At 41.9% G+C, this 71,722-nt stretch overlaps 2 protein-coding genes across 3 annotated transcripts; one reads left to right on the top strand and one right to left on the bottom strand.

The window, feature by feature from the left end:
* Window positions 1-5,853: 5,853 nt before the first annotated feature.
* TMEM254 (transmembrane protein 254) lies at window positions 5,854-14,194 on the bottom strand. Its single transcript, XM_025434644.3, has 4 exons — window positions 14,045-14,194; window positions 11,907-12,010; window positions 11,656-11,715; window positions 5,854-7,744 (listed from the first exon to the last, which is right to left on the bottom strand). The coding sequence occupies exons 1-4, from the start codon at window positions 14,132-14,134 to the stop codon at window positions 7,624-7,626; spliced, it is 375 nt and encodes a 124-aa protein (XP_025290429.1). The 5' UTR covers window positions 14,135-14,194; the 3' UTR covers window positions 5,854-7,623.
* A 7,393-nt stretch (window positions 14,195-21,587) lies between these two features.
* Window positions 21,588-36,889, top strand: LOC112651832 (cytoplasmic polyadenylated homeobox-like protein 2). 2 transcript variants are annotated; one of them, XM_025435142.2, is made up of 5 exons: window positions 21,588-21,684; window positions 25,028-25,289; window positions 25,784-25,852; window positions 31,494-31,696; window positions 35,389-36,889. In XM_025435142.2, exons 2-5 carry the CDS (start codon window positions 25,172-25,174, stop codon window positions 35,926-35,928), a joined length of 930 nt encoding a protein of 309 aa, XP_025290927.1. In that variant the 5' UTR covers window positions 21,588-21,684; window positions 25,028-25,171; the 3' UTR covers window positions 35,929-36,889. The 2 variants fall into 2 exon arrangements, with proteins under 2 accessions (XP_025290927.1, XP_025290928.1); XM_025435143.2 differs by having other exon boundaries at window positions 21,592-21,684; window positions 25,188-25,289.
* Window positions 36,890-71,722: the final 34,833 nt, after the last annotated feature.

A 71,722-nucleotide genomic window follows, 5' to 3' on the forward strand; every position in this document is an offset into this window, starting at 1 on the left:
TTTGTCATATGAGTTTGGGAAGAACTATGGATAAAAGACGGGACAGGTGCTGTTGGACCCTCTTGCAAGGACTAGTTATGGTTTGTCTTGAGAACACATGTGGCATGGGGTGTATCTGCTTGGCGGCCTGGGAGGGTGAGATTTCCTTGTCTTGGCAATCTCACTCGTACATGCACATCGCAGTCTGCTTATTCAGTAAGAAAACTGTTTTCTTTCTTTTCTACATGTGTGGAGAGGATTTTCTGGGTTGGCAAGAGATTTCATGTTTAACTTTCCCTCCTAATGTTACCTGTAGGGAGAGGGTAGGGGTGGAGAATGCAAATATACCTTTTTATAGTTTTGCCTTTTGAACCTTATTGTTGGCTTATGTATTAAGGGAGATAAGATAAAATTAGCAAGATTAGGGAAAAAGAAAACCCTGAAATTGAATACCAATTAGCAAATGAACCTGAAACCTAACTGAATGCCAAACCAATTCATAACGTATTCACAAGGAGACAATAAATATAAGTCCATAATAGATGTCCTTATATAGTGAAGGGATCGAATGAGTGCAAAAACAAAAAAAAAAAAAATTTGTTGTCTGTAGTAATACTGGTTGATGAGCTGAACTCTTACAAAACTATTTTGTGTGTCTTGTAGGATTGAGTGATTAAGAAAACAAACTGATGTTCAAACTAGGGCTCTGACTCTTGCTGTTGGGAAGAGGAGACACAAGGAGGGCCAGAATTGCTGTGACAAGGTATCTGTATCAATTCCTGACTTAAAAAAAGAAAAAATCTATGTTCTTAAGTCTGTCCTCTGAATGATATAGCGAAGAAACCCTTGGCAGCAAGGGACAGACCAGACCTTAGTTTCTAAATACCTTTCTTCCATTAAATTAGAAAGCCAAACAGCTTGGCTGACTCTAGGGCCAGGGTAGGAAAATCACTGTTGAAAATACTCAAAAACGGATGAGGGCATTTCAAAAGGACACAGGAACCATCTGGAAGGGCCAACTTGGAACATCGAAATAAATAATGATAGAAATGGCTTATAATACGAAAACTTAAAAAGAATCCTCAAGTTCATGGTGAAACTTCCAATATTAAACAAATAAATGAAAGTAGGTGGAGCAGGGAGAAAGGGAATCTTTTCTTTGTGGAATGCCGACCAATAAATACAGAAGAAATGACAGCAGTAGGGGCATCCCCAGTTTATAAACACCATGGTAAAAACTGGTTGAGGCAAGACTCATCAATGCATCCTTCCACCTTGGGCAACATGTGGTCACCTGGTATTGATGTACCACCCACACAGCTCATGTTAATTCAAAGGGAGGGAAGATAACTTTAACACACACACACACACACACACACACACAAAAAAAAAAAAACAAAAAAAAAACAACAAAAGCCAACTTAACCAAGTAATGAAATTTAGGATCATGGATAATGGGACAAACATCACCGCATGTCTCTCAATGAGATGTACTGAAAAGGACCCGGCTGTGCTCCTCCCAGTGGGTTTGCCTTCAGTTTGATCACTAAAAGGCAGAAAAAATTGGGGGCCATTCTGCAACGTAGCTGGTGTGGGCGCAGCCAAAATGTCAGTTGGTAGGGACGCCTGGGTGGCTCAGAGGTTGAGCAAGGCAGGTGCCTTGGGCTCAGGGCATGATCCTGGAGACCTGGGATCGAGTCCCACATCGGGCTCCCTGCAGGGAGCCTGCTTCTCCCTCTGCCTGTGTCTCTGCTTCTCTCTGTGTCTTTCATGAATAAATAAGTAAAATCTTTTTTTAAAAGTAAATCACTTGTTAAAGGCAAAAGAAAAATAAACGGCAGAGGAACCCCTCTAGATTAAAGAGCTTAAGGAAACCTGACGACTCAATACCATGTGTGGTTCTGGATGGGATCCAGGACTCTCCCACCCGGTGCTGTCCCAAAGGCTCTGAGTGACATCATCAGCACAGTGGGGGAGATTTTCATCTGAACTGTGAAGATAATGGTAAATTTCCTGGGTGTAATAATTATGTAGCACAATGCTTGTGTTCTTAGGAGAGTACACTGGAAGTGAAGTGCAGTGCTGTCTGCAGCTGCTGTCCCGGGGAGAAACACTTCTATATGGAGGGAGAGAAAGAGGGATGAAGGAAATACGGCAACATGTTAATAACTGGTGAACCTGAAGATGAAGATGTACTCTTCATGTAAGTTTTCTGAAGGTTTATAATTTTTCAGATAAAAGCAATTATATATATATATACTTATATATTGTATATTATATAAATTGTATATATAAATTATATAAAACCTATTACATATTTTTGTTCTTCAGGTACTTGCTCCTAATTCCTCAATTTCATGTTTATCCCATTTCCCTAAACTTATCAGTATATTTCCCCTTAAAAAGGCAATTATTGGGCAGCTCCGGTGGCGCAGCGGTTTGGCACCACCTGCAGCCCGGGGTGTGATCCTGGAGACCTGGGATTGAGTCCCGCGTCGGGCTTCCTGCATGGAGACTGACTGCTTCTCCCTCTGCCTGTGTCTCTGCATCTCTCTCTCTCTCTCTGTGACTATCATAAATAAATTTTTTAAAAAAAAGGCAATTATTTCAATTTAATGTCATGACCCGTTAACTTACCCTACTGCCCCCACCCCCACACACCGAACCTGCGTTTCTGCAGGAGATTGCACGTGATCCATCTGCATGGTTAAGCTTGAGAAGCATCACTGACAATTAGCAACCTTCCAGTAAAACTATTATTATGTTGTAGTTTAAAAGTTACTTTATCTAGGTTATTTAAATTTACCATCCTATTTTCATCCCAGCCACAGTGTAAAATCATTTTTATTCTTTTCTCAACATGAAACTAAAGTCCAAGAAGGTGACAAACTCGCCTAAAATCCTGTGGCTAGAGCCAGGTCAAAGGGTAGTGTAATACTTGTAAACTGTTACTACTTTGCTGAATGTATCATTAATCTGCATGGTGGTTTAGGTGATAATTGCACATTATTCTCATGTGTATAGAGAAAAAAGTATAATGAGCAAACCAAGTGAGGCATTTCCTAGTTATTCTTGCCTAGGAAGATTTTTTTAAAGTGAATTATGTGTAGTGTAGACATGACTAGTGCTGTGGGCATGGTCCCTACATGGCTGAGGTTTAGGGGTTGCTTCTCTATATTATAGATGCATTACTCTCATTTATAGCAATGTCAAGATTTCAATTTTAGTGGGAATTTTTATCAACTAATTTCTTTTTACTAGAAACATCTCATGCAACACCTTGGTACAAAGAAAACGTGAAAGTTCTTTTTTGTTAGGTAGAAGCTAGATCTGAGCAGTGGAAGGAAGGCCCAAAGCAGAGCCCCAAGTCCTTGAAGGGAAATGATAGAGACTAGAGCTGGAGGCAGGGATGGTGACAGATTAAAAAAATGCTACATTATAAGCTGGAGAGCTCAGCATCCTGACCATGTGGCTTCTAAGACCTTGGGCCCAGATCAAGAGCCACGGGTGCAGAACCTGGGCTCTCCTCCTGTCTCTGGTCCTGCCCCAGGGTAACCCCTAGACTCATTATAATGTATTTACATTGCGGGTACAGCCCCACCCGTGGAGAAAGGCTGTCCTGATCACTCCAGAACAAATCCAACCTGTGGGAGGACTTTCCCGGAAAGATTGGAAGCAGCCCCCTTCAGAGACTAACCCACTGGGACTTCACAGCTCTTCCCAGCCCAGAGACCCATTAATATCCAATCCCAAAACAACCCAGGGGCTGGTCCCACTTCGAGGGACCTCCCTGCTCTCCCACCTTGAGAGTGTACTTCTGCTATAATAACCTGCTTCAGGGGCACCTGGGTGGCTCAGTTGGTTAAGTGTCTGCCTTCCTCTCAATGATCCGAGGACCCCGGGATCAAGTCCTGCATTGAGCTCCCTGCTCAGTGGGGAGTCTGCTTCTGTCTCTTCCCTTCCCCCTTACTCATGAGCTCTAATAAATAAAATCTTAAAAAAATAATAAACTGCTTCAAGCTTGCTACTTTCCTTCTGTCTTAATTGGAACTTGGATCCTCATGAATCCCGGGACCGAAACCTCCATTCACAGCGCAATCTCCCACCCCGACAGTGTCATGAACATTTTTCTGAAGGATATTAGAGTGTTCAAGATATTTCCCCTAATCCACCTTCATGACTCACTACAAACAAAAATGAGGCAATTGGTATACTCAATCCTATTAAACAAGCTCAGGAGCCATCTTAAAACGTTTATAGAAATTACAAGCACAGTATTTTGGGTAGGATTTGCAAGTATGCACTATGGAATCAGGATAGATCTCTTCCTCATAAAGAGACACATGAAATGATTACAGTCCCTTACTGTCCAACCTTGATGAAGAGAGAACCGTAATTCCCAATTTGATGTGGATAAGGAGCCTTGCAGAGGTGTCTCGGATGCTTACAATTACTCAGCTGCCCTACTAACATCTTTTTGTCTGTGCCAATAAGGGAAGGATACATGATATTTATGCTAAACTAAGAGCTTTAACAAGGTTCCAGGAAGGGCCCAGGCAAAGATAAAAATGTGACTGCCCTGTATTCTCTAATCTCAGTGGCAGGTTCTCCAACTTCTCTTTTGTGCTTTCAGACCCTCTGGGTAAACAGGTAGGGCTCTGACGGCAGGTTGCTTTGCTCAAGAGCCATCTCTACACATCTGGAATATGACCTCTTAAGCCCAGGACTTGTTTTAAAACCATGGCTTGAAAACCATGTTTAGATGTAGACTGCGTGCAGTCCTGAACACGCAGGATGTTTACAAGGAAGAACTGTACACTGGTGCTGAGGTCATTAGTTGTGGGTTTTTCCATTAGTCCTCTTTTTTGCTTTCCCAACTACCCATGCTCTTGACATCTTCTGGGTATGTGCAGGAGGTAGGAAAATAGTTGTTTGTCGGCCTTCCACAGTTGCTTCGTGAAGATGCCTCTGGCCTTTTCTTTTTTTTTTTTTTAATAAATTTTTATTTATTTATGATAGTCACACAGAGAGAGAGAGAAGCAGAGACATAGGCAGAGGGAGAAGCAGGCTCCATGCACCGGGAGCCCGACGTGGGATTCGATCCTTGGTCTCCAGGATCACGCCCCGGGCCAAAGGCAGGCGCTAAACCGCTGCGCCACCCAGGGATCCCTCTCTGGCCTTTTCTTATCCAAACTCAACAAGGATGTTTCTCCCATGTCACCATTACAGCTTCAACATGAAGACAATGTCTCCATTTTTTTGCTTACTTTTTGCTTCAATGACTTAACTTCTATGCACCTGGACCTTGGAGGACAGGAGAAACACAACATCCAGTTGGAATCTGGCCTCTACTGATGTGATGTGGATTACTTCTCCTCAGTGGGAGGCACTTTATGAGTCTATAAAGTGAGCCACACCATTTGCTCATTAAGATCCTTCTTTGCTGGAAGCCATTATAATACCCCATATGAGGACAAGATTTTATACTTTTGGCATCTAAAAAGTAAAAATAAATTTAAAAAAATAATAAATAAAAAAATAAAAAGTAAAAATACTCCTCTTACTTGCTGCATAGACTCTATCAGATGCTGAATAAAATGTAGATGAAAACAGAAGGAGGACAAATCCTATAATGAAAGAAGATACTCATGCCCAGCCATGACTCAGTGTGCGTGGAGTTAAGTGGGCTCTGGGCAGCTCTATAAACCTAAAGAGGAGCACAGCATATGCCCTCCAACTAGGGCACTCTACTTTATCAATGAAAAAAAGTCTTGATTATTGAACTGTACACACAGTTCCATAATAGAGACTACTTGGGAAAATGTAGAATCAAATACGTGACAATATAACAAAACTGACATACAAAAAAAAGCATTTGGAGACAATTCACAGCATTTATTCGAGTTAATTCATTTCATTCAATAATCTGCCATATTGTTGCTGTCACCGTTAACATTACCGTCATTACTATTTCTCTTTCCAGAGGACCATGCTTTTAAAAAAATCTGTCTGGGATTTCCATGATATTTAACTCTACGATTAAAAATCTTTTTCTTTACCAAAAGGCAACCCCTTCAACACAAGAGGAAACAGGAAAAATGGAGATTTAGTTGTAGAAAGTGATCTCCACCAGAAACAACCCATAATCCATAACCTTTCAGGCTTGTAGTTTTACTTGAGGTCTCTTTTTGGGGGGAGGGGACTGTCTCTCATAAATGTTTGCTTAAGGCAGAGAACATGCCCTACCACATCACAGATGGGAAATAAGGTCTAGTGCCTAGAGAAGGTGGCAGGCAGGTGGTCCTCCAGAAAAGGAACCCTTATGGCCCTTAGGTGACAGAGTCATTTTGCCAGTCACTAGTAGTAAAAAGGTCTAGTCAGGTGAGTAGGAGAGGTAGTAAGTAGCTCCCAGTTAGAATCTCTAGCTCAGGAATGTCTGTGAGTAAGCTGGAGCTGGAGGGAGACATTACAATCTGTAGAAAGTGACTAAGAGGGGCAGCCCGGGTGGCTCAGCGGTTTGGTGCAGGCTTCAGCCCAGGGCATGAGCCTGGAGACCCAGGATCGAGTCCCATATCAGGCTCCCTGCATGGAGCCTGCTTCTCCCTCTGCCTCTCTCTCTCAAATAAAATCTTAAAAAAAAAAAAAGAAAAAGAAAGTGACTAAGAATAGGCAAGTATGAAAAAGACACCAGTTCCCTACCGGGGGACCCACAGAGTGGTGGTACCACCAGTCAAGGGCAGGCCTGTGCTCCTTTGAGAAGAGAATACACTGAGTGGGTTCTGCAGTTTTCCTGTAACAACTGGAATGATACTGAACTAGTGGAAAGTTTTCATTCAGAGGACCAGAAAATACTGATAGAACACCTGTGTACAAGGCAATGGGACAGGTCCTGAGAAAAGAAATCAAGCTAAAATGTGCTCCCGACCAGAAGGAGCCATCTAGCAGCGGCCATCAGACCCCTGCACACCACTGAGTGCTGTGTCCAAGGGGCTACGTGGAGGGAAGGATCGCTCCTGGCTGGATTAAGGGAAGGCATTGCCCCATCCTTTCCTCCTGGTCCTCAGCCTGTCCTCTGTGCCTCTATGTTACTGCTCGGCCTGGCCCATTCCTGGCACTTGCTTATCTTAACCTTATCTTTCTTGGTGTGTGAAAAATGGGAGTTTGGGAAGGTAAGATCCTGCTTCACAGGTGCCCAGTGTATGTGGAATGGATGTGTTGTAGAAATGTTACTCTGTCCTGGTTCAGAAAGGTACACGAAATCTGGGGAAAGGAGAGCTAAGGTGGGGTGGTCAAGGTATGGTGTCTTAAGTCAGAAGGTGGGAGCAAAGTCATACCAACAAGCAATTTTAGCACACAGCTTAAACCAGATGACACAAAGAGCATCAACACTGCCAAAGACCCCAAGAAGGGAGCTGGGGGCCCTCTGCCACAAAAGTGAGTCTGCAGAATTGGAAAGCTGAAATCCTTTTCGCTTCTCTAGCCAAGCTCAACCAGAGCGTATGAAAGAATGATGAATAACCAGAGGGTCTTAAATTTCTGGAAAGTAGAAAGATCAAGTAAACTCCAGCACCCCCAGCATCCCTCCCACCCCCAAAACGGTGAAGCTGAATGTCAAAGTATAGAGAAAGCTTTTAGATATCTTCTTTAAGTTTGTTTTTGGCGTTTTGGTCTGTAAGCAATCAAGATGGAGAGAGATGCTATTCCAAAGAGGAAAGTTTGTAGGAACCAGAGTAGTTGAGCCCGACCATTCGTGATGCCTTTAGACCTAAAAAAAAGAAAAAAGGAAAAAAGAAAAAAACTTAACCAGCAGAATTTTAACGTTATGGTTTCATAAGAGTTACTGTCTTCCATTTTTTAAAAAATGTATTCCTTCTATTTATTTGCATTAGGTTTATTTTGCCATTTTCCTCCAACTTCTTAACTCACATGGTTAGCTCATTTATTTTTATTTTTCTTGTGCATTTAGGATGGCACACTCTTCCCTCGGATGTGGTGTGGCTACTGCCAAGGGCATGGTATTATAAACCGATTTCTCATGAGACTTTGAAGAGCAGACAGGGATAAAAAAAGCACTGGAATGGCTTTAGAGGAAGTGTTTTGTTGAAGGCAGAGCAAATGAAAATCCTAGCTAGGCCAACTACTAGCTGTGATGCTGGGCAAGTCACACTCATTCTCTCTCAGTATCTGTTTCCTCCTCTGAAAAACAGGAATATCAGCCACCAACTGGTGGCTCACTTGGTTAAATGTCTGCCTTTGGCTCAAGTCATAATCCCAGAGTCCTTCTCCCTCTCCCCCCTTCCCTGCCCCCTCGTGCTCTCTCTCAAATAAATAAAAATCTTAAAAAAGGGGCAGCCTGGGTGGCTCAACGGTTTAGCGTCGCCTTCAGCCCAGGGCCTGATCCTGGGGACCTGGTATCGAGTCTCACGTTGGGCTCCCTGCATGGAGCCTGCTTCTCCCTCTGCCCCACCCCCCCTCTGTGTATCTCTCATGAATGAATAGAAAAGAAAGAAAGAAAGAAAGAAAGAAAGAAAGAAAGAAAGAAAGAAAGAAAGAAAGAAAGAAAGAAGAAAGAAAGAAAAGAAAGAAAGAAAGAAATATCAGTATTTATCTTAGCAAGTTTTGATGATTTATAAAATAACACACACAAAGTGCTTAGTAAACAGTCTGGCACCTAATGATAATAAACATCTCACTGCAGTCATCCAAACTAAACTGCCTAAAACAAAGCTCAAAAGAAAATATCTCAACTGAAGTGAATGGCTTGCTAGTCTCATCTGTATATAAATAAGTCTCATGTGGATAACTTCTAATTTAAAACAAAATTTTAAAATAATATATGTAGAAATAATTTCCCACACTAGCAGATTAAAGGAGAAAAATTAAAACATCCATTCTGAATGTAAGTTCTGGAACTAAGAAATAGGATGGAACTTCCTTACTCTGATAGAGGAGGTCTACACAACTCTAGAAGAAACCTCATGCAAAATGTTACAAGCTTTCCCTTTAATCAGCAACAACACAAGGGCCAGGAGAATTCATGTTCATGCAGTATTACTTAATAAAAAATGAAAGACTTAGAAGTCTACCAAAGCGGGGGGGGGATTTGTGAGCTACACTAAGACACATCCATTTAATAGAATACTGTGCACTAAGAAAATGAATGAGGTAAATTCATAGGTACAGACATGGAAAAACAGGCATATGTGACAATAGAGAAAGTTATAGTATATATGTACATATACTATGGTGGCTATAAAGTCAAACATATAGTCCGATCTTCTCTCTGGTTAAAAGGAATTCACCAATTCCTTTTTATTGCTGGATTCACTTAAATTTATTTGTTCATTCATAATTCAAAGGGAGCATTTATTCTGGTGTACAGTGACAAGCGATTTACTGCAACACGCGATCCTTATAGAAATGATCTCAAGAGCACAGTAACAGTCACCTAAGCTCTCTAGGCCTGTTCTCCCTCTACCCTTCAAAGACCTGGACAGCAAAATGTTAAATTTGAGTCTTTTGGTTTTCTTTAGAGGCTCCAAATGCCACTAACAGAATGGGTGTCAAGTACTGGTGTCCGAGAGGTTAGACCACACTCCTCCAAGCTAAAATTCTGCTGCGAGGCTGAAGGGACCACTGCAAAGAGCGCTGGAGCACTTCCTATTCTAAGTCAAGCTCCAAGAACAGCTTCAACTACTTGGAGAGCTTGCCCTGAGTCCCCTGGAATTCAGGGGAAGAGATTAGTATCGGATTCTGCAGTGGGAACTGCATGCACTCATGGGTTTATCCTGTTGGAGGGGGAAGGCAGGTGTTACTCTGAGCTGTTCAGATCTGCTGGGAGGCCAGAGACACAGGTGGGCTTCAAAGGGACCCTGCCCCAGAGGCCCTAACTGAAGGGCAGAAGAGATGTCAGTAAAGGAACAACTCTCCCCAACCACAGATCCTGAGGGGAATCTGCATGTGGCAGGCTGGAGGCGGCATCTGAAGGAACCACAGAGGCAACTACAGGAGGGCCATCCCTAAAGATGGCTGGTTTTTCAAAATCCACTCGGGCCCCCCTGGAGCAAAAGAACCAACACCAGGTATGCAACATCCATAGCTCGCAGCTGCCTGACACAAGGCAGAAGCGTGCCGTTTCCCCTCACTGTTCCCACCCAATGGACCACAAGCAACTGTTGCTAGTGAACAGGAAAAAGAGGCGCCTCAGAGAGAAGGCACCAACTACACTCTCTTCTATTGGCTCCTGGGCCCCAGCTGGATGACAAGAGACATTCTGACTTAGGTTCCAGTTTATGCTTTTAATAAATAGCCTGGACTTAGGCTGGCGAGTATCAGATAGTGACTGGGAAGTGCTTCAGATTTCATCCAGGGCTAGGGTGGGAGAGAAGCAACAATCCACGGGGTGAGAAAGAACAAAGCTGCTTTCTGCTCCTCTCCTGGAAAATCCAGTCTGTTTCATAAACCAGTAGAATAACATTATCTCTTTAAAGCACTTAGCAAGTGTCTGGCATAGTGTGCACTCAGTAAATATTATTATTATTACAACATGGTTGTTATAAAGTATCTTATTTCTCACTTTTATAAGTAATACAATAGTAATAGGGGTGATAGTTCATCTTGACCAGAGAAAATTAACTGTAAAGTAATCTGGCATTACTGTAACCACCTCTTCATCACACTTTACTGTCTGTACATGGTTACATGAAGCACTAATGTTGAGAGAATCTTTCCTAGGACCCTCACATAGTATTAACGTACAGCTGCTCTGCTGGGTGGAGCTGAGAGGCTTTTCCAGCTTGCAATGCATCCCAGAGTCATCTATGGAGCTTAAAAAAAAAATAATAGATTCCAATTGCTGAGGCAAGGCCCACTAAACCGAGATTTCTGGATCTGGAAACCACACGTGTATATTTCAAAAAAGCTCCTCAGGCGATTCAGTTGTGAAACTAGGGTTGAGAATCATTAGGCTCCGTCAATAAACTGGCTCTTTGTCAAACTAGAAGGCAACCTCCAAATCTTTGCTATAGGTGGAGCTAACAGGGAATTTTCTTTAATGAGAAAAATCATCTAAATTAAGTACTAAATAACTGAGTAGCTAACACAAGTGAAATGAATCCATTCATTAAATAGTCACTGAGTACTCCCCTGGCGCTGGGCTCAGTATTAGGTGTGGAGATTCGACTCTACTCCGCCTACAAATGCATGAATTATTTAAATGTGGCTACTCTCAACTCGTATTAGATACCAAGAGAAAAGCGATAAAGACCTATTAAAAAGACTTAAAATATTAAAAAAAAAAAGGGGGGGGGAGCCCGGGTGGCTCAGTTGGCCCAGGGCATGATCCTGAAGACCCAGGATCCAATCCGACGTCAGGCTCCCTGCATGGAGCCTGCTTCTCCCTCAGCCTGTGTCTCTGCCTCTCTCTCTCTCTGTTGCTCATGAATAAATAAATAAAATATTAAAAAATAAAATAAAAATAAAAACACTTACTTGTGGGACGCTTGGGTGGCTCAGCTGGTTAAACATCTGCCTTGGGCTCAGGTCATGATCTCAGGGTCCTGGGGTGGGGCCCCACATGGGGCTCCCTGCTTCTCCCACTCCCTCTGCCCCTCCCCCTGCTTGTGGTCTCTCTCACTCAAATAAAATCTTAAAAAAAAAAAAAAAAAAAACACTTACTTGCACAAAAACATGGCGTACAAGGACTCTCCCACGTGAATCAGCCAGGCAAGCCAATACCTGAAACAAAAGTCAGCCTAGCTTAGGGTGATGGTTATCTGCTGATGGAATCTAACACAGAAACCTCAAAAAGGTGCCTTAATGTGAACCAGCAACACTCTTAAGATATCTAAAGGCAAGTGCAGGCCTTCCAGATAGACAGTAGGACTGGTGCTGTAGGGTCCACATCCCATTTCTGGAGCCCTCCTTACCCGCTGTGCAAGAGGGTGTGATGATGGTCCACCAAGTACTGAGTGAAGAGGCCCAAGGGTCCGAGGCTCTGATAAGGGACACTCTGAGGCCAGAAGACAACCCACTGCAAGAGAACCAGAGGCACGTGATACCTAGTAGGTCACTTAAATTAGCAAATGCTTATTTTTGAGACTGTGAAACAATCCTGATTCTACGAGAAAGACCAGAGACCAAAGGATCTCTGGGCTTCCATTCTCCACTTTTGTTTTCTAAAAGCTACGCCACCGCGAGATTAATGCAGAGGAAGCTCCGTGGTTATCAGACTCAGGGCCCAGGCTGACTGACTTTTACTCTTATTGAATTCCACCAAAAACATTATTTCAGGGAATCCCTGGGTGGCACAGTGGTTGAGCATCTGCCTTCATTCCAGCGCGTGATCCTGGGGTCCTGGGATCGAGTTCTGCATCGGGCTCCCTACATGGAGCCTGCTTCTCCCTCTGCTATGTCTAGGCCTCTCTCTCTGTGTGTGTGTCTGTCATGAATAAATAAAATACTTTAAACATTATTTCATACAGGTTGTTCATAAATTTTAAGTTTCTATGCCCTGGCTAGCTTCTTTACAGCAGAAGCCATGGCTTGAGCCAAACCCCCATTTAATTTAGAATCCCTTTTTCTCCTTTCACTCTTCCCACATCTAAAAACCAGGAACGATCCACTTCCCAGAGCTGGAAAACCAGTACAAGAGGCCCTAACAGCAACTACCCAACTGTATTAGGCTTTTGTTATCTGACCAACCTTCCCTTCCTCCCTATGTCATAATCTCTGCCAGCTTAGGTTTTTTCTGAGCATTCAGGGTCCACAGATCCAAACTCATTGCCCCGTGCAGATCTCAGCCATTGGCATCTGAAACATAAATAAAGCCCAAAACATCCCTGCCTCTTCCCACCCCCCCCAAACCCCGAGGGAATGGAAGGGGCAGCACCTGCCAGATTCTAAGGCCCCACAGCTCTCCTCCCTCTTACTTTCTGACTAGTCAGGAAGCCAGAATCATAGGACAGAAACGCACCTCCCACAATTTTCCAGTTCGACACCGAATTTTACGGAGGAGGGAACCCGAGCCCGGGAGACGGGACCCGACGACCCATCCCAGGCTCCCGGGGTCCTGGGGTCCGGGACCTCCTGCCTCTCTTCTCCATTACATCAACTTAGTCCCCGGCCTACGCCTCCGGGCGTCTTTCCTATCATCCCTTTTTAAATTATTAGTATTATTTTTAAAGATTTTATTTATTTATCCACGAGAGAGGCAGAGACCCAGGCTCCCTGCAGGGACCCCGAGGTGGGGCTCGATCCCGCGACCCCGGGGTCACGCCCTGGGCCACCCGGGCTGATCCTTTAAAGGACAGACAGACGGTGTCAGTCGCGGCGGCCCCTCCCCCTTCCTCAGCCCACAGCCCCGCCGTCACATTCGTGACCCCTGTGTCCCTCCTTCAGGCCTCACCCCGTTTTCCGAGCAACCCCCAACTGCCGGCCCCTAGCATCCCGTCTCGGAGGCCCGGAGGCCCGGCGGCCTGCCTTCCTCCCCGGCGAACTCTGCTCGCTCTCGGCCGGGGCGCGGGGGCCGCGGGGGCCGCGGCGGGGCGGGGCCGCAGAGGCGAGGCGGCCCGAGCGGACCCCGGCCCGGGGGGCCCACCGACCTCCCGCGCGTGCTAGTAACCTAGGCAACCGCCGGCCGCGCAGGCGCACCACCAGCCTCTCGGCCTACGGGGGCCCGGCGGGCCAAAAGACACGCGCCGCCCCGCCGCGCGCCTCACCGCCATGTAGCCCAGTGCCAGGACGGTGACCAAGGCGGGCAAACGTCTGGCCGGACGGAAGTAGGCGGAAGCGGCCCTGCCGGCCTCGGACTTCGTCACCACCATCTTGAAAGAGCTACACGCGGAGTCTCGGGGTGGGGAGCCGCCCCCGCCCCATCCCCATCCCGGGAAAGCCTGGCTAACTGGTTCCTCGGGGCCGTGGGCAGAGGCGGGCCAGTGCGCCTGCGCGTCCTCCCAGCGCGCGGAGCCCGACTGCGCCTGCGCAGCCGCTCGGGGCCGATCGGCGCGGGGCCCGCGCTCCGGGGAGCGCTCGCTGTGCTCGCGGGGCGGCTCCCCGCTGCCCTCACCGTGTAATACCCGAAGGACAGGGCGATGGCGGTGAACCAGGGCAGACTGCCCCTCTGGAAGTGCGCCTCGCCGCCGGCCGCCGGCGCCATCCCTGCGGCGCCCCCGCCGGACCGCGAGGCTGCGGCTCTGCGCGGGGCTCGGGGGCGGGGCCCGGGACGGGGGCGGGGCCCGGGGCGCTCCTCCCTCCCGCGAGCCGGAGGCACCTGCGGGCTCGGGAGCTCCGCGGGCAGCGGGAGGGCCCTGGGGAGACCCCCTCTGAGAGTCTCGCTTTTCCCGGGCCTTTGGGAAAGATGTTGGAAGACACGCTGCTTTCCGCCCCCGGTGACCGCGACCCCGAGAGAAGTGATGCTCCTCCTCTTGGTCGGAGAAGGTGTGCGGAGCCCGACTGCGCGGGCCTTGGGCGCACGGCTGTGCAGTAGGCGACCTGGCCTCCCGTCCTCCCCCTGCGACTCGTTGTCGCCCTTAAACAACACAACTTCGACTGAGTAGCTTGAAAGGTCACATTGGCCTTTACTGAAAGGTTCATGAGTGGGGCGGCACCCATCTGGCAAATAGAAAAGACCTCTGCTGAGCTGCCGAAAAGGATTTTTTTATAAAGGCAGAGAGGGGGCATTAAAAAAAAAAAAGGAATTTATTGCTTTAGGCAATGTCACCCCAATAAAGGGTAAGGGGTCTATCAGAGGATTACCTCCCAGTGTGGACCAAGAAATTCCAGTTTTATGGGTTAAAGGTCATAAAGGGGGAGGGGAGGAGAGAATGAAACTGCAGTGAGATTAGGTTTTAAGGGGACGCCTGGGTGGCTTAGTGGCTGAGCGTCTGCTTTCAGCTCCGGGGCGTGACCTTGGGGTCCTGGGATATAGTCCCAACGTCAGGCCTGCTTCTCCCTCTGCTTGTGTCTCTGCCTCTGTGTGTGTGTCTCTCATGCATAAATAAATAAAATCCTTTTTTAAAAAAAGATTAGGTATTTATTCTTGATATGGGGCCTTCTCCATCTGTAAAATGGGGATATAGCCATTCCTACCTCAGGGCTCTTGGTTGGATTAAAAGAGTTAATACCTATAATAACAGCACTCACAAAAGTGCTTGGGCCATAGTGCTTTCTGAGTTTTGGTTATAATTACTGAGCTGTGTGTCAGGCCCTATACTAAGTGCTGCAGATCAAACCCAAGTGTGCTCTGGTTAGACTTCATGAGAAAAATACTATTTTACTTGGGCCTTAAATGTGGGTAAAAAACAATAGGTGGTATTTATTGGGTGCTTACTATGTTTGAGGCATTGTTCTAAGTACTGTGTTTTAGAAGGATTAGCTCGTTAAGTTCTGAAAACCACCCTGCGCGGTAGATTTTTTTTCTTTTTGTCTTCAGACAGAGAAATGTCTGAAGTCCTATAAGTTGAATACTGGAAATCAAGTGATAGCCATGTTCCGGCACTCTTCAGGCCCATGCTGTATGAGGTGTGGAATATTTCCATAACTTCTTCAGTTGATACGGGAAGGTTCTGTTTCCTCATTTTTTTTTTTTTTTTACATGACTGTTGGGCTATGTTTTAAAGAATGAATTCCAGGATACAGTCCATTTCCCAGATAAACCACAGCACCTGTTAATATTTGAGTTACCAATCCTAAACAGTTTTTCTTAGTCCTAATTTCTTTCCATCAAGAACCACCTTCTTGGTTCTCTTCTCTGAACGCCTCTGCTTTTTCAGCTCTCCTTTTACTTCCTGTCCCCTAGATACAGGTTTTCCCTAGGGTCTTCTCTCTGTATTAATAGTACCTTTGAGGGGAACCCTGGGTGGCTCAGTGGTTTAGCGCCTGCCTTTGGCCCAGGGTGTGATCCTGGAGTCCCGGGATTGAGTCCCACGTTGGGCTTCCTGCATGGAGCCTGCTTCTCCCTCCTCCTGTGTCTCTGCCTCTCTCTCTCTCTCTCTGTGTCTATCATAAATAAATAAATCTTTAAAAAAAATTAGTACCTTTGAGATTCAAGTTTGCTTCCATCTGGATGACTGAACTGTCTCCAGCCTTAGCCTTCCTCCCCTGCCCTGCTGCTCACCTTCACAAGGTGTCACACCGCATTTCAAAGACAGGTCCACTTTAGGGACGCCAGGGGCCGGGGTGGGGGGTGGGGGGGCAGGCAGCGGTTGAGCGCCTGCCTTGGGCTCAGGATGTGATCCCAGGTCCGCATCTGGGGGATCTGGGGATCAGGGATCCTGTCTCCGCACTGGGCTCCCTGTGGGGAGCCTGCTTCTCCCTCTACCTCTCGTGAATAAATGAATAAAATTTTTAAAAAAGGCAGGTCCACTTTATCTTCTAAGGCAGTCCTCACAAAGGCTTCCCTGTTTATGTTAGCTATTTCCTTCTTCCAGGAACCCAGACTCCCCTTCTTTGGCTGCCTTCTTATCTACTCAGCCACCAAGAGTTCTGTTGATTGAGTAACATTTCTTCCAATCTTCCCAGATTAAACCATGGTTTAACTTCGCCCTCCCTGGGTCATTCCCTCCTATGTTCTACTGATGTGGGAAACAAAGACAAAAGAAAAATTGTTAAGTTTCCGTATTACTTTACAGCCGTTGACAAGTCCTTAAAACTGGCAGAGTGACATTCCTCTAGGAACTCAGCTGCCTCCTGCCTCGATGTTAATACTTTGCTAAGAGCAAAAGGCTATCTTAGCCTTGACTTCTAGGGTCCTATGAGTCTACTTTAACATAGAAAAATTCCTCTGGAAACTTCTTTTATCTCTTCCCCCCAAGATATAGGTTAACGACCATCCTCCAAGCATCTGACCCACTGATATACATCTGAAGGGTCTCATGAGGGATTTTACTAAATAGTAATAGATGACCTTTTTCCTAACAGTAGCTAGCCCCCTCAGGGTCCTGAAAACTTTCTTTCCAAAATACCTTGGAGGCTGATGCTGTCCCCCACCCCCTCCCAGTGGCCTATAAAGTACATAATAGGCCACTCAGGACTCCAGTGCCGCTTGTTCTGCCCATGGGTCCTGTCCCTGTTCTTTAATAAAACTGCATTTTGCGCAAAACATGTCTCAAGAATTCTTTCTTTGCTATGGTTCCCGACCCCAACCATTTCCTACATCACTACCACTTGCACCCGTATGCAATACCTTTTTCAAATTCGACCTACAGTTCTCCACAAAGTACAGTACTGACCAAACCTTTACCTTACCATATGTTTTTAAGAACTTCCCTAATTTTAGACTATTGTTTTTTTTAGTATTTTTCTTCTGGTGTTAAATATGCATCAAGGGAGATTTAGGAGAAATAACTAAGGATAAAATTGTAGAAGAGGCAACATGGTTAGGGGCAAAGGACTATGGGAAGCTAGGTTTTTGGGTTTTTTGTTTTGTTTTTTAAAGACTTATTTATTCATGAGAGACACAGAAAGAGAGGCAGACACTTAGAGGGAGAAGCAGGCTCCCTGCGGGGAGCCTGATGCAGGACCCCACCCCAGGACCCCAGGATCATGACCTGAGCCAAAGGCAGACACTCAACTCCTGAGCCACTCAGGTGCCCTGCTAGGTTTTGATTTCGTATCTCCCACCACCATGCTCTGAGCCCAGCAAGTTACTTAGTGCCCTGTGCCTCCCCTCCTCACACCCCTGATTATGGTTGGGAAGAGAGGTACAGCCATAACCAAAGGATTTTACATTAGACCACCATGCACATGTAAGGAGTCCAGATGAAGGTACCAGATGATCTTTACTCAGATATGAGTAGTTCATGTCAATCCATAAAGAGCCCACAGTCAAGTGGAGATGTCAGCGGGAAATTCTCCAAGGTTTCCTCTTCCCTAAAGATATAAATGTAGTGATCTGAAGGGGCAACTGCACCCCAGTGTTGATAGCAGCAATGTCCACAATAGCCCAAGTATGGAAAGATCCTAGATGTCCATCCACAAATGAATGGATAAAGAAAATGTGGTGTGTATATATACACAAAGGACCATTACTCAGCCATCAAAAAGAGAGAAAGAAAGAAAAAGAAATCTTTCCACATGCAACAACGGGGATGGAACTAGTGGATATTATGCTAAGTGAAATAAGCCAATCAGAGAAAGACACTCACTCGTGTGGAATTTAAGAAACAAAACAGGATCATAGGGGAAGAGAGGAAAAAATAAAACAAGATGAAATCAGAGAGGGAAACAAACCATAAGAGAAAGAGACTCTTAGTCATAGGGAACAAACTGAGGGTCGCTGGAGGGGAGGGGAATGGCAGCATGGGGTAACTGGGTGACGGGCACTGGGTAATGGGCACTGGGTGTTACAGAAGACTGATGAATCACTGACCTCTACCTCTGAAACCAATAATACATTACATATTAATTAATTGAATTTAAATAAAATAAAGAAACCCTTAGCAAATGTACACTTAAAAACAAACGAAACCAAAAGGGTTTCCTCTTTTCTATCTAACTCACCCTCTTTACAGGTGACAGAGGTTGCTAAAACTTTGATCCTCCACTTGCTCTATGTTGCCATCCTGTCTGGGTTGGCAAAGAAATATCTCACCCTTTACACTTTCTCTCTTTCCTTTGGATAGATTAGTACCTACATATGAAGACAATGAAGAAAATATGGGAAAAGAGTTTTACAACTTTTGGAGAGAGAAAAGAAACTTCTTAGCAAAATATTACAATTAAAAGCCATAAAGGCTAAGATACAAATTTTAACTGTATCTAAATCAAGAACTTCATTCTCATGAACAGTAGCATAAGATTCAAAGACTTTTAAGAAGGAATGCTTCAATATATATCATCAACAAAAGAGTAAAAGGCATTGAATCATTCTTTTTTTTTTTTTTTTTTAAGATTTTATTTATTTATTCATGAGGGACATAGAGAGGCAGAGACACAGGCAGAGGGAGAAACAGGCTCCCTGCAGGGAGCCCAGTTTGGGACTGGATCCCAGCTCCCTGGGATCATGCCCTGAGCCAAAGGCAGTTGCTCAACAGCTGATCCACCCAGTCGTCTCTGAATCAGACATTCTTAAAAGAGAAAACTTGAATGGCCAAGAAACATGAAAAGATCCTCGACCTTAGTGGCAACTGGGATGTGCAAAATAAAATCCAAATAAGATACTATTTTTTTCCCTGTAAGATTGGCCTACCAGGTATTGAGACACACTATAAGGAACTATAATAATCTAAAACATCTGGTATTTGAAACCCAAATCAAATAAATCAATGGAAAATGATACTTCAGAGATAGATTTGACATGTACCAAACCATTTACATTATGTGAAAGGTAACATTTCAAATTAAGGAGGAAAAAATGAACTATTCAGTAAATTAGGATGACTGGTTATCTATTTGGGGAATTTTTTTTTTTTTTTTTTAACCTCTCCTCCCTACACAGATACGCAAATACTGCAGTATCATGAGGTACAGAGATAACAGCACCCCTAGGGGGGTGCTGGTGAGCCACGTGGCCACTGGCTGATAAGGAAAAACCCCCCATACTCTCTAGGATCAGATTGGGAAAGGAATCTGGATAGAGCATGGAGTGTCCTGAGAATTAGAAGCAATTTGTTGTTGAAGAAGGAACAATGTGAAATTGAGGGAAGGAAGGAAGACTGGAAAGGAAGGCAGGGTCCTGATCATGAATGGCATTCGGTGTCAAACTGAGGAGTTTTGATCCTTTAGGCAAGGTGGGTCAGCGAAGATTTCTTTTTTAAGAGTCAGTGGAGTGAAAATGGTGTGTATTGGATGGAAGCACATTGACTTGGAAGCAGGGGAGGCAGGGAAGTCAAAAGATAGATAAAGTAGTATCATGGGGATGGAGGAGAGGTTACATCATTCATTCAAATAGTCAGTAAATATTCCTGAGGACCTGTTTGGCGTCAAGCACAGTGCTAGATAAGACTGTGAACAAGACAATTGCAGTCCAGGCGGGGACAGTGTAGTTCTCGGATGACAGGCAAATAGATAAAGATTTCATTGAGGCAACATAACTTAATCTTTTAATACAATTTAATACAAAATGACCATCTTGACCTCAAAGTTTGACATCCTACATTCAGGGGTTGCAAACACTCATGTCCCTGGGCCATCAAATTAACAAATGAATGAAGGGGGCGGAGATAATGAAGTAGGGTGTGTTGAAGCTCTGGCAGGAAGGAGGGTGTGTTTGTCACACCTACAGATCTTCAAATGATGCTGATGATTGATGTTGATGATTAGATTTTGTGCCGGATGTTGGCCTGTGGGACTCTAATTTTTTTTTTCTAATTTTTTTTATATGTGCTTGGGCAGTGGTTAGAGGTGGCAAAAAGTAAAAATTCAGTAAATGTTTTTTGGTTGTTCTTACTGTTGTTACACTTCAATGAACGAAGTATTGTGATATGGGAGGAAGAGGCACGCAAATGGCTAAAATTCAGTTTAAGAAAATGCAATTCAGGGCAGCCTGGCTGGCTCAGCAGTTTAGCACCTGCCTTCGGCCCAGGGCCTGGTCCTGGAGACCTGGGACTGAGTCCCGCATCAGGCTCCCTGGATGGAGCCTGCTTCTCCCTCTGCCTGTGTCTCTGCCTCTCTCTCTCTCTGTCTCTCATGAATGAATAAATAAAATCTTAAAAAAAAAAAAAGAAAATGCAATTCATTGAATGGGCAATTTATATAAAATCAGCAAGACCCAATATGCTTAAAGACAATTTCTGAATCATCAGTTTGCCAAAGTCATGGAGTGTAGCTTTATTTATTTATTTTAAAGATTTTATTTATTTATTCATGAGAGACACAGAGAGAGGCAGAGACATAGACAGAGAGAAAAGCAGGCTCCTCACCGGGATTCCAATGTGGGACTGGGATCACATCCTGAGCCAAAGGCAGCCACTCAACCACTGAGCCACCCAGGCGTCCCATGGAAAATAGCTTTAATACTTCAATAGGGACATGAAATAGCTTTGTCAGTGTTTACTTTTAGTTATGGAGTAACTTTTCTGCTTATACTCATATTTTGTGACTCTGAACATGTCATTTCCTGTTTGTTGAACTTCAGAATTTTTAAAGGCGTTTGTAGCCATTTTCTCAGGTTGTCTATTATATTAGCTACGGTTGCATACAGCTGTGAAAAAGCACACCTTTATTTTTATCCCAGAAATCCAGGTGTTGATTTCCAGGGCTGGTTTGGGGGACTCCTATAAGGCTCTTAGGCCTGTCCTCAGTTTACCTCCACTGGGCTTGTGGCCTTGTGGTTAACCCTCACAAGCATCCTCATGCCTGCGTAAATAATTGTACTTTCTTGTGGAATACTGCTGCACATTGCGTACAATTTGACAGAGATCAACTTCTTGGGAGCAACCAATATTTCAGTATGGGGTAGGGGAGGGAAGGAAGTGAAAATACCTAATAATGTCCCTTTTGAGTGAAAATACCTAATAATTTCCCATTAAGCACATACATAGAGAAAGGAAAAGAAAGGAGTACCACCTAGAGGCAAATGTAACGTCTTTGTTAAAAGGAAAAAAAAAGAAAAAATGACCCAGACTTAGATATAATGAACACATTGTTGCTAATCTCCTTAGAACGACTGTGGCACAGGGTCAGGGCTCAGAAATCAGTATGGAGTAAATAAATGAATGGAATGCTCTTTCAAATACCTGTGTGGAAGGAAAATGTTGCATCTTTGAAGTAAGTAAACTGAGAACTAACATATTTTGGGGCATTTAAGTTTAACTTTTTTTTTTTTTTAAGATTTATTTATTTGAGAGAGAAAGGAAGAGCGAGTGCACATGTAGGGGAAGAGCAGAGGGAGAGAGTTATTTTCGTAGCTCTGGAGGCAGATATATAGGCCAGGAAGGTAGACAGTTCATGGTAGCTGCAAATGGCCTGGCCTGGCTGGAGCTAAGAGTTTGCAGGAGGCCACGGAGTCTCAAAGGCCAAGCTGAAAGAAGCGTGGCCAGGTCATGAAAGTCTGACTTAGGTATTCTAGTAAGTTCTGACATTTCTTTGCAGGTGATAATTGGGAGTTAAATACTAAAAATTCACCCGAATGCTGGTTTTCTGAGCCCAGAGACCGTGTTTGTGCAGTTCGCAGCCCTATCACGGGCCTCAATACCCCAGGACCTGGTACGCATGGGGCTCTTATGGTTATGGGGTATTTTTAAAAAGTTCAAAGAACGCAGTGGATATACCTCGAAACCAAGTTTATTATAAAGCATCTGAAGTAAAAGAGTTTTCAAGAAAAAGAATTAAAGATTGGCCAACAATGTTTGATGACTTAGGGAGGAAGACTAACTTAAGATTGGGCAATTTCAGGACTGACTTGTTGATCTTTGAGGGTGACGTCCAAAAATGGAGTAGAAACAGAGGTGAGATGGACTGCAGGTGAGAAAAAATGTAAAGCAAGTAACGTAAGGAAGTGAAGGTGTCTGGTAAAAGTGCTTTTGGGAAGCGGCTTTAGAGAGGGGGCCCCCGTGAATGCAAGGTACTGAGAAAATCTAAAACATAAAGTTTTGATCTGAACTCTGAATGGGCCAGAGAAGTCAGTTTAGCTACAACCTTTTTTGGGTTTGCTCTGCTCTCCTAGGCTCCAGACTCCTCCAACCCTTTCTGCTCCCTAAATATTCCCCTCAACTACCTCCCAGTGCCTGCTTACTGTCCCCAACAATACCCTGGGGGGCCATCAATGCCTCTGCCCCCAGCAGCCAGCAGAGGACTCACCTACAGCCAGAGCTCACTGACGGGCTCTCCTGTGATTTCATCTGCCCGGCAAGCCTGGGTTGGTCCTCATGCTTTTTCTTCACTTTGGTTGGTGAGGCAGGATCTATGCTGGGATCAAGCCAGAAACATTGGGCTCCCCTTCCACCTCAGCCATCAACTGGCCCAATGAATACGGAGTAATTTTTTTTCTTAAGCTAAGCTCTATGCTCAACTGGCCAACGTGGGGCTTCAGCTCATGATCCTGGGATCGAATCGTGTGCTTTACCGACTGAGCCAGCCAGGCGCTAATTTGCCTAATTAAAAACCCTACTTTTGGGACACGTGGTGTCTCAGTGGTTGAGCATCTGATTTGGCTCAGGTCATGACCCAGGAGTCCTGGGATTGATCCCCGCCCACCATCGGGCTCCCTGCAGGGAGCCTACTTCTCCCTCTGCCTGTGTGTCTCTGCCTTTCTCTGTGTCTCTCATGAATAAATAAATAAAATCTTTAAAAAATGAAATAAAACCCTTACTTTCATCTACTTTATGGTTCTCTAGACATTTTCCTACTTTTAGAGTCTGACCCCTTGGTGCTTCAATGTCCTCATGCACATTGGGTATAAATAATATATATATCCACCTTGGGCTGCTACAATTTAAATTAGATAATGTATGAAAAATCTGTTCTTTGGGCCTGCCACATACATTTGTAGCAGGGGGAAACGTGTGGATCCCTCTGAGTTCTGACAAAATCATCTGAAACGGTTGTCAAGCACTCGTTGTGTTACCACACCTGGAGCCTAAAAAAACTTTGCTCCACATGTTTAGGGAAAGTCCTACAGTTGTGTAGAAGACGCCAATGGCCTGCGGTGTCCTCATCTGTGAGGACACCAATGGAGGTTTCCAAGATCTCAAAGGACTGTCTTAAGGATGTAGAAGAAGTAGCAAATGATCCAACATCCATAATCCTGATTTAGTATGTCTCTGGTCTCTCCTGCCTCCAACCTCACCCAGTAGGCCTCAGTCAGGGATCTCTCAAGCAATGTGGATCATCTGTGAACCATCTGAAGCGTCTGTCCTCCCGCAGCCAGCGGTCTGTCACGCGTAATAGGGTGATAGTGACAAACGTGAGGTCAGAGGTCAGACTGCCCCTGTCAGAGACTAGCTCTGTGCCCTAAACCTCTTTGCCTCCAGTGTCCTCAAGACTAAGTGGGGATAAAATACTACCTACCTTGTCAGGGTGTTATGGGGATTAAATAAAACTAGTTTCAGTTGGTGCTTAATGAATGGAAACTAGGTTTCGAAAAGGTGAATTTGGTGAAGTCATCAAGAGGCGTGTCAAGGGTGGAGCCAACCAGGGCTGAATGTAAGGCACGTCTAGGGTGGGCACCTCAGGACTATATAACTGCTGCTCCAGCGCTTGTCACTTCATTACTTGGAAAGATCCTGGGCTCAAGGTTCAAAGAGGCTCCCAGTGGTGAGTTTCTCTGGTGGGAGGCAGCCTACCTGATGTTCTGGTGTTTTGTAGGGCTTTGAGCTTTCATCTTTTAAAAGTGCAGGCCTAGAAGCTGGGAACAGCTCATGTCACTGATGGGACGGTGGTTGCTATACACTGGATTTGGGCAGTAGGACTTTCTGAGAGGCTCGGGTACTTCAAAATGAAACTTTGGTTACATAAAAGGAATTTCTTGTCAATTATATCTCAGTAAAACTGTATGGGGATGCGGATTTAGAAAAAGTAGACCCAACCTTAATAAACGTCAGACAATAAGGAACTGGTTTTAGAAGAAGATTTCTTATGTTTTAGCATAAATGGAAGTGTTTTGGGGTGAAATAATATGTGTAGGATTCACTTCAAAATAAGGAGGGGGTGTTGGGATGAGCAGAATGGGCGACCTCATGAAATAAGAGGGACCATGTTGCTGGATAGCACAGTTGAGTGATGGATCACTTCTCTCTTTTCATGTATGGTGAAAAGTTAACAGGATAAAAAATTAAAAAAAAAAATTCCCAAACCAAAAGTGCTATCCTGAAAGAATTGAAGCAGTGCTGGGATTTTAGTTTTTTCCGACTTCATAAATGATCTGATATTCTGTGAAGTTCAGAAATAATTTGGAACTTTTCAAGCCTGGGATATAGAAGAGACTTGACATTCCTGTTCTTTGAGAGTAGATTCAGAAAATATGGGGATTTTGGCTTTGATTTTTTTTTTTTTTTTTTTTTTTGTCTAGATGAACCCTTAATTAGGGCAAGAAGGCTCTGTAGTCTGTTCCAGCCACGCCTTGTGGCTTCTGTGTGGTAGGCTAATAAGTGATTTGTGACTCATCTGTCAGAGGCCCCTCAACCACAGACTGGTAGACCCGGGAGTCCACTGGTCCCATCACCATCTCTGTCTCTGTGCCGGACTCATCCCAAAGCAATGGTGGCCCAGGTGCTGTGCCTTTAGGATGTGAAGTCCTCCTGAAACTCCTGTGGAAATGGCCTTTATCTCAGGGTCCGGAGAGCAGCCAAAGATGCAGAGTGTGGCCTGGGAGGACAGTAACCTTCAACCCTGCCCAGTGGGCCCTCAGCCTCCATCCCGGAGTTTGAGCACAGGTAGGTGGATTCCAAAGGCCTGTCCATAGGGGTCTGTGATGATGCAAAAGAATGTCTGCTTGCTTGCTATTTTTACTGAGTTTTTATTAATAAATGTGCACACTTGCTCTTCAGAGCTGCTGGGAACTCTTTATATAGATTTAGTGAGCGGCAGGGGGTAGGGACGGTGTGGGGGGGAAGGGCAGGGTATAACTTCAGATCTCCCCTCCCTCCAGTCTTGGCCATATATATCCAGCTGATATCCCTAAGCAAAGACCTGAGTACCATTTTTCGGTGAACACAGCGCTCTTGTTTCTGTGTTGTATGTTCCCATACCCTGTAGAACGTGGAACCTCACAAGCAGTAGTAGCTCAAGCTGGAGATCTTGGATGTGAGGGTGATCTGGCTATGACATCTGTCACCCCGTTGATCAACAGGGTTGATTTCAGCTGATCTGGCTGGCTAGGTGCATGTCCCCTTCCTCCCTTACCACTCCGTGTGCCTCTCTCTTTCAGCTGTGAATTCGGTCGAAGAGGTCAACCTTCCCGATAGAGGAGGACCCTCCTCCCGTGATGGGTATACGGGTAGGTGTGCTCCCTTGCTAGAATCTCCAAAAAAGCTCTCAAGCTGGAGATCTTGGGTGCTGCTCAAGGGCAATGGGTGGGAAAGTGGGAAGTTTGTGGGAGAAGGTAAAGATTTTAAAAATAGTGCTTCGTTTTACTTTGGATCAGTCTCTTACTCCCAGCTAAGGATCAAAGATTTATTTAAAGGTTTTATCTACTTATTTGATGGAGAGCATGAGTAGGGGGAGGGGTGGAGGGAGAGGGATAAGCATGCTCCCCGCCAAGCAGGGAGCCCAATGTGGGGCTCAATCCCAGGGCCCAGTAATCATGACCTGAGCCAAAGGCAGATGCTTAACTGACTGAGCCACCCAGGTGCCCCAAGGATCAAGGATTTAAATAAAACTTCTAGAGCTCAAATACTTCTATTTCCCATGAAGGAAATTGTCCTTTGCACCTTAAGACATAATTCAGAATGTCCGGATTTCCGGGAGAGTTGATGTGAAGCGTGCGAAATTTTTATTCGATTTTTAATAACTCCTAAGAGTGGTTGGGATTATGGCTGATTATCTGTGTTTTCCTGTATTGTATTGAAAACATACTTAAAAAAACACCAGTAACAACTAAATTGTAAGACTCTTGGACTCTAGCCAACTTAGATGGGGTTAATGTGGGAATCCATCCTCCCCCTTCCTCATCTGAGGCCCTGGGATTTGCAGAGCTCAGCACTCTGTCTGGCCTGAAGGCTAGATTTGACCTTCACCTTCTGCCTCTTTCTGCTCAGGCCCTTGGGCAATGCATTTAACTATCTTCCAATTTGTGTTACTTCCCAAAGTAAAAGAGGTAAATAACTTCCCTAGCACCCTAAATAAGAATTATGACACTGGGAGCAAATAACTTTTGAGAGCACTGTGTGTGGGGGGGGTGGGGGGGAATGACATGCTCACGGTCACAAGAAAACAGGAAAGGTTTGGCCCAGGGAGATGCATTTTACAAAGAATGGGGGCTTCTTTCCTTAATTCCCTTCCGGCCTTTTCTGTTGATATAGGATTGGGTTTAGCACAAATGAGATTAGCATTTTTGCAGAGTTAATTAGCTTCCAGTTTGTGTAGGGATCTCTCCACGTACTGCCCTCCTTTCCTAATACTCTCTGAGGAAACATTTATGGGAAACCCAGAAGAAAATGACCATTATTTGTGTTTTCAAGACCTGCCTCATCCACTGGCTTTTTAATTTTTATTTATTTATTTTTTGATAGCAGCTAATCTAGTCCTTATGCTCCCACAAGTAGAAGTACCTGAATATTACAGGTTGTGAGCTGTTCTCCTTAGGCAATCCCCTCACTGCAGACTGACTTGACTTCTGAATCTCTCTCTTGGCTTGCAAAGTAAGGAGGGGCTCTTAATGAAAAAGGTCAGATTTGGAAATTCTAGGGTAATGTTTCTCTTTAAGCAATCTGTAGTCTTTGTAGACTGTTTGGGTTTTACTCCAGAACCAGTTAGGGAGGCTTGGATCTTCCACATTACTGTGTTTATGGATAGAGATCCAGGGCTAGGAATCAGCTTCCAGACTGCTCTCTTGCTGCCAGCTTTCCTCCCTCTGCTGGATTCAGTTAGCCATCATCTTTGGCTCTGGGTTATAGGTGGTCTGGAACACAAAATGATCATGGTTCCCTGACAGTCTGAGTTTCTGGGAGAAAAGGCTAAAGAGCCAACAGTTATTATGTTCTTAGCATGAACTGGGATTTATTCAAAATGCTTTACATGGGTTATTCATCTAATTTGTTGTTGTTGTTAATGCCTTCATGCATTAACATACGTGGAGAAGGGGAGACTCAAAAGGAGTTCGGTAACTAATTCAGCAGCAGTTAGGAAAGGGTTGAGTCCCTAGAGCCAATATTTGGAAATGTGTGAGGGTGGTTTTAGGTTGTCTCTATGACTAGAGGGAGCCAGGGCTTCTATGTGGCAATATGTGGGATGGTTTTTCACAACGAATTGACTCCAAATGCCAATGGCTTCTCTACTGAGAATTAGCCCTGCTCCTAATTTGTGTACTATATTTTCGCCTGGGAAAGGAGAAACAATGAAAGTGAGAAAGAAGGAAAAGAACTTTCTGGTTAGTTCAGGAATTCAGAAGCAGAAACCTGGGGCTGGTAGAAAGTAGAGAAAATGCTCAACAGTGTAAAGGACATACGTTGGGGCGGGTAGGTGGCTCAGTCAACCGGTTAAGCCTCTTAACTCTTGATTTTTGGCTCAGGTCGTGAGTTCAGGGTCCTGGGAACCAGCCCCACCTTGGGCTCTGTGGTCACCTGGGAATCTGCTTGATTCCCTCTTCCTTTGCCCCTCCCCCTGCACTCTCTTAAATAAACTTAAAAAAAATAAAGGACACATGTTGGGCAGAGACAAACTATGATGAAAGTTTCTTTTAAGGATTTGATTTGTGTTTCCCTAAAGATTAGTAAAATTGAACATCTTTTCATGTGCTTGTAGCTATTTGTATATCTTTGGAGAAATACTCAAGTTTTTTGACCATTTCAATCACATTTGTTTTAATCTTGAGTAGCAGTTTTTAAAAATATATTCTGGATATTAACCCTTTATTAAATATTATATGCAGGTATTTTCTCCCATAGATCGCCTCTTCAATCTGTCAATTGTATCTTTTGACACATTTAAACATTTTAAAAAGATTTTATTTATTTATTCATGAGAGACACACAGAGAGAGGCAGAGACACAGGCAGAGGGAGAAGCAGGCTCCATGCAGGGAGCCCGATGTGGGACTCAATCCTGGGACTCCAGGATCACACCCTGGGCCAAAGGCAGGCGCTAAACTGCTGAGCCACCCAGGCATTCCCCATAATTAAAATTTTTGATGCAGTCTGATTTTTTTTTTTCCCTCACATCTTATGTGCTTTTGATTCCTAAGAAATGATTTCTAAATCCAATGTCATGAGATTTTTGCCCCATTGTCTTTTAGCAGTTTTTATTTTTTTAGTTCTTCACATTGAGATCTTTGATCTATTTTTAAATTTTTTGTATATAATGTAAGGTAAGGGTCCAACTTCGTGGATGGCCAATTTGCCAACACCATTTGTTGATAAGACCATCTCTTCCCCTTGAACGGTCTGGCCACCCTTGTCAAAAATCAATTGACTGTAAATGTGAGGGTTTATTTCTGGACTCTATTCCATTGGTCTACTTGTCTGTCTTTATGTCATCACCACACTGCTTTAATTACCATAGCTTTGTTAAGTTTTTAAATTAGAAGGTGTGAGATCTCCAAAGTGTTCTTTTTCAAAGCCATTCTGGCTATTCAGGGTCTCCTGAGATTCCAAAAGAATTTTAGGATGTATTTTTCTATTTCCACAAAAAAAAAATGCCATTGGGATTTTGATAGGGGTTGCACTGAATCTGTAAATCACTTTGGGTAGTATAGACCTCCTACACTGGTAAGATGTTTTCCAATCCACAAACATAATCTATTTGTTGTATCTTCTTTAATTCCTTTCAGCAATGTTTCCCAATCTTGGTATGTTGTGTGTTTCCAGAAATCTATCCATGTCTTCTAGGTTATCCAATTTGTCAGTGTACATTTGTTCATAGTATTCTCTTATAATCATTTTTATGTTTGACATTAATTGTAATGGTCACATTTCCGATTTTATTTTTTTCCTTTGTTACTCTAGGCGAAGATGTATCCATTTTGTTGATCCTTTCAAAAAATCAGCTAATAGTTTTGCTTTTCAATTTAAAAAAAATCTATTCTTTGCTTATCTGCACTCTTCTCTGCATTAGATCCTTTGTCTTCTGAGTTTGGATGGTTTGTTTTTCTAGTCCCTTGAGTTATATAAAGTTAGGTTGTTGATTTCTGATCTTTTTAAATGTGCTTGTTTGGAGCTATCACTTCTCTCTTGGCAATGCTATCATTGCATCCCATAAATTCTGGTGTTCTTTTTTTCATTTGTCTCAAGGTATTTTCTGATTTCACTATGGCTTTAACCCGTTGGTGGTTTGAGGGTGTTTGTTTTTGTTTTTGTTTTTGTTTTTGTTTTTTTGCAGGATCAAATTTTATTTTATTTTATTTTATTTATATTTATTTTTTTAATTTATTTTTTATTGGTGTTCAATTTACCAACATACAGAATAACCCCCAGTGCCCATCACCCATTCACTCCCACCCCCCGCCCTCCTCCCCTTCTACCACCCCTAGTTCGTTTCCCAGAATTAGCAGTCTTTACGTTCTGTCTCCCTTTCTGATATTTCCCACACATTTCTTCTCCCTTCCCTTATATTCCCTTTCACTATTATTTATATTCCCCAAATGAATGAGAACATATAATGTTTGTCCTTCTCCGACTGACTTACTTCACTCAGCATAATACCCTCCAGGAGGGTGTTGATTAATTTTCAGAGATGTGTGGATTTTCCAATTTATCTTCTGCTATTGATTTCATTCCATTATGATTGGGGGTGGAGAGGAGTATGATTTCAATATTCTTGAATTTAAGACTTATTTAGTGGTCTAAAACATGTGGTCTAGAGAATATTCACGTGTACTTGAGGAGAATGTACATTCTGCTGTTAGGTAGAGTGTTCTATAACTGTCTGTTATGTTCTGCTGGTCTATAGTGTTGTTCAAGTCCCCTATTTCCTTATTGATCTTTTGTTTGGTGTTTTATCCATTATTGAAACTGGGACATAGAAGTCTATTATTGTTTCCCATTTCTTTTAATTTTTGTCAATGTTCTCAATGTGGAAACTCTGAGGTTTGGTTCATAAATATATTTTTTTTTCAAAATTTTTATTTATTTATGATAGTCACACACACACACACACACACAGAGAAGCAGAGACATAGGCAGAGGGAGAAGCAGGCTCCATGCACCGGGAGCCCGACGTGGGACTCGATCCCGGGTCTCCAGGATCACGCCCTGGGCCAAAGGCAGGCGCCAAACCGCTGCGCCACCCAGGGATCCCTGGTTCATAAATATTAAAAATTGTTTTATCTCAGGTGTATGGGGACAGCTCAGTTGGTTGAGCATCTGCCTTTGTCTCAGGTCATTATCCTAAGATCCTGTGACTGAGCCCCCACATCAGGCTCTGCTGAGCAGGGAGTCTGCTTCTCCCTCTACCCCTCTCCCTGCTCATTTTCTCTCTCTCTCTCTCAAAACAATTTTTAAAAATATTTTATCTCCTTGATGAATTGACCCTTTATCAATATATAGTGTCCTTGTCTCTTAGAACACTTTTTGACAGTGTACCAACATGGATGCAGATTTCCTACTTTCTTGAAACTTTATTGTCCTTCCTCACCCCCCAACCCTATATAATTACATTGTTGGTTATCAAATGGGTGTGAGCTGGTTTATTTTGTATTTCTTCAATTACCAATGAGGCTGAGCATTTTCTCATCTCTCTTTTTCCATGTGGTGTATGAGTCTTAGGCTAAAGAAATCCTTCCATATCCTGGTTCATAATCTCATTTTTTCATAATTTTAAAGATAGACCTCTAACCCATTAGCATTCTTATTATAGACAGGTATGAGGTAGGGTTTACTTTCTTAAAAAAAAAAAAAAAGTCTTATGAATGGTTAGCCATTGAACCATTTTTCCCCCTCTAGATACTATCAGTATTCCCCAGTGCTTTTGTCTTTCCATTTACAGATTCTCCAGGATCTTCAATTGAAGATGATCATAACAAAGTAAAAGAAACACAAGCGAGAAGAGTAAATGGAAAACCCAGACGTAAATTTACCAAGGATGAGTTGTACCTACTTAATCACACATTTGAAGAGAATCCTTACCCTGATTTTACCATTCGAAAAGAACTGGCTGGGCAACTCTGTTGTCAAATATATGCGATTGATGTAAGTAAAATATTCAAAGTTTTGCATTTGCATCTTTTGTAGACATCATGGAGAATGTAAAAGAATTAAAAAGTTCAATAGCTTTTCATCATATGGAATACAGTGACATCTGGGCCACTTCTCTTGTTCATCTCAATGTGGGTATGAATGTGTTCTGTTTCCTGGAAAAAGTTCCTGTTTCCTGTGTTCTGTTTCTTTCCAGATTGTGAGGCAAGTCTGGAAGCAGAGACCTGTTAAGAAGGTATTGCAGTTATCTAGAGTTGAGACAATGATGGTTTGGACCAGGGCACTAGTTGTGGAAGTATAGACAGCGAGGAAGACTTCTGTTATTTTGAAGGTAGAGCTGATGGTTTGCTGAGAGATTCTCTGCATTCTGTATGATTGCATATATAATAATGAGGGCTCTAAAATGTTGGCTTAAGCAAATAGAAGATTGGAGTTGCCTTTAAGATAGGGAAGGCCTGAGATCCCTGGGTGGCTCAGCGGTTTAGCATCTGCCTTCGGCTCAGGGTGTGATCCTGGAGTCCCGGGATCGAGTCCCGGGATCGAGTCCCGGGATCGAGTCCCACATGGGCTCCCTGCATGGAGCCTGCTTCTCCCTCTGCCTGTGTCTCTGTCTCTCTCTCTCTCTCTGTCTCTCATGAATAAATAAATAAAATCTTTTTTTTTTTTTTAAAGGGAAGGCCTAGGAATGGAGATTTTTAAAAAATATTTTATTTATTTATGACACACACACACAGAGGGGCAGAGACACAGGCAGAGGGAGAAGCAGGCTCCATGCAGGGAGCCCAACATGGGACTTGATCCTGGGTCTCCAGGATCAGACCTTGGGCTGAAGGCGGTGCTAAACCACTGAGCCACCCGGGCTGCCCAGGAATGGAGGTTTTATGCCAGAGGCACTAGGGAGTTTCAATATGGACATACGACATTTTGGTAAGGCAATTAGACCTCCAGGAGGCATAAAGAAACCAACAGTTGGATATACAGGTCTGAAGTGCAAGAGAAAGGACTTGTCTTGATAGTGTCACCCCACTTGGCATAATACCTCACAGCTTCAGTGGGTACTTCATAACTATTTGTTGCACGAGCCAATATCTTTTTTAAGGTTTTATTTATGTAAGTAACCTCTACACCCAACGGGCTGGAACTCACGACTTGGATGTTAAGAATCACATGCTCCTCTGATTGAGCCAGCTAGGTGCCCCATCATGAACCAATATCTTGGTTCATGGGGAATATCTTGGTAAATCTCCAATATGATTTTGGAAATGATTGGTGAATCATCAGCTGTATGAAATTATTGAAGTGGTTTTTTTTTTAATACACATAATTTGAATTGTATTTTTCTTCTGTTGTCCCTAAACCACTGGGTTTATTAGTTCCTTGACAACAGGAAGACACAGGTAGCTTTGGAAGGTAAAAGTATAGGCAAATACTATAGAAGTAATGTTCAATTGTTTATTTATTTATTTATTTATTTATTTTTAAAGATTTATTTATTTATTCATGATAGACATAGAGACAGAGAGAGAGAGAGAGAGAGGCAGAGACACAGGAGGAGGGAGAAGCAGGCTCCATGCCGGGAGCCCGACGTGGGACTCAATCCTGGGACTCCAGGATTGCGCCCTGGGCCAAAGGCAGGCGCTAACCGCCAAGCCACCCAGGGATCCCCAGTAATGTTCAATTGTAAAAGCTTCATGAGCTGGAAACATTGCAAGGAAAGATCAATGATTCCATACAAATACGTAGAAAATCTGAATAAGGTAATAAGCAGGAAGGAATTGAGTGGTTAGATACTTAAACATTTTTTTTTAAATTTATTTATGATAGTCACACACACACACACACAGAGAGAGAGAGAGAGAGAGGCAGAGACACAGACAGAGGGAGAAGCAGGCTCCATGCACCAGGATCCTGATGTAGGATTCGATCCCGGGTCTCCAGGATCGCGCCCTGGGCCAAAGGCAGGCGCTAAACCACTGCGCCACCCAGGGATCCCTTAAACATTTTTATACTGGTGTGTTTTGTTTTTGTTTTTGTTTCTGTTTTTTACATTTCTAGATTCATGACTATTGGGTTTCTCAAGTTCAAACTGCTTTTTAATCTTAAAAGTTTTCATTATCCATACTTGTCAGAGGGATAGATTCATAAGATGATTCATAATAGGAAGGATACACATGATTATTCAAACTATAGGGTTAACTCAAGGATGCATGTGTTTAGAGAAAATGCCTATGATGTGATAAGAAAGCAAAAACAGCTTAGGGGAGGATTCTAGGAAGCTGTTACACTAGAGAAAGTGGGTGCACTTGTTTTTTTGGATGAGTCCTCATGAGATGATCTTCTATTCGGCCCTGTAACTTCTGACAAATTGACTCTTGCATCTCTGCTTTCTGTAAAATTATCTATGTTTTATAGTCTAAGAATGAGTATTGGGTTTTCAGCATTGTGCATGAGTTTTATCTTAAGCAATCATCACAAGTAGATCAGAGATCCTTCCAGGTTCATTGCTACCAATGCCCTAAAGCATCCCTGAACTTGGAGATTGGAGATCGAGGGGATTCCAGGAGTGAGAAAATGACAAGAGGCCCCCTCAGATACTGTTACCCATGCTGCATGACTGACTGACCTACAGCAACTATGGCTTATTAGAATGGATTGTCTTAGAAAGCACGGTATCATTTCAACATTCCCCCAAAGTCCTAGGTATTGTGGTTGGCACATACAACTGTCCTCATTTTAGGGAGGAAAAATGGGAGATTAGAGCTGCTAAGTGGAATACTTAGGGTCACATAAAATATGAAATCAAGTCATGAATCAAGCTCTTCCTTATGTGTAGTCTTTGAAAACCATAAATTGCAGAGTAACTTAGAATACATTGAGTCAGGAGTTCATTCTATCTAGTGAGGCAGCTTGAGTAAAATTTAAGTTGTTTTTTTTAAACTTTTAATTTTTTTTTAAGATTTTATTTATTTATTCATAGAAATGCAGAGAGAGAGAGAGAGACGCAGAGACACAGGCAAAGGGAGAAGCAGGCTCCATGCAGAGAGCCTGATGTGGGACTCGATCCCGGGACTCCAGGATCATGCCCTGGGCTGCAGGCAGCGCTAAACCGCTGCGCCACCGGGGCTGCCCCTAAAATTTAAGTTGTGATGTGGGGGCAGTGCCTGGGTGACTCAGTTAGTTAAGCATCTGACTCTTGGTCTCAGCTCAGGTCTTGATCTCAGGGTTGGGAGTTCAAGTCCCGTGCTGTGCTCCACACTGGGCATAGATCCTGCTTTATTTAATTAATTAATTAATTTTTTTAGATCCTGCTTTAAATAAAGTTATGATGTGGGGCAAATTCAGTGTGTTTAGGGAAGAACTAGGGATGAGTTCTGTCTAAATGCAAACAAGGCTGCAAACAGGTTGGGGGCAGATTTAGAAATACAAAAGGACCACGGGGGACTGAGGTGGTTGGGCTTCACCACACGACTTCTGGACTTCGTCATCACACACGCAGCCCCAGGAGAGATGGCCTTTATTTTCCTCTCCCTTAACGTCAGGAGGAAAGTCCCTGATGACACCGAGACAAGGCTTAACTGCATTCTCTCCCATGTGGGACAAATGTATCCGGAATGTATATGGCGATGTGTTGTGGAATGATGTCAGATGAGGCAACTTGATAATTCATGAATCTCTTTTCTCTTTAGAACTGGTTCCAGAACAAAAGAGCCCGCCTGCCACTTAAAGAGAGACAGAGAATATTTGCTACTAGGAAACTGCATCTGTCCTCTGCCCAGGGTCATCCCTATGGAAGCCTCCAGGACCCCCAGGACCCCACCAGGGCCCCTGAGCACACCTGCTCCTCTACCCTGGCTGCCCTTCCAGGAGGAGCAGGCCATTTGTCTCCAGAGACTCAGTGGGTTTCCAGTCAACAGGATGGCTCAGGTGACACCAGGGTCCCAGGCGTTGAAAAGGAACTGAGCTATGCTTTGGGGTATCAAGGTAACCTGGGAAGCGGGCTGTATTCCAACTATCCATTTTATAGCTACAAACCAGCAAACAGTCTTCCTCCTACTTCTGTGCAGTATCATGAGAAGTATGAGCCTGACACCGGGCAGAGCTGGACTTCGAGGGCCTTCGTCCTGCACGGTGTTTATAGTCAGCAGGGGGAGAGGCAGCAGCAGCAGGTCTATTGTCCTTATGCGCTGTATTCACTGTATCAAGGACAACAGCAGAATGGTTGCTAGATATCCTCAGCAGCAGCCTGGGCTTCAGAATGATCAAGACAAATGGTGTTCCAGGATCAGCTCCTCCATGCACCTGAGTTCTGGGGATATAGGGCAGCATGTGCCTTCCCTTCAGTCGCAACAGTGGGTGTTCTCAAACTGGCAGTGGTCAGGTCTCTGCTAATACCCTTTGAACAAGATATGCAGCACTGATGATCCATCCTGGTAGGGCAACAGGGTCCCTGGCTGTGCAGTTCATAGTGTCTTGGAGAAAAGCTGGACTAGAGTCTGGAGCATGAAACCAGCAAACACAGACAGAAGACAGCTGTCAACCAGCTGTTAGGGCTTTGGAAGAAAGAGGCTCTTGGCAGAGCACTTGTTCCAGTTATAGTCCCCTTCCCCCACCCCAGAGACAAGATAGGCAAGCAGAAGTACAAGGTTACAAAGGACACTCCCCTGTAGTAGCCTCTGGAGTAGCCTAGAAGGCTGCTGCTACTGCAAAGCTCTCTACTCTGCAGAACCCGGGCAGCAGCATATGTCCTTGCTGGAGCCCTGACTGCAGGGGCCATCCTGACAACATCAGCTTGGTCATCTAAGACGCAGCCCCTTGGTTGAGACCATCTAAAGCAGGAATTTGCAACACCTCCCAAGAGCCCCCGGATGATGCTATACTTGAGCCGGTGTGCAGCCCTCACCAGTCCCCTTGGCTGAGAGCTCTGCTTAGGAATTAACCTAGAGCGTGGATGTGCATCAACAGGATGTCACAAGATCCCAAGATCCACGTACCCAGTTGAGCATCTGAATGCTATGTTGTGGGGAAGCTCAATTGGCGCCTGCCTTTGCTTCAGGCGATGATCCTGGGGGTGCTGGGATTGAGTCTCCCTCTCCCTGCCTCTTCTGCCTGCTTATGTACTCTCTAATAAATTCTTTAAAAAAAAAAAAAAGCCATGTTAACTAGTTTTTGGGAAATAGCCTGGTGTCTGTGAGCCTGTAACTTTTGAAATGGTTTTCATAATTTTGAGTTTTAGAATACAGAATCATTTCTCAAGCATTTCAGTATTTTATGTCCATCTGTTATGCTTTCTCCTATGTTATAAAATGTGTTTTACATATTTTAGATTTTTAACCCAAACTGTTATGCTAATTGCAGGATAAAACAGGTCTCCTACATATTTCCAAGGTAATATGACATATAGATCTACTTCATTTTGTAAATGTCTTCCATCTGTTACTATAAATAAGATATAGATTAGGTAGGGAAGTAGCAACTCTGAGTTCTGGTATACAACGTTCAGTGAAAATCAAGTTGGCTAATTTTTATAGAATGATGTATTATAAAAATAAGTTTCAGTAAATAATCTTGAATATAAATACATCTGCAGCAAAACCATAGGCTAGGTTTGTATTCACTGACTTACAGAGAGTTGCATTAGGGCAAGGAAGTGTAGTCTATATATACTGAGTTATAATAGCAAGGGGTGGCATCACTGTCTACATTTCCTATTTCCCATTCAGTTTGAAATTATCTATTTATCAATTTCTGCCAAAGGAGTCCATTTACTTCTAATTGGCTCAGTTTATTTCCTTCTGTACAGATTTTGAAATTTTTAATTTCTTTTTCCATTGATTGCCATAATATGATTTCTCATCTGATAACCTGTTTATGTAGTGATTTAGATAAGTTCTTATATTAAATAATGTGTTCTTGGAATAACCCAGTTAGGTCATGAGATATCCCTATGTATTTTGGAATTAGTTGTTAATATTTATTTGAGTTGCTAATATTTTAAGATGGCATTTGTGTTTATGACTGAGATGCCCTCTAAAAATTTGCTAACACTATCTTTAGGCATTTAGATCATGTTAAGATAGCTTTGGAATAAATTATGTATGCCAGCTAATCTGTTTGGTCTGATGTTTTCTTTATGGGAAGAGTTTGGACTACAAATTCTGATTATAGGACAATCATTTCTCCTTGAGTTATTTTTGGCAAGTTGAATTTCCCCCCAAATATGTCCATCTCACCTGAATTCTCAAATCTATTGCCGTAAAGTCCTTGGAAACACCCCCTTTATGCCTAGAGCATATGTAGTAATATATTTTGCATTTTACAATTTTTATTTGTGCTTTCCTTTTTTTTTTTTCTTCCTTTGGCAGAGGTTTGGAAAGACCCAGCTAGTATGTATGGGGCCTGTATTTCTCTGTGGATGGGACTTCCACAGGCCAAGGGCGGTGCTAGGAGTCGGTTTGGGTTCTGGTGGGTTGAGGTCCCTGCAGACCAGCTTAGAGGAGCCTTGGGGCCCAGCCCTGAATGGTGGATCCTGCTCCATGCTGGGCTGTCAGAAGGCATCTGCTACCCTGAAATCCCTGCTGCCCCTCCCAGACTCCCACATGTTACAAAGGCATCCAAGCCAGAGCTGGTGCAAGTTTGGGGTCAGAGTCCAGGCTGGAACTTCTGGAGCTTCTGCAAGAACACTGCATTCAGCCAGTGTGTGAAGTGCAGCACGGGGACTCAATAAGCAAGTCCTGTCGCTCTCTAACCTCCATGCACCTGAGAACTGGGCACTAGAAGCGTCCAGTTTTGGCTCCCTGGGTTGGGTCCAGGTCCCTTGAGTTGTTGGCACCTCTTGGTGAACACCTGTTGAAGTGGGATGAAGCCTTGGGTGCAAGAAGCCACTGCTTTGCCTTTGGAAATGGGGAATTGGGATGTACTGTTTAGTGATCTAGGTTGGATCTTAAGCTTGGGGGAGGGTGTTGGGACTTTGTATAAGTCAAAGGTCAGGACTTGAGGCTGGCTGGTTGCTCCCCAGACAGCTCTAGCAGGGAACTGAGGTTGGAGAGGAACAGGAGGGTGGCAAGTGACTGGCCAGCTGCAGAGGGGACCCTGCTGCAGGGCTTTGGATAGTTCCTGATCACTGCAGGGCCTCTCCTTAACAGCCTCTGCTTCTGAGATGCTCTTCTGGCCAGGGAACAGGTGAAGGTCAGGTAGCTGGTAGCTGTATGCCAAGTGTTCAGGTCAATAAAGTATTGAACCTCTTCAAGTGTGTTATTACCTGGCTCAGCTAAGATGTGGTCACAAGGAATTCCTATCAACTTACAGGTATTTCTATCAACTTGCAAGGGCTCCATGGGATCCTCTGTCTTGCATTCACCTCATGCCTCTGCTGCACATCAGAACAGTGTCGTTGAAATGGCAGTAACAGATCTGCTGTTCTTTTCCTCAGTAATAGGAAAAACCAACACAAAGTCTTTGAGGTATACCCCAAGGAAAAGGCCCATGAGGAACATTGCCTATTTGCCTGTCCATTCTACAACTTTTATTTTTAATTATTTATTCATGAGAGACACAGAGGCAGAGGCATAGGTAGAAGAAGCAGGATCCCAGTAGGGAGCCTGATGTGGGACTTGATCCCAGGACCCCAGGATCATGACCTGAGCTGAAGGCAGATGCTCAGCCACTGAGCCACCCAGGTGCCTCCATTCTACAATTTTTAAAAAGGCAGAGGTTCATCATTGCCTAAACAGAGAAGACAAAAAGAAAGAATAGGGGGACCAAACTTGGTTTGTGCAAAGTTTTTATTAATTTCTTTGTAGTACATTGTATTCTACAATAAGGATTTAAATTCTTGTAAATAAGTGAATATTTCTCATTGAAAAGACTTAGCAAATAGCATTGGAAAATCCTTTTTTTGGTGGATAAAATTGCTTCTTGGGACCACACCCTGAGCTCTTTGGGGCATTCTCTCACTGAAAATGAACTCAGCTGGAAAACACACATCTGCTTTCAATAGGAAAGAATACATGAGCTCTGCACAAACTACAAAGGATAAATTGGGGCACAAGGAACTTATAAAGGCCTGGATGCTTCCATGTGGCCATCATGTACCGTGGAGTTGCTGGTCCACTTCCTGGGAATGTTTATGTGATCTTCCATCAAGGTTTTATTAAACTATGATGGTTTGTTCTTTTTTTTTTTTTTTTTCAAGTTTTTAAGTAATCTCTATGCCCAATACGTGAGCTTGTGCTCACAACCCTGAGACCAAGAGTCATAAGCTCTTCCGACTGAGCCAAATGCCACTATGATGGTTCATTATTAAAGATCTGTGTCCAGAGAGGATCTGGATGCCATGCCATGGCTCTGACTTGCTTCATGGTGAAGCCTCCCTCATGAGCCATGACTGATATGCCCTTCAAGGTATGTGCCCTGGAGTGTTCTACTTCATACTGTTTTAACAGATGGAGGTCCCACCCTTCAACTCCCCTTCAAGAAAATTCCTGAAAGTAGTGATTTGGTACATTATAGGGGCATCCCTTGTACACAAAGGATCTCTGAACTACTGTGAAAATACTGTCCTTTAATCTGGGCCCTGGCGTTTGTTTCTTCTATGAATAGCTAATGCTTTGGTCCCTACCCTTGGGTGTAGACCTAGTGATGTGAGGTAAACCAAGACCTCTTTCTTTCTTTTTTTTTTTTTAAGATTTTATTTATTTATTCATGATAGTAACACAGAGAGACAGAGAGGCAGAGACACAGGCAGAGGGAGAAGCAGGCTCCATGCAGGGAGCCCGACGTGGGATTCAATCCCCGGTCTCCAGGATCGCGCCCTCGGCCAAAGGCAGGCGCCAAATCGCTGCGCCACCCAGGGATCCGCCAAGACCTCTTTAATAGAAATATGCCAGAAATGCAGTTATCAAGCTGACAGTGCCAGTGGGGAATCTTGCGCATTTTCTTGAAAGTTTTGGCATCTAATGTCCTTCTGCTGGTATAGCTGGAATATCTCACCCCTGATGATGGACAAATTTGTGATGTCAAATTGAATCAAAGTATTGTGCCCTTTTATCAGGCCTCAAGACTGGATTGTTGGTCTAATAAATAGCAAAATAGGACATAGAAAAGCAAATTCGGAGAGGTCTTTATCTTTTTAATCCTCTTTTCTGAAGGTACTAGTAACATGCCACTCAAGGGTAGAGAAACATTTGGGTCACCCACTCTCTCTCCTTCCCAGGTAGGAAATATTCTGAGTCTTTGTCTCTTTAGTACATTGGGGTCTCCTTCAGCTTCTTTCTGCACATCACGTGAGCACTTGGGCGAACACCTTCCCTGCCATCTCTGATGTGATGAATCTTGTCTTATGGGCACCTCACTGGCTTCCAACCTGAGACAATGGCAAGCCTCTTGAAAAATTTCACTTAGAAAATGTATTTTAGGGCAGCCTGGGTGGCTCAGCAGTTTAGCGCCTGCCTTCAGCCCAGGGCCTGATCCTGGAGACCTGGGATCGAGTCCCACATTGGGCTCCCTGCATGGAGACTGCTTCTCCCTCTGCCTGTGTCTCTGCCTCTCCCTCTCTCTCTCTGTGTGTCTCATGAATAAATAAATAAAATCTTAAAAAAGAAGTGTATTTTATGTCCTAAAATACATGGAGATTTTATTTCAGTTGTGAAGGAGGGAATGAAATCTGTAGGGAAAATTCTCTGGAAATGCGGGCAAGCGCTGAAGCTGCTTTCCATTTTGGTAATTTCTTCTTTGGGGAATTCTCAGCTTTGTTCTTAAGAATATTCACTGATTGAATCGGCCCCACCCATTTATCTTGGGTAATCTGCTTTTAAATTTAAGATCATCTTTTGATTAGGACCAAAGCTGAGGATGCGGAGGCCAAGGGAGGGGCCCAGCTTGCCCAGTGAAGTTTTTTCCCAGGGGGCACCATGCTCCCTGTGGAGAGAGAAGAGCTGCCTGGAAGTAAGACCGTGTCTCTTAAGTGAAGGAAACAGAATGAGGTGCCTGCCTGTCTTCCCAGCATCTGGAGGGGGTTCCAAGAAGGTGGCGGCCTCCAGGTAGCCCCTTCCACAGAGTCTCAGTCGTGCTGATGTGCAAGCCTATTTGGTGTCAGTGAGCCAGCTCTGTTCACCTTAGCCCATGATTGTGCCAAGCTCTGTGCCAGATGCTGGAATCAGCCATAATCAAGATGACCTGACTTTCTGAAGATCCCAGAGAAGCAGGAAAGAGGAGCAGAGAGCAAATATTCACACAAATACAGAGTGACGATTATGGAAAGGGCAAGAAGGAAAGCAGAATGCACTATTGGGAGGGACCAGGTCAGCTTATTATAGTCAAAACTTGCAGGACAACAGGGAAGTGGCCAGCTGGAAGGAGATACACCTTTTCTTTTTTTAAGATTTTATTTATTTGAGAGAAGGAGAAAAAATGAGCAGTAGAGAGGGGCAAAGGGAGAGGGAGAGAGAGAGAGAGAGAGAAGCAGACTTCCTTTTGAGTCTGGGTTCCAACCCAGAGATCATGACCTGCCCTGAAGGCACAGACACTCAACAGACTAAGCCACCCAGGCACCCCAGGGATAGACCTTTCATGCACAGAAAATAGGTGGGAAGGCCCTGGAGGTGCAAGGAAATGGCATGGCCTGTAGCTCAAGAAAGATAGCAAGTGTGTAAAAGGAGTGGTGACTGAGGGCTGGCCCACTGTGGGTGTGGGTGCCCAGAGGCTGGCTGAGCTCCTCTCTTAGAGGCCATGGTGAGAAGCAGAGGTCTTAATCCTAAACTCGGCATCTTTTTATTTAGAGTATGAGCTCCACTGGCCTTGCAGTGGAACTGCAATTCTAAATCCAATTGGAATTTCTTATTTTATTGGGACACCTGGGTGGCTCAGTGGTGGAGCATCTGCCTTCAGCTCAGGGCGTGATCCCTGGTCCGGGGATCAAGTCCTGCATTGGGCTCCCTTAGAGGAGCCTGCTTCTTTCTCCCACTGCCTGTGTCTCTGTCTCTGTCTCTGTGTCTCTTATGAATAAATAAATAAAATCTTAAAAAAAAAGAATTTCTTTTTATGGATAATCTAATTGATCACATTCAACAAATACAGGGAACATTCACTGTGCCTGGTCCTAGAAAAAAACAGGACCAAAAAAAGAGACTCAGTTCTGTTCCTCTGGTCTCCCTCGGGAGGAAGAACTGGGGAGAAGACAGCAGGTGAGAACAATAAGTAACTCTAAAGTAAGACGGATTGAGATGAGTTCACAAAAGATAATCCAGTGCTCATTATCTCACGTGCCCTCCTTAATGTCCATCATCCAGTTACCCCATCCCCCCACACCCTTTCCCTCCAGTAGCCCTCAGTGTGTTTCCCATGATTAAGTGTTTTATGGTTTGTCTCCCTCTCTGGGCTGAGGTTCAGTGACCAGATCTGACAGTTACAGGCTCTTGTCATGTTCATCTCCACAACTTTGAAATACTTGTCACATCCACTGGGAGTATTTCCAGGAAACAGTACAATTGAAGCTGAACCATGGACAATGATAGGACTTTTTTATTATTTTTTTTTATTATTTTTTTTTATTTTTTTGACTTTTTTATTTTTAATATGTTTTTTCCAATTTAAAAATAACATATCCTCCTAAAAGAATTTGGTAAATATATAGAAAGGTAAGGAAGATAATTTGAACCCCACTTAATCTAGAGAAACCACCGTGAACATTTTAGTAACATTCCTGGCTTCTTACCTAAGTTTAACAACATTAAAATCATCAAATGGACAGAATTTGACAGTGCTCTCTTTTTTTCATTTCATATGTCAAGAGTTCTCTCCCATATCATTAAACATTCTTCAAGAACATTACCAAAAAATCAATTGATTTTATATTTTAATCATGTGTCCAAAATACCTCACATTAGCACCCACACGAATGTGTGATTGATAAACCAAAGAGCTGAGACTAGTCCAACTGACACGTCGGCCAGACCTTCATATTGAGGGGATAAAATGTTTCCGGAAAAGTGGAGGCAAAGTGAAGAGTACATAGTGAGACAAGGTTGTCCATACATTAAATAAGTCAAGCCAGCATTAAATTAAGAAACGAGAGAACTCGGACACACCAGAGAACAAAATGTTTTTACAGTCACTTATAGAAAATAGTTTATAAACTGGAAAACACAGAAGCAAAGTCATATTTGGAAGGGTATTAAGATAGATGCAAACTACCTAGTGCTATTTGTATTGTTTAAATCACAGCCATGACTGGAGGGATAAGTCTTTCTTTTTTCTTTCTTTTTTTCTTTCTTTCTTTCTTTCTCTCTCTCTCTCTCTCTCTCTCTCTTTCTCTCTCTCTTTCTTTCTTCTCTTTCTTTTTTTTTAATTTATTTATTTATAGTCACAGAGAGAGAGAAGCAGAGACACAGGCAGAGGGAGAAGCAGGCTCCATGCACCGGGAGCCCGACGTGGGATTCGATCCCGGGTCTCCAGGATCGCGCCCTGGGCCAAAGGCAGGCGCCAAACCGCTGCGCCACCCAGGGATCCCGTCTTTCTTTTTTTTTAATTTTATTTTATTTTTATATTTTGGGGGGAGAAGTCTTTCTATGGTAAACTGGGACTGACGATTGATGACTGTTTTGAAACTGGATACTGGAATTTCAAATGTAAGACAACAGCCAAGCGTTCCATGGAGTCTTTTACCTACTGTGTTATTTTAATTGGAGAAAGAAGTGGAGTTCATGTTTTACATTTAATTTTATTAACATGGGTTCCTTATTCCAAAGTGTCATCTTTTGTTATTATGACACTTACATCTTTTCATAGTGTTCGTTTCATTTAGTTTCATGAATTTTCCTAGTTTCTATTGCTTCCCATTCTCTCTACATGTAATATTGTGGATTTTCTGTAATCTCTTGCTTTGTATACTTAGATTATGGATTATCATCCTTTCCAAAATATGTATTTGTACTAACATGTCCTTATTAGCAGGGCTTAATCTGTATCCCTAAAGTAAAAATATATAGTCATTATCAGATGCACAGACTTTCAAGCTGGAATAAACAAAGTATGTGCTCACACCAGAGTTTTAAATCTGTGAACATATCCTTCATACTCCTTTATCCCATTTTTCTTCATCAGACTTATTACAAAGAGAGCCCAGCCAAGGAGGATTGTTTTGAACCCGAGTCAAAGGGGTAGCTCCCAATCATGGTTTGACCAGAACTCCTATTCTGGAATAGCTACCGGGGAACAACTGGCCAAAGGAATTGGCATTCCAGAGTCTAGAATTCACGTTGGCATTCATCTCTATTTCATTTTCCCTCAGAGTCAAGGTAACAAGAAAGCTGGGCGACACATTTTTGAGCAATTCTCTTCTGTTAGGTATTTTGCAAGAAGTTTATGTCCTGGCTTTGAATGGAAAAATAACACACAAGACCCAAGAATCCTGTTTATGATTTTTACTAAGAGTGGAAATATTGCTTGTGTGTTTTCACTGATGGGGGAAGGATAATGTACTGACTCAGGCTCCTGCCTCCCCCGTAGGAGATCATGAAATCACACTTTGAGATCATAGAGTACAGGTAATTATATAAGTACGAGGATGATGTTGTGTTTTTAGCGATTAGATTATATGCAGCACAATAATTGATGTATAATTTTGAGAAGACCGTACAAACTCGAAAATTTCCAGTTTGTAGGCTAGTCTTTTTTTTTTTAGTTAATGTTTCAAACATGATTCATAACAAGAATGTTCGAAGTAAAATTCTGTCCTGAATTATTTTGAATAAAAGTATTGATGTGAAAAATGCAACTATGCTGGATTTCTTTTAGTTATTAAAGAGACAGATGTAAAGATACACAATTATATCAGGTGAAACAGTATTTAAACTGGAAAAAAGGGGACGCCTGGGTGGCTCAGCGATTGAGCATCTGCCTTTGGCTCAGGGCGTGATCCTGCGGTCCCGGGATTGAGTCCCACATCGAGCTCCCTGCATGGAGCCTGCTTCTCCCTTTGCCTGTGTTTCTGCCTCTTTCTCTCTCTCTGCGTGTGTCTCTCGTGAATAAATAAATCTTTAAAAAAGATAATAAACTGGCAAAGAGAAGGAAAAATGTCTTTTTAGAGGTAAATACCCTCAGATTAATTGTAGGCTGTATAATGACCTCAGTTTCTGAGAATGCTGGAAAGAAAAAAAAATTATTCTTTCTTTATGTTATTGGTTCTCAGTAGGGAAGACAGGATTTACTCAAACCCCAGTAATGAAAGTGCTTCATGTGGGAACACCTCGTATTTTGCTGTCAGAGAGAAAGAGAGCCAGAGAGCAAGAGACAGATGGAGAGAGTGCCTTGAATCAGGGAAATTTACTTCGTATGCCATGAGAATGACCATAGAAGATAGGATCATTTGTGCATATGGGGAGTTGTCCTGGATTTCATGCAAATATTTGAGATGATAACATCATTCCTAAAATAACACATTACTTATCTCTTTTTATTTTTTTTTCAAATATCACCAGGTTAAGTTTATTTAATTAGGCAATACAATTTAATGTAACCTTCATTTAATAGGTAAATAGAATATTATAGAGCTCAAATTGTCCTACAGATCAGTTTACATTACCATGGAGTTGCCACTACAACCATTTTTCAACGATTATATGATTGCTCTCTTCTCTTGAATAAGGGTTGGAGTAATAACATATTATGGAACTATTCGAACAAAATGATTAGATGTCCTAATAAAGTTGGTTATTTTAATATTTTAATATGCTGTGGTTTTTCTTAAGGTCACTATTAGAGAAAAACACAAATACAATCGACTTCAATTTGACCACTCTTTACACATGTGCCTTTTGTATTTTTATTTATTTATTTATTTATTTATTTATTTATTTATTTATTTATTTATTTATGATAGTCACACACACACACACACAGAGAGGCAGAGACATAGGCCGAGGGAGAAGCAGGCTCCATGCACCCGGAGCCCGATGTGGGATTCGATCCGGGTCTCCAGGATCGCGCCCTGGGCCAAAGGCAGGCGCTAAACTGCTGCGCCACCCAGGGATCCCTTAAGGAAGATTTCTGATTCCCTTCTTCTACTAGGCAAGACTGAAACTCTATTAAAGTTCTCCATTAATGACCAAGTCCCTTGGCATCCCTGGGTGGCGCAGCGGTTTGGCGCCTGCCTTTGGCCCAGGGCGCGATCCTGGAGACCCGGATCGAATCCCACATCGGGCTCCCGGTGCATGGAGCCTGCTTCTCCCTCGGCCTGTGTCTCTGTCTCTCTCTCTCTCTCTCTGTGACTATCATAAATAAATAAAAATTGAAAAAAAATACTTTAAAAAAAAAAAAAGATCAAGTCCCTGTAGAATCCTTCCCCTTGCAGACCAGCACTCAAATGACCTGTGACTGTTTCTGATCATCCAGCCAGACTCATTCTTTTTTTTTTTTGTAAAATTTATATTCAATTAATTAATATATACTGTATTATTAGTTTCTGTGGTAGAGTTCAGTGATTCATCAGTCTTATATAACATCCAGTGCTCATTATCTCACATGCCCTCCTTAATGTCCATCATCCAGTTACTCCATCCCCCCACACCCCTTCCCTCCAGTAGCCCTCAGTGTTTCCCATGATTAAGTGTTTTATGGTTTGTCTCCCTCTCTGATTTCTTTTTTTTTTTTTAAGATTTTATTTATTTATTCAAGAGAAACACACAGAGGGAGAGGGAGGGGCAGAGACACAGGCAGAGGGAGGAGGAGGCTCCATGCAGGAAGCCTGATGTGGGACTCGATCCTGGGTCTCCAGCATCACATCCTGGGCTGAAGGCAGTGTTAAACTGCTGAGCCACCTGGGCTGCCCTCCCTGATTTCATCTTGTTTTATTTTCCCCTCCTTTCCCCTATGTTCCTCTTTTGTTTCTTAAATTCCACATTGAGTGAAATCATATGATTATTGTCTTTCTCTGATTGACTTTGTTCACTTAGCATAATATCCTCTAATTCTATCCACGTAATTGCAAATAGCAAGACTTCATTTTTTGATGGCTGAGTAATATTCCATTGTATGTGTGTGTGTGTGTGTGTGTGTGTGGTATATATACCACATCTTCTTTATCCATGGATATCTGGGCTCTCTGCATAGTTTGGCTATGGTGGACATCGCTGCTATAAACATTGGGGTGCAGGTACCCCTTTGGATCACTACATTTGTATCTTTGGGGTAAATGCCTAGTAGTATAATTGCTAGGTCATAGGGTAGCTCTATTTTTAACTTCTTGAGAAAACTCCATACTGTTTTCCAGAGTGGCTGCACCAGCCTGCATTCCCACCAACAGTGAAGAGGGCTCCCCTTTCTCATCATCCTCACCAATACATGTTGTTTCCTAACTTAATTTTAGCCATTCTGACTGGTGTGAGGTGGCATCTCATTGTGGTTTTGATTTGTATTCCCCTGGAGCCAGGTGATGTTGAGCATTTTCTCATGTCTCTGTTGGCCATCTGTATGTCTTCTTTGGAGAAATGTCTGTCCATGTCTTCTGCCCATTTCTTGACTGGATTATATATTCTTTGCGTGTTGAGTTTGATAAGTTCTTTATAGATTTTGGATACTAGCTCTTTATCTGATAAGACATTTGCAAATATCTTCTCCCATTCTGTAGATTATTGTTTGGTTTTGTCCATTGTTTCCTTTGCTGTGCAAAGCTTTTAATCTTAATGAAGTCCCAGTGGTTCATTTTTGCCTTTGTTTCCCTTGCCTTTGGAAACATGCAGCCGAGGTCCCAGAGGTTAAGTCTTTCATCTATTTTGAGATTATCTTTGTGTATGGTGTAAGAAAATAGTCCAGTTTAATTTTTCTGCATGTGGCTGTCCAATTTTCCCAACACCATCTGTTGAAGAGACTGTCTTTTTTCCATTGGATATTCTTTCCTGCTTTGTCAAAGATTAGTGGACCATAGAGTTGAGGGTTCATTTCTGGGTTCTTTATTTTGTTCCATTGATAATATGTCTGTTTTTGTGCCAGTACTGTACTGTTTTTGATGATTACAGCTTTGTAATAAAACCTGCAGTCCAGAATTGTGATGCCACCAATTTTGGTTTTCTTTTTCAATCTTCCCTTGGCTATTCAGAGTCCTTTTGGTTCCATAAAAATTTTAGGATTATTTGTGCCAGCTCTGTGAAAGATGACGGTATTTTGTTAGGGATTGTATTGAATGTATACATTGCTCTAGGTAGCATAGACATTTAACAATATTATTCTTCCAATCCAGGAGCATGGAACTTTTTTCCATTTCTTTGTGTCTTCCTCAATTTCTTTCATAACTGTTTTATAGTTTCAGAGTACAAATCCTTTGCCTTTTTGGGTAGGTTTATTCCTAGGTATCTTGGGTGCAATTTTAAATGGGATTGACTCCTTAATTTCTCTTTCTTCTGTCTCATTATTAGTTATAGAAATGCAACTGATTTCTGTGCATTGATTTTATATCCTGCCACTTTGCTGAATTCCTGTATGAGTTCTAGCAGTTTGAGAGTGGAGTCTTTTGGATTTTCCATATAGAGTATCATGTCATCTGCAAATAGTGACAGTTTTACTTCTTCTTTGCCAATTTAAATGCCTTTTATTTCTTTTTGTTGTCTAATTGCTGAGGCTAGGACTTCTAGTACTATGTTAAACAACAGTGGTGAGAGTGGATATTCCTGCATGTTCCTTACCTTAGGGGAAAATCTCTCAGTTTTTTCCCATTGAGAATATTTGCTGTGGGCTTTTCATATGTGGCTTTTACAATATTGAGGTATGTTCCTTCTATCCCTACACTGCGAAGAGTTTTAATCAAGAAAGGATGCCATACTTCGTCAAATGCTTTCTATGCATCTATTGAGAGGATCATATGGTTCTTGCCCTTTCTTTTATTAGTGCAGTGTATCACATTGATTGATTCGTGGATGTTGGACCCCCCTGCCCCTTGCAGCCCAGGAATAAATCCCACTTGGTCGTGGTGAATAACTCTTTTAATGTACTGTTGAATCCCATTGGTTAGTATCTTGGTGAGAATTTTTTCATCCATATTCATCAGGGATATTGGTCTGTAATTCTCGTTTTTGGTGGAATCTTTGGTTTTAGGATCAGGGTGATGCTGGCCTCATAGAAAGAATTTGGAAGTTTTCCTTCCATTTCTATCTTTTGGAACAGCTTCAGAAGAATAGGTATTAATTCACCTTTAAATGTTTGATAGGATTCCTCTGGGAAGCCATCTGGTCCTGAACTCTTGTTTGTTGGGAGATTTTTGATTACTGCTTCAATTTCCTTGCTGCTTATGGGTCTATTCAGGTTTTCTGTTTCTTCTTGTTTCAGTTTTGGTAGTTTATATATTTCTAGGAAGGCATCCATCTCTTCCAGATTGTCTAATTTGCTGGTATATAGTTGCTCATAATATGTTCTTATAATTGTATTTCTTTGGTGTTGGTTGTAATCTCTCCTCTTTCATTCATAATTTTTTAAAATTTCTCTTTACATTTTATTTTATTTTTTTTAATTTATTTTTTATTGGTATTCAATTTACTAACATACAGAATAACCCCCAGTGCCCGTCACCCATTCACTCCCACCCCCCGCCCTTCTCCCCTTCCACCACCCCTAGCTCGTTTCCCAGAGTTAGCAGTCTTTACGTTCTGTCTCCCTTTCTGATATTTCCCACACATTTCTTCTCCCTTCCCTTATATTCCCTTTCACTATTATTTATATTCCCCAAATGAATGAGAACATATAATGTTTGTCCTTCACCGACTGACTTACTTCACTCAGCATAATACCCTCCAGTTCCATCCACGCTGAAGCAAATGGTGGGTATTTGTCATTTCTAATAGCTGAGTAATATTCCATTGTATACATAAACCACATCTTCTTTATCCATTCATCTTTTGATGGACACCGAGGCTCCTTCCACAGTTTGGCTATCGTGGCCATTGCTGCTATAAACATCGGGGTGCAGGTGTCCCGGCGTTTCATTGCAACTGTATCTTTGGGGTAAATCCCCAACAGGGCAATTGCTGGGTCGTAGGGCAGGTCTATTTTTAACTGTTTGAGGAACCTCCACACAGTTTTCCAGAGTGGCTGCACCAGTTCACATTCCCACCAACAGTGTAAGAGGGTTCCCTTTTCTCCGCATCCTCTCCAACATTTGTTGTTTCCTGCCTTGTTAATTTCCCCCATTCTCACTGGTGTGAGGTGGTATCTCATTGTGGTTTTGATTTGTATTTCCCTGATGGCAAGTGATGCAGAGCATTTTCTCATGTGCGTGTTGGCCATGTCTATGTCTTCCTCTGTGAGATTTCTGTTCATGTCTTTTGCCCATTTCATGATTGGATTGTTTGTTTCTTTGGTGTTGAGTTTAATAAGTTCTTTATAGATCTTGGAAACTAGCCCTTTATTTGATACGTCATTTGCAAATATCTTCTCCCATTCTGTAGGTTGTTCTTTAGTTTTGTTGACTGTATCCTTTGCTGTGCAAAAGCTTCTTATCTTGATGAAGTCCCAATAGTTCATTTTTGCTTTTGTTTCTTTTGCCTTCGTGGATGTATCTTGCAAGAAGTTACTATGGCCGAGTTCAAAAAGGGTGTTGCCTGTGTTCTTCTCTAGGATTTTGATGGAATCTTGTCTCACATTTAGATCTTTCATCCATTTTGAGTTTATCTTTGTGTATGGTGCAAGAGAGTGGTCTAGTTTCATTCTTCTGCATGTGGATGTCCAGTTTTCCCAGCACCATTTATTGAAGAGACTGTCTTTCTTCCAATGGATAGTCTTTCCTCCTTTATCGAATATTAGTTGACCTCATTCATAATTTTATTTATTTGGGTCCTTTCTCTTTCTTTTTGGTAAGTCTGGCTAGGGGTTTATCTTTCTTATATTCTTTCAAAGAATCAGCTCCCAGTTTTGTTGATCTGTTCTACCTTTCTTTTGGTTTCTATTTCATACATTTCTGCTCTAATCTTTACTAATTCTCTTCTCCTGCTCAGTTTAGGCTTTATTTGCTGTCCTTCCTCCAGCTTCTTTGGGTGTAAGGTTAGGTTATGTAGTTGAGACTTTCTTATTTCTTCAGAAAGGCTTGTATTGCTATATACTTCCCTTCCAACCACCTTTACTGCATCCCAAAGGTTTTGTGAGATTTTAGATTCTTCTTGAATTTCCTGGTTGATCCATTCATTCTTTAGTAGGATGCTCTTTAGACTCCATGTAGTTGAGTTCTTTCCAAATTTGCTCTTGTGATTGAGTTCAAGTTTCAAAGCATGATGGTCTGAAAATATGTAAGGAATGATCCCAGGCTTTTAGTACTTGTTGAGACCTGATTTGTGACCCAGTATGTGATCTATTCTGGAATATGTTCCATGTGCACCCGAGAAGAACATGTATTCTGTTGCTTTAGGATGGAATCTCTGAATATATCTGTGAAGTCCATCTGGTCCAGTGTGTCATTCAAGACCCTTGTTTCCTTGTTGATCTTCTCCTTAGATGATCTGTCCATTGCAGTGAGTGGGGGTATTAAAGTCCCCTACTATTATTGTATTATTATCAATGTGTTTCTTTCATTTTGTTATTAATTGGTTTACATAACTGGCTGCTCCCATGGTAGACACATAAATATTTACAATTGATAGATCTTCTTGTTGGATAGACCCTTATAATTATGATATAGTGTCCTTCTTCATCGCTTATTACAGTCTTTGGTTTAAAATCTAATTTGTCTAATATAAGGATTGCTATTCCAGCTTTCTTTTGATATCCATTAACATGATAAATTGTTTTCCACCCCCTCACTTTCAATCTGGGGGGTGTCTTTGGATCTAAAATAGATTTCTTGCAGACAGCATATTGACAGGTCTTCCTTTTTTTTTTTTTTTTTTTAAATCAAATCTGATTATAGCAGCAATTTCCACAATAGCCAAACTGTGGAAGGAGCCTTGGTGTCTGTCCATCAAAAGATGAATGGATAAAGAAGTTGTGGTATATGTATACAATGGAATATTACTCAGCCATTAGAAACGACAAATACCCACCATTTGCTTCCACGTGGGTGGACCTGGAGGGTATTATGCTAAGTGAAATAAGTCAATTGGAGAAGGACAAACATTATATGGTCTCATTCATTTGGGGAATATAAAAAATAGTGAAAGGGAATAAAGGGGAGGGGAGAGAAAATGAGTGGGAAATATCAGGGAAGGATCAGAACATGAGAGACTCCTAACTCTGGGAAACGAACAAGGGGTGGTAGAAAGGGAGGTGGGCAGGAGGTGGGGGTAACTGGGTGACAGGCACTGAGGGGGGCACTTGATGGGATGAGCACTGGGTGTTATTCTATATGTTGGCAAATTGAACACCAATAAAAAATAAATAAAAAAATAAATCAAATCTGATACCCTGTGTCTTTTGATTGGACATTTAGATCATTTACACTCAGAGTACTGAAAGATATGAATTTAGTACCATTGTATTCCCTATAAAGTCACTGTGTCTATATATCATCTCTGTTTCTTTCTGGTCTCTGGTACTTTGGGGCTCTCTCTTCACTTAAAGGCTCTTCTTTAATATTTCTTGCAGGGCTGGTTTTGTGATCACAAATACTTTTTGCTTCTGTTTGTTCTGGAAGCTCTTTATTGTTCCTTCCATTCTATCCAGTCTGGCTGGATAAAGTATTCTTGTCTGCATATTTTTCTCATGTAGCATCCTGAATATATAATGTCAGTGTTTTCTGGCCTGCCAGGTCTCTGTGGACAGGTCTGCTGCCAGTCTGATGTTATTCCTCCTGTAGGTTAAGGGCCTCTTGGCTCTGAGCCGTTCTTACAATTTTCTCTTTGTCTCTGAAATTTCCAAGTTTCACTATTATATGTCAGGGTGTTGACAAATTTTCATTGATTTTGAGGGAAATTCTCTGTGCTTCCTGGACTTGAGTGTCTGTTTCTGTCCCAAAATTAGGAAAGTTGTCCACTATAATTTGCTTCAATATACCTTTTGGTCCTCTACCTCTCTATCCTGAGACTCCCAATTATTCTAATATTGTTTTGCTTTATGGAATCACTTATCTCTCAAATTCTCCCCTTATGATGCAGTAGTTGTTTCTCTGTTTCTCAAGTTCTTTTTTCTCCATCATTTTGTCTTCTATATCACCAATTCTCTCTTTTATCCTAGCAATCAGAGCCTCCATTTTTATTGAATCTCATTAATAGCCGTTTTGATTTCAACTTGATTAGATGTTAGTTCTTTTATTTCTCCAGAAAGGGAGTGTCTTCTATGCTATTTTCAAGCCTAGCTAGTATCTTTATAATTGTTATTCTGAACTCTAGTTCCAACATCTTACTTACACTCATACCAATTATGTCCCTGGCAGTCAGTACTACCTCTTATTCTTTCTTGAGGTGAGTTTTTCCATCTTGTCATTCTGTCCAGAGAAGAGTAGATGAATAAGAGAACAAAATATTAATATAGCAACAACGACCCCAGAGACATGTACACTAAACAAATCAGAAGAGACCCAAAACCGAAAGGAAAATTTAAAAATTAGAGATAATCAGACGGGTGAACCACATAGAGCAATACACTAGATTCCTGGTGTAATTTGGTCTGTTAGAAGAAACTACATCTCAAAATTGTAAAGAAAGAAAAACATATATTTACAAAAATAAAATTAAATACAATGAAAAGATGGCCTCTAGCTGTAAAAAAGAAAATTAAAAAAACAAAAACTTAAAAAAAATGATTCAATAAAGTAAGAAATTGGCTGAAGGCGACAACGAAAAAAATTTAAAATTGAATAAAGAATCATGAGAAACAACCCATGAGTTCTATATGCTATATTCCCCTAGTGCTGGAGTTTTGCAGTTCTCAATGATTGGTAAACTTGGCCTTAGCTGGATGTTCTTGTTGACCTTCAAGGGGAGGAGACTGTTGTGTTGATTCTTAAGTCTCTTTGCCCCAGGGGGGGTGGGGGGTGGGGTGGGGTGGGGTAGGGAATTGTACTGCCCTTGCCAGGGGGCAGGCCAACTAATCTGCTCTGGATTGCTCTAGATGGTTTTTGTTCCCTGAAGGCTTTCACCACTGCTTTAGGGGCTGAGAGTGAAAATAGCAGCCTCCCAATCTCCAGCCCTGGACCCAAAAGCTTGGGACCCCACTCCTCAGCACACCCTCAGGGAAAAGCAGTCAATCCCTCCTCTGTCCCTGGTCCCTGTCACACTCCATGCTTACCCAGCCTGTGACCAACCATTTCTATCTCAGGCACATGACCCATTTGGAATCCCCAAACCTTGCAGACTCCTGCAGCACACTCCCAAGTCACTCCTCCTGGGGGGGAAAGGGGGTGTCTAGCTGGCTCTGCTGATTGCTGGGCCCCGCTGAGAGAGCAGTCCAGCCAACTGGGCCCCCGTTCCCAGTTTATGGCCACCCCCAGCTGACAGCCCACTCCTGGGCCTGCTGATGCAGCAAGTTTCCCACTCCGGATGTCTGGGATCTCTGCCACACTCAGGCACCCCCATCTCCCTCTGACCCCGGGGTCCTGAGATGATGCAGTCCCACCTCAGATTCCGCCTTGCTTTGCCCCCTGAGCACCTTTCAGGCAGGGACACCCCTCACTGGAGTAGACTTCTAAAAGTCCCAATTTTGCACTCTGCCGCTAGAGAGCAGGTCTTTCTGGTAGCCAGGTGTCAGAGGCTCCCTCCAGGCAGGTTTATTTGCCCATATATCACCTCAGACTCACTTCTCTGCACCTCCTACCTGGCAGAAAGTGGTCGCTTTTCTATTTGTAGAATTGCAGCAATTCTTTTCTTAGATTTCCGGTTGAGTTCACAGATGTTCAGAACGATTTGATGACTATCTAGCTGAATTCCTGGGACCAGACAAAACTAAGATTTCCTATTCCTCTGCCATCTTCCTCCCTCTCCTGTTGCCTCTTATGGATAACATCCCACCCGCAGATGCCAAACCAGTTTTGTGATTCATTCGGATTGATGTTTGGGGTGGTATAGACTGAGTTACATGACTTACATTCTTTTCCATTTAGATTTGGTTTGAAAACCACAGATTGAGACAAATGACTGAGATCTGAGTGCTGCTGAGGAGAATATCGAACCCAGGGACAGGGCAAACTCTCCGCTTAGGACTCACGGTAAGAACCCACCAGTCATAATGCAGTTTATCAACAGACGCTCCTTGAGAGGGTCAACAATTCTGCATGTTTTTTAAATTGTCTGCAAAGAGTGCTTAGAATAGGAACCAATAATAACAGCTTTGGGGCTTCCTAGTGTCAGAGATACAAACGTCGTCCCACTGTTTGCTGGGAAAGGTAGGTTCTTAGCAAGAAAGACTTTGGATTTTCTGTTTCTACTGTTGGCTAAGTAGTGCCTCATTCTGGTCTTTTGTCACCTCGGGGGTTTTATCCAGAAATTTAAAATCTGTTGTATTTCTTTTTTTTTTTTTTTTAAATTTATTTATAATAGTCACAGAGAGAGAGAGAGAGGCAGAGACACAGGCAGAGGGAGAAGCAGGCTCCATGCACTGGGAGCCTGACGTGGGATTCGATCCCGGGTCTCCAGGATCGCGCCCTGGGCCAAAGGCAGGCGCCAAACCGCTGCGCCACCCAGGGATCCCCAAAATCTGTTGTATTTCTATACATGAGTAATGAACAATGGTAAATAGAATCAAGAAAACAAATTTATGCACAGCCATATATTAAAATACTTAGGAATAGATTTAACTTGCACAATGAAAACTATACAACATTATTACAAGAAACTATAAAAGCTATAAATAAATGGAGAGGCATCACCTGCCCCTATAATTAAAGACTCCGTATTGCGAAAATGGCAATACTCCCAAAAGAAATCTACAGATTCAAGGCATTCTATGTCAACATTGAAATTACTTTTTTTGGCAGAACCTGACAAGCTGACCCTAAGACTCGTTTGGAAGTGCCAGGGATCAGGGTTAGTCAAAACAATCTTGAAAAAGAAGCACAAAGTTGGGGGGCTTCCCAATTTTAAAACTTACTACAAAGCTATGTTGATCAAGACTGTGTGGTCCTGACACAGTTCCAAACATAGAAATCAACTGGATAGATTTTTTAGTCTAGGAACAAACTCACACATCCAGATCCACAGTTTGACATCAGTGCAAGACAGTTCAATTGAAAAAGTATAGGCTTTACTAGAAATGGCATTGGGAGAACTTGGATATTCACATGGAGAAGAACAAAGGAACACCTGTCTCACACTCTATACAAAACTTAAAATTAAATTATTTCAATCGGCAGATATCAGATTCAGTTTATTCATTTTTTTAAGATTTATTTATTTATTTATTTATTTATTTATTTATTTATTTATTCATGAGAGAGAGAGAGAGATTGAGAGAGGCAGAGACACAGGAGGAGGGAGAAGCAGGCTCCATGCTGGGAGCCCGATGCGGACTCGATCCCGGGACTCCAGGATCGTGCCCTGGGCCAAAGGCAGGCACTAAACGGCGGAGCCACCCAGGGATCCCTATCAGATTCAGTTTAATAAGTTATAGAACTCTTTCTACATATATGTTGCAAATCTGGTAAAGTGATTAGTGATACTAAGAACTCCAACCTCTGACAAATCCTGAGAATTACCTAAGAGACCAAAGGTATCCTAGGAAACAATTTAAAAATAAAACTAATGGCATGGTATCAATGTTGTCAAATAATCACATCAGAATTTTTTCAGATAAATTTGTGCCACTAATATCTGGGTGTGCATGTGCATGTACACATGCATGTCTGTTTTAATTTCCAGATGATTAATGAATGCACATTTCATATTAGGCACAATAACATCTGATGATTGTACTTTGACAATAAATACTATGGTTGGAATGTTCTGACACTTAGGTTTTAGGGTATATACCCTTGCACATGGGTACCTAGACACACCATAAATCATATCCACTGCACAGCTGTTTGTAGTAGTGTAGTAATTTCACACTACTGGTGTGTTTGCAGACATAAGCTATGAACTAGATCTGTATGTACTGACCTCATTCTAATACCTCAAGTGCAAAAAAGAGAAAGTAAATGACTGCAAAATTATACAATGGGACAGAATGCAATTTGAGAACACAATAAACTAATATTTTTTAAAGGATATTTTTGTTATACAAAAGTGGAAAAACATACACCTTGATATACAATACTATATTTTAGAAATTATCACTTCAAAAGAAAGGACAAAATAGAAAATAAGGATAATTTTTAAAATTGAGATGTAATTGACATGTACCATTGTATAAGTTTAAATGTACAACTGTTGAGGTGATACATTTATACTGGGGTATGATTGTGTTTGTAGCATTAGCTAAGGCCTCTATCATGTCACATAATTATCATTTCCCCTAGTGATAGGGACAACTGAAATCTAATCTCTTAGTTTAATGTTTACACTAGAGTTGTTTTTTTTTAAATAAAGATTTATTTATTAATTAGAGATACAGAGAGAGAGGCAGAGACATAGACAGAAGGAAGAAGGGGGTTCTTCTCAGGAGCCTGATGTGGGACTCGATCCTGGACTCTGGGATCACGACCTGAGTTGAAGGCAGCAACCCAGGTGTCCCTAAACTGGAGTTTTGTTGTCTGTGGTCCCTGTACTGTTTTAGATATCCAGGATTTAGGTATCTACTAGCTTCAAGCATGTATCCTTGAACATCTTTCTCTCTCAGCTCCTTCCCCTATCCCCCCAGCCTTTGGTAACCACTATTCCACTGGTTTTTCAAGTTTGATTTTTTCTTTTTTTTTTTTTTTAAGATTTTATTTATTTATTCATGAGAGACCCAGAGAGAGAGGCATAGACACAGGCAGAGGGAGAAGCAGGCTCCATGCAGGGAGTCCGATGTGGGACTCGATCCCGGGTCTCCAGGATTACACCCTGGGCCAAAGGCAGGCGCTCAACCGCTGAGCTACCCAGGTGTCCCTCAAGTTTGAGTTTTTTTTAAAGATCTCACATGTAGAAGATATCATACAGTATTTGTCTTTCTGTGTCTGACTTATGTCATTTAACTTATCATCTTCAAAGTCCATACATGTTATCACAAATGGCAGGATTTCCCTTTTCCCATGGCTGAATGGTTTCCATTCCAGTATGTATCTACATCTATATACCATATCTTTTTTATTCATTTATCTGTTAATAGATACTTAGGTTGTTTCCATGTCTTGATTGTTGTGAATAATGCTGCAGTAAATCCAGGAGCATAGATGTCTCTCCTATAACCTGTTACCATGTCCTTTGGCTATGCACCCAGAAGTGAGATGGTTGTTTTGTCCTTCATTGTTTGAAGAACCTCCATACCGTTCACCACAGAGGCAGGGCCAGTTTACATTCCCACCAAGTGTGCACAAGGGTTTTACCAATAATTGTTATTGTTTCCCTAAGTTCATTGAGTTTTCTGTGTTCTCTGGAATCTCACAGAGCTTCTTAAAATATTAAAAAATTAAAATTTTTTTCAGATAACTTACAGCTCTCCATTTCTTTGGGGTCAGTTGCTTGAAAATTATTGTGATGTTGTAGTGGTGTTGTGGTTCCTTGCTTTTCGCGTCTGCTGGCTTTGTGTTGATGACTGTGCATTTGAGGGCATGGTCATCTCTTTTGGCCTTTTCAGAATGACTTCCGTGGGGAAAGACTTCCATCTGGAGGTGGTTCAGAGCACTGGTTGTGCAGATGCAGCATCTTTGGTTCTTGGGAGGGCATAGTAACAGCTTTCTCAGCTGAGCTTGATGTTGGCCAGATGGTGGGAGTCTCCTGTGGCCGACATCACAGATGTCATGCAGGTGGCAGTGGTGAGCAGGGCTACTGGGACCCTCAGAATTGAAGGCTGTTCAAGTCCTCCAGTTCTTTTTTATCTGTGGGATGAAGTTCTGGCTGAGGGTATCCTGCTTAGCGCTTGGTCTGGTGTGCTGGCACTCAGAGCAGTAGCAGAGCCTAGGTGTCTGAGGTGTAGGTGTGTGGCAATCTTCCATGGAACCAGGACCTGGGCCTCAGGGGCTCAGTCACTCCAGCTGATGGGGGGTGTGGGGAAGGCAGCAGCATGGGCCCTGGCATGATGAGCTGTAGTAGTGGCGGGGACCCAGGCAGCAGGGTACGGTGGCAGCAAAGCCTGGGGATGGTGGATCAAAATCTCAAATCTGGCCCCAAGGGGTAGTCACGGGACAGCAACAGGATACTTTCATGGTAGAGGGTTCCCTAAAGCCATATTTTGAGACCTGGGCTCAGAGCAGCAGCCATGCTCCCAGGCAATGACAGTTCAGAGCCATGTCCTGGGACTCGGAGTGGCCCCAGCAATGATGAATCAGGGCCATGAGCTGTGCCCTGGGCTCAGAGTGCTGGCAGTGCTCTCAGGCAATGATGGCTCAGCGTTGTGACCTGCGACTCTGCAGGCTTGGGGCAGCGGCATTGCTCTTGGATGATGACCTGCCAGAGCTGCAACCTGGATGCATCATGGAGCTCGGGGGAGCAGCAGACCAGGTGCAGCATTGATGGTCAGAGCCATGACCTGAGACCCGGGGGACAGGGCTCAGGGCAGCAGCTGGCCAGTCCCAGCAATGACAGTTTAGAGCTGCAACCTGAGATACAGCGGGCGGGGTGCAGGGCAGCAGAGGCTGCTGGGTCATGGTAGGACAAACCCTTGCCCTGGGGCGAGGGCCTATGTGTGTGTGGGGGGGAGTGTGTGTGTGCACAAAGCAGAGGCAGCTCCAGTCGGTGTATGGTGAGAGGGGTATCCTGATTGCAGAGAGTGGGGCACAGCAGCGACTGGGGTTTCTGAGGGCAAGCCTCACCACGGTGACAGCTCCAGCACAGGGAGTAGACACAGTGGAGGGGACTCCAGGCGACTCCACCAGCTGGGATGAGCGTTGGTGCAGACTCTGGGATACTCTGGAGCAAAGGCTGCACAAGTTCGCAGTGCTGAGGCTTTCTGGGGTCATCCTGCTCTCCTTTGCCCCGTGCAGTGAGACTCCTCTTAGGGGATCCCTTGTGGTTCCAAGCTGCTCTTGATTGGGGAATGGGACGATACAAGTGCATGTGTTCCCTGTACCCTTCCATGCGGCCATTCTCAACTGTTGAGCTCCGCAGGGTTTTTGCTGCTTCTTAGACGTCTGGAGCTTTCTCTGAGCTATTTTCTTGGTATTTATTTATTTATATTTATTTACATCTCATTTTATTTATTAAATTTAAAAATTTTTAGTTCCAGTGTGACTAACATACGGTATTATATTAGTTCCAGGTGTACAACAGAGTGATTCAACAGTGCTGTGCATTAACTCGGTGCTCATCATAAGTGTACTCAATGCTCAGCACCTCTTTCGCCCATCCCTCCACCTCCCACCCCTCTGTTAACCACCAGTTAATTCTCTCTACAGTTAAGAGTTTGTTTTTTTGTCTTTTTTTTCTTTGCTTTGTTTCTTGAATTCCACATATGAGTGAAAGCATACGGTGTTTGTCTTTCTCCACCTAACTTATTTCAGTTAGTTATTTTTTTAATATTTTATTTATTTATTCATGAGAGACACAGAGAGAGAGAGAGAGAGAGGCAGAGACACAAGCAGGCTCCATGCAGGGAGCCCGACGAGGGACTCGATCCTGGGACTCCAGGATCACACCCTAGGCCGAAGACAGGCGCCAAACCACTGAGCCACCCAGGGATCCCTCAGTTAGTTATTTTTATTAAAAAATTTTTTTGGGGGGGATGCCTGGGTGGCTCAGCATTTGAGCACCTGCCTTCGGCCCAGGTCATGATCCCGGGGTCCCAGGATTGAGTCCCACATTGGGCTCCCCGCATGGAGCCTGCTTCTCCCTCTGCCTGTGTCCCTGCCTCTCTCTTTCTCTCTGTCTTTCATCAATCAATAAATAAAGTCTTAAAAATTTTTTTTTGTTGCTGGGGGGGGGGGAGATAAGCATAGGGACCTTCTATCTTGCTGATGTCCTCTACCTTTTTTTTGGTCTCTTTCTTTTTTTTTTTTTTTTTTAGATTTTACTTATGTATTCATGAGAGAACAGAGAGTAGAGAGAGAGAGACACACACACACACACACACACACACACACACACAGGGAGAAGCAGGGTCCATGCAGGATCACGCCCTGGGTGCAAGGCGGGCGCTAAACCACTGAGCCACCCAGGGATCCCCAGTTAGAGCCCTTATAATATTACTCACAGTTGTTTAAAATTCTGGGTCTGATATTCCAATATCCTCGTCAAGTCTGATTCTGTCTCCTCAAATTGCATTTTCTCTCTTTATTTGTCATATGCCTTGTAAATTTTCCCAACTTTATTGAGTTGTATTTGACATATAACATTGTGTAAATTTATAGTGTACAGTGTGATGATTTGATATATGTATATATCAGGAAATGATTATCAGAATAAGGTTAGTTTACACATCCATCACCTCATATAATTACCATTTTTTGTTGTGGTGAGAATATTTAAGATACTCTTTTAGCAAATTTCACATATACAATACTGAATTATTAACGACAGTCAGCACGCTGTACATTAGATGCCTAGAACATAATATAACCTTATAACCGAAGTTTGTTCCCTTTGACAGACATCTCCTTGTTGCCCTCACCCCCACCCCTGACTCTAGTCCTAGACAACCACCTGTCTACTCTCTGTTTTTTAAGTTCAGCTTTTTTTTTTTTTTTTTTTTTTAGATTTCACAATAAGCGAACCCATACAGTATATAATTCTTTTCCTGATAGCTGGAGATGATGTACTGGGTAAAAGCATCTGTTGTACCTTTAGTAATGTGGTAGTGAGATGGGGTGAGGGGAAGCAGTTTATCATCCTATGGTTAGGACTTAATCTTTTTATAAGCCTATGCCTCTAGACTGTGGAATTCATAATTGTTTCTCAGATTATTATTTTTTAAAAAGATTTTATTTATTTATTCATGAGAGACACACAGAGAGACAGAGACACAGGCAGAGGGAGAAGCAGGCTCCATGCAGGGAGCCTGATGCAGGACTCGATCCCAGGACTCCAGGGTCACACCCTGGGCCTAAGGCAGGTGCTAAACCTTTAAGCCACCCAGGGATCCCCTGTTTCTCAGATTATTTTGTTCACTTGTAAGTGGGAGAAGATGGGTAGGCTGGGGTTGGTATTTCCTTTCTCCTACATGGAGGGCTGACGCTGGCTGGAGTTAGGTATTCGCTTCTTTTTTCTTTTTTCTTTTTTTTTTAGGTATTCACTTCTTACCACTTCTTATTCTGATAGTATCACAACAGGTTAGGCTCTGCTTAACCAGCTCCTCCTGAGTGCAGGTTTTGTTAAGAAGAACAGGATGCTGTGGTATATTTCAAAACAGTCCCCTTTGCTCTCCTCCTTGGCAGAAGCACAAGGTAATTTGTCTATGATATTTATTGCGAGAACCTCATCAAACTTCTGGAGATAAGTCTCACAATATTGTGGTGCTCCTCAACAAAATACCAGCAAACTGAATTCAATAGCATATTAAAAGGATCATATGCCACAATCGGTTGAGATTTATCCTCGGGATGCAAGGATGGTTCGATATACCAAATCAATAAATGTGATATATAGTACATTAATAGGATTAAGAAGAAAGTCATATGATCATCTCAATAAATGCAATTGAAAAAAATTTGACAAGAAATGTTTTTTATGGTTTTGTTGACAATACATGTCACACTTGACAAAATACAACATCATTTTATGATAAATACTCTCAATAAGTTAAGTGTAGAAGGAATTTATCTCAACATTATAAAGGCCATATATGACAAGCCCACAGCTTACTCATACCTAAGAGTGAAGGGCTGCCCCACAAGCATTATTTGGACAGAACCAAATATGGCATAGCTACCAGAGAACAAGTAGCCCAAATCCCATACTGAAATATTTTGAATGGAACAACCAACATGGAAGTGAAAATAATCTGTATTCATCCAGTTTTCAAGGAGATAACTGGAGAAAAGCACAATTACACCAGGAGAAGCTGTATCCAGACTGCCAATGAATATCTAAAAGCAACTTTCTGTTTACTGAAGAATTTTTCACAATAGCCAAGATATGGAAGCACATTTATTGATTTTTATGTTCTTAAGAACTGTTTTCTGGATAATTTTCTAACATAAAAATAAAAAGTGAATACACACACACACAAATAAAAATAAAAAAATAAAAGCAACTTTCTAGGGGAGAATTCTGAGATCAGGGTGCTGTATCCAGTAAGCCATTGACTATGGGACCTTAGTTTGAAGGCATACAGAGAAGAATATAATTCTTTCTTGTTATGCTCATGTTCCAGGTGACAGAGATAACATTTACTCAAGTCCTAGTAATAAAAGTGCATTCTGTGGGAACATATGATGATTGGCAGATTGAGTGGCACTGGGCTGATTTGAATTGATAGGGAGGAAAGAATGTTCAGGAGATAATGTAAGACGGTGTTTACTTTGCAATGGTGTTCTCTAATTTATTCATTGCTTCCAATTTTCACCTGTGTTTAAAGCTTCTTTTCTGATAATATCTGCAGTAATTAATCAAGAAAACAGATACCACATTTGTGCAAAATGCCCAGAACATAAGAGCAGATCAACAGATATTGGTGTCTTTAGCATAAAAGCCATATCATGAGTTATCAAATTTTCCACATAAAACACTCAGAAATGCATCCCTATCCTAACCCCGGGATTGAGGAAGCATGATAGTGTTTCATTGTTTGTCAACGATTATGTCATGGACTATTGTTTCAAATTTGGGGATTTGGGGATTTGGTTCCCAGGAGCCTCTTTGTTGAGAATGGACTCTTAAATGCAGAGAAGGGAAAATGGGCAAATGAGTATTTGCCCCATCAGGTGTATTGGTCATTATCGTTTCCCTGTTTCAGGAGATCTTATCAGAGAACACTGGAACATATTTTGTGTTTTGCAATGCCAGTGCCTGTGAGGAGATAAACATAGGTGGAGTGAAGACATGCAGACATTTACAAAACCACAGATTATAGATGGAAAGGGAGAGGCTGAAGCATCAGGACACAGATCAATTGGTTAACCCATGCAGGAGGATGTGGTGGGTTAGATCAAAGCATCGACCAAAGAGATTTTCTCTCAGTGCCTGAGAGGCAAAACTTAGGTGTGTATTATGTGAATAGAGCCAATTGAGAGCAGATGAGATTTTGAGGCCTCAATAATCTTCTACAGGGAGGATGAGGGCTTGACCGGATGTGGATAATTCTCTCAACAATCTGTCAAGTGAGTTTAATTTTATTTTAGCTTTAGCTTTGCTGAGGCCACACAACTTATGGTAACTAGTGAAAGGAAGTAGCCAGCACATAATACATTCTTTTTCTCACACTTGTAAAGGTAGTTTATATTTTTGGAGTTATCATGTAAGTAGCCTACACTGGGCCTGAAGAAGTCTTTGCCCTCAAAGATTAAGACTTTGAAGAATGCTTTTAAGTCAGATGATTTTTTTTTTAATGTACTTAAACATTCAGTAATCACGTAGTCACCCTTGGGCATATTTTTACATTAAAGTGGTTGGTGTCACAACATCTCTGCCACAAATACTTTTCCATGAACTCGGAAAGGAAAAAAAAAAAGTTGGAAATTCCTGATACTATTTTTTTTTTTTTTCTGAAAGCAGTGGTGTTTTAGGGAGTTGGCTCATAGTAGCTCTTGAGAACGCATTCAGGAATTTTGCAATTCGGTTGTTAAACCATTTGTAGTTTAAAATCGTGGAAATCAGCAAACACTACCGATGAGTACTTTTTACTTCAAAGGGCTGGTTTACCAGTACACCACTAGATATAAGTGTATGGCAATCAAAAATTATAGTCTATAAATAAAAATGAACAAATCCTGGTCTTTGAATTGTAACTTACATGCTGTCACACTGGAAACACTGAGGGTAAGAAATTAAGTGATCTGCTGACTATGGTCCGTAATCATTCACTATAAAGCCACTGTAGTAGGCATCCTCAAAATGCTTTTCTTTTTTCTTTTTTTTTCTTTTCAAAATGCTTTTCATATTCCTTTTGCAAATTCTCACGTGATAATTCTTTGTAGAATTGAGTATCAGTGAAATGCAGGCTTCTAAGTGAATTAGCATACTTTGTTCTATCTGAGGTGGTGCGTTATTTCTCACGCTTTCTGTTTTTGTTTGGAAAGGAAGTGCAATGCCAGTCAATTTAGTCATCCCCTGGTTGAAGATATTTTTATTTCTTACTTTTTCAAGGTACTATTTTTACTTCTCATTTTAACTTACTGATTTCATGGCGTGTAATCTAAGGCACTTCCACTAATGTCATTTAGAAAATACCACCAATCAGACAACTATAACACTTTCCTTGCAGAAGGACTTTGGCAATAATACTATTTCTCCCCTATTTAAATTATTATTATTTTTTTTTAGGAGATAATACCACTTGAAGAAAGTTTTAAATGAGCAAATTTATAGATCACCTACAATCAGAAATATTATAGGGGTGCCAGGCTGGCTCAGTTGGTAGAGTGTGTGACTCTTGATCTCTGGATTGTAAATTCACACCCCCTGTTGGTCTAGAGATCACTTAAAAATAAAATCTTTAAAAAGGTTATGTATTTCCCTTGGTTTCAAATAACTTGGATGTATATTCTCTTAAATAGCTCTAGTCAACATTTCAATAAGACTTTAGAAACTATATTGTTTTGCTTTTGACACCAAAGTGCCATTTATCTTCATAATTATAGTGTCTTCTTAAATCATAATTTAAAATATTGCATTATTTTCCATCAGGCTGACATGCCAAAACTTGCTAATTAACTTATTGTTTCACCAGAGTAGAATTAAAATTCTCAGTGCTTGAATTGAGAATGATTCTTATCTCACATCCCTGATTTTCTGTTAACATCAAATTAATTTTTGGAAAAGTTGTGTCCCTAAAGGATTATTTTCTCCCCGTGCCTAATTGTTACATTGGATCATTAGTAGAAGAATTGCTGCTGCAATTATGTTGTCTCTCCTTTTAACACCACCTCAGAGACTCACCTGTCATGAGCCTCTCATGGAGAGGGCAGGTAATACTATAATCACATCCCAATGGAGATGGGCATCATGTCCCCCCTATAACCATGGGGCTGACATGTCCTCACCAGCACCAGCCTGTCATTTGCATCCCACCTGTGCATGGAGGAGAGGTGCCTCAGGTGGGTCACTTTTGCCTCAGCTCCTACACAGAATGACCGGACACACTCTTCTGAAAGACGGCCCTTTTCTCCTTGAGGCTAATCATCATGTTTTTCTCATTTTTGCCTTCTATTTTTCCTATATGTGTTTTCTCCATTTTTCTTTCTTTTTTTTTTTAAGATTTTATTATTTATTCATGAGAGACATACAGAGAGAGAGAAAGGCAGAGACACAGGCAGAGGGAGAGGCAGGCTCCATGAGGGGAGCCCCATGTGGGACTCGATCCCGGGACTCCAGGATCACGCCCTAGGCTGAAGGCAGGTGCTAAACCACTGAGCCACCCAGGGATACCCGTTTTCTCCATTTTTCATCATTTATTAGCCTTCTGTTTTCTTTTTTCTCTCATTATTTTTCTTCTTTGCTTTCTTTCCTTTCCACATTGCATATCTTTGCTCAGTCTCATGTTTCCTTTTCTCACATCTGTCTGTCATCTTCTGGGTTTATTTTTTATTTTGTTATTTTTATTTTTCTGATTTTATCTCATCCTCTCTCCTCCTTATGAGATGTCACAGCGCAATGTTAGGAGAGCCGAATCTGGAATTCGGGGCTTCCTGGGCTGAATCTCAACTCTGTCCCTTCCTAGATGTATGACCTTGGGCATCATGTTTGTACCATCTGTGCTTCCATGTCCTCACCTGTAAAATGGGAAAAAAGACAGCAACTTCCTCTTGAAGATTAAACAAATTATAACAGGTAAGGTTTTTTTCTTTTTTTTTTTACAGGTAAGTTTTCTAGAAGTATGTTCATAAGGGTCTTCTATTAATATTCTCATTGCTTTACATCCTTTATTTGTAGCTCAATTTCATTGCTCTTTGGCACCTGTCATTTTCCCGAGCAACTCCCTTTTCCTCCATCAATAGCCTATATGGGTTTATTGTTGCAGTTGCTTTGTTTACACTTCTGTTTTCTTACACCTTCTTTCTTCTTTTTCAAGTAGGTTCCATACCCATCATGGCACCCAACACGGGGCTTGAACTCACAACCCTGAAATTGAGACCTGAGCTGAGATCAAGAGTCGGACGCTTAACCTACTGAATCATCCAAGCACTCCTTCTTACACTCTTTTGTTCCATTATTTCATTTCTTTTTCTGTGCTCAGAAAACTTTCCAGTTATAATTTCCTTTTGAGTCTCTCAATTCCTTACCTCTCTTTTCTTTAATGCCTTGAGGTTCATTTAATTCATTGCTGAGATGTGGTCTTGTCTAGGTTTTCTGTTTGTTCTGTTTCCTTTACCACCTCTTCTTTTATTGTTGCTTGTCTGTCTCTTCATCATCTGTTCATTCGGCTTGGTGGTCCTTACAGCTCACCAGTGTTTCACATTTTCTCTCTTTTACATTTTATTTCTACTCTCCACTTTGACTTCTTTTCCCCTTCTCTTTATGATTTTATAATGAGATACATCTATTCTTATTTTGTTTTATTGATTTTTCACATGATTTCATTGCTCTTCACGTTTTCTTTACTTTTCTCTTCTCCCATTTATTTACCTTGCAACCTATTTACATATGACTTACTTCTGACCCCTTTATTTCCTCAAACATACGTTTTCTTCTCATTTATCATTTACTGTGTTTTTTCTAAACTTCTCTCTTTTGGCCACTTTATCCTTTGTCCGATTTTCTTCAATTCAATAAATTTGTTTCTCTAGAGAGTCTTTGTTTTTTCTTATCTCACAAACCCCATTCACCTCATTTCCTTTACCTGTATTCCTCCCTATATATTTACATTCTTTACTATCTAGGTTTTTCACCATTATAATTTGACTTCTCTTCTGCTATCAATGTTTATTTGTTTTTTAAAAAGGCTTATTTATTTATTTTGGGGGGGGAGAACACATGTGCATAGACAAGTGGGAAGAGAGGCAGAGGGAGAGAGAGAATCTCAAGCAGACTCCCCCCCCCCCCCCCCCGCCCGGTGCAGGGAGCCCAACATGGGACTCCATCCCAGGACCTGAGCCGAAATCAAGAGTTGGCTGCTCAACTGACTAAACCACCAAGCGCCCCTACCAATATTCATTCTTAAATATTATTTTAAGTTATCATCTATATGTTTTCTTATTATGTTGATAGGTAGTTTAAAAAATATCTCCTATGAGATAATCATAGCTCTATTAGCTCAGAAACAGATTTTTGATATATGTTGCTCAATTGCTAGTAGAAGCAGGGAGAAAAAAATAATTTTAGTAGTATGATAAATGGTAGAGGAAAGAGAAGCAAAAAGTCCTCAAGAAAACTAGAAAAGTCTAGTGTGGAATATTTTCTACCTTTTTATGTTATATTGCTTAATCTACTTTCTTCATTTTCCTTTTTTTATGCTTTTTAAATTTTTCTCACTAAATATTCCATCACCCTAACAAAAAACTGTTCCTATTTCATAAAAGAATACCTGTAGTGCTATAGAAATTTATTTAATTACATTCTAAATTCTAAATAAATTAAGCTATATTCTATAGATTGTATTGAGGATTTAGTGAATTACTACTGCCACTGAAATTATTATGCCTTTTGAGATAAAATCAATGATATTGTTCTCAGATCTTTGAAAGTAACATGAAAATGTGAGAATTATCATTTTAAAAAATCATAAAGAAATAAAAATCTGATACCTTGGCAGATATTTAACTATATGTAAGATATAGTTAATAAATAAACCTGTATAACAATAGTTAGTTAAAAATTCAACTATTCAATAGAAAGAAATAGCTCATTGAAGAGCAGATCACAGGAAATATAAGCAATTTACACATAGTAAATTTTGCATAAATAGGAAAGGAAGGAAAGAATATCCTCTATAATCTGTGCTGTCAAGTAGAGTAACCATTGGCTCCTGGCCAGTACTTGAAATGTGGCTAATCCAAATTAAGACGTGTTGTAAGTGTGAAATACACACTGAATTTTGAAGACTTAGTATTAAAAAATAAAGTAAATCATCTTTATGTTTTTATATTATATGCTGAAATGATATTTTGGATATATTGAGTCAAATAAAATGATGTTTATTTCATTTATTTTATTATTATTATTATTATTTTAAAGATTTTATTTATTTATTCATGAGAGACACAGAGAGAGAGAGAGAGAGAGAGAGAGAGAGAGGCAGAGACACAGGCCGAGGGAGAAGCAGTCTCCATGCAGGGAGCCTGATGTGGGACTCGATCCCGGGTCTCCAGGATCACACCCTGGGCCAAAGGGAGCGCTAAACTGCTGAGCCACCGGTGCTGCCCTGGATCTCCTTTTTTGTTTTCTATTGCATAACTTTATTGGATTTGGTATGGGATATATTATACGCAAGTGTATACACATATAATACATATAAATGTGTTATATATGTGTATATACATATATGTATATATCCACTAATAAATTACAGATGAAATCAAGTTGTTATTAAATGATTAATAGAAATCTTGAAAGTAAATCTTAAAAGTTGGAAGATAATTTTCTTATCTTGAAATAAACATTTATTTATCTAATAAATAAATAAATAAATTTTCTTATCTTTCTTATCTTGAAATAGAAAAAGTGCCAAAGGACAAAATAATTTTGTGTACAGTAAATTAGATTCCTTGCTAAATTAGAAAAAACACATGACCACAATTCAATAGCAATATACAACTTGAGAAACATTTACTGAAAACCTAAAATTTAATATCAGTCCTAAAAAGCATGTGTAAATCATTAAGAACGCCACTTTGAATTGATACTTAACAAAAGATGCAAGGCAAATCATCCAGTTTACTTTAGAAGTTCAACATAATACAAAATTAATCAAATTAAAATTACAACAAAGAGATGTTAATTTCTTTCTCCAAAATTGGTAAAGATTATTAAAATTGTTATTTTTTAATGTTAATTTGGTTAGCATTAGTTAGATACAACAATTTTTTGTTTTTGTTTTTGTTTTTGTTTTTTTTAGATACAACAATTTGTTAGAGATGTGGTTTTCTTTTGGTATAGCTTTTCTGGAAATAATTTGGCAATTATTGCCTATTGTACATAAAGCTCTGTACCTAAAGAGCAGAGAGGTATTCCTAGGAAGAAAAATGTGGATATAATGAATATGAAAATGCCTTCAGAAATACTTAAATATTAGAAATATAATAATAATAATATTTAATATTATGGTAATTAAAATTATGTTTACAAGTGGCTCCTGGGTGGCTCAGTCAGTTAAGCAGTTGGTTTTGGCTCAGGTCATGATCTCAGGGTCCTGGGATTAAGCCCCATGTTGGACTCCCCGCTCAGCAGGTGGTCTGCTTCTCCCTCTCTCTCTCTGTCCCATCCCACTCATAGTCACTCACTCTCTCTCTCAAATAAATACAATCTTTTAAAAATTTTTCAAAAATAAAAAAATTATATTTACAAAACACTTATTTACATGCTGAATGCTTTCTGTTACCAATTGCAAACTTGACACCAAATTCTGCATACGTTATCAGTCCTTGAAAATTTTATAATGTAAAAAAGTCAGTAAAGTGTATCAAATGTTAAATGTGTTCACCTCTACACGTTTAAGATTGTGCATATTTTAAAATATTGCATTATAATTCTTTTCCCCAAATTTCTGCAATTATAACTTTTATAAAGACATTCCTACCTTTTAAGCATAACATGCTTCACACATCTTCAACTATGCATTGATCACGAATTTTTGCTTTTCTCTGTAGCCTACTTTCTGGAGGAAGCAAATGAAATTGTGTGATACTTACAGATAGAATCCTTTCTGACTATTTTATAATCTATCTCTGTAGTAATCTCATAAATGCTAAAAAGAATGTTCCACTATGTACCATATAGTGTTTCAAGATCTGGGTTG

This window comes from Canis lupus, chromosome 4 (assembly GCF_003254725.2).
Source record: "Canis lupus dingo isolate Sandy chromosome 4, ASM325472v2, whole genome shotgun sequence".
Classification (NCBI taxonomy): Eukaryota; Metazoa; Chordata; class Mammalia; order Carnivora; family Canidae; genus Canis; species Canis lupus.

Excerpts from the sequence above, each read along its gene's own strand:
- TMEM254 (XM_025434644.3), bottom strand. The coding sequence starts at position 14,134 with ATGGCGCCGGCGGCCGGCGGCGAGGCGCACTTCCAGAGGGGCAGTCTG. Across the intron at positions 12,011-14,044 it reads TGTCCTTCGGGTATTACACG|TGGGTTGTCTTCTGGCCTCA; the intron begins GTGAGGGCAGCG and ends GTTCTCTTGCAG. Across the intron at positions 11,716-11,906 it reads CACACCCTCTTGCACAGCGG|GTATTGGCTTGCCTGGCTGA; the intron begins GTAAGGAGGGCT and ends CTTTTGTTTCAG.
- LOC112651832 (XM_025435142.2), top strand. The coding sequence starts at position 25,172 with ATGGCCTTTATCTCAGGGTCCGGAGAGCAGCCAAAGATGCAGAGTGTG. Across the intron at positions 25,290-25,783 it reads ATCCCGGAGTTTGAGCACAG|CTGTGAATTCGGTCGAAGAG; the intron begins GTAGGTGGATTC and ends TCTCTCTTTCAG. Across the intron at positions 25,853-31,493 it reads CTCCCGTGATGGGTATACGG|ATTCTCCAGGATCTTCAATT; the intron begins GTAGGTGTGCTC and ends TTCCATTTACAG.